Source organism: Ochlerotatus camptorhynchus, unplaced genomic scaffold, assembly GCF_037179485.1.
Source record: "Ochlerotatus camptorhynchus isolate MF236.1 unplaced genomic scaffold, CSIRO-AGI_Acam_v1.1 ptg000281l, whole genome shotgun sequence".
Classification (NCBI taxonomy): domain Eukaryota; kingdom Metazoa; phylum Arthropoda; class Insecta; order Diptera; family Culicidae; genus Ochlerotatus; species Ochlerotatus camptorhynchus.
The window spans coordinates 387,074-459,162 of record NW_027040770.1 but is presented as its reverse complement, the minus strand read 5'-3'; the positions used below and the strand labels follow the sequence as shown (position 1 = coordinate 459,162).

General features: G+C 37.7%; 1 protein-coding gene across 2 annotated transcripts in view; it reads right to left on the bottom strand.

Moving 5' to 3' along the window:
- LOC135706469 (zinc finger protein 829-like) overlaps positions 1–1,013 on the bottom strand; it is a 16,710-nt gene extending 15,697 nt beyond the window's left edge. The window contains exons 1-2 of one of the 2 annotated variants that reach the window (XM_065228085.1): positions 957–1,013; positions 843–892 (exon numbers count right to left, since the gene is read on the bottom strand). In XM_065228085.1, coding sequence (XP_065084157.1) covers positions 843–865 — 23 coding nt within the window. In that variant the 5' untranslated portion in view covers positions 866–892; positions 957–1,013. Of the gene's footprint in view, positions 1–842 lie in introns of both variants that reach the window. The other variant, XM_065228084.1, reaches the window with a different exon arrangement.
- Positions 1,014–72,089: the final 71,076 nt, after the last annotated feature.

Sequence of the window (72,089 nt, the reverse complement as noted above, 5' to 3'; positions counted from 1 at the left end):
GTTTGTTTGGATTACCTCTAAGCTTATTGTACATTCAAACTATAGCAGATATAACGTTATTTAGGCACTTTTGATATCATATTATATAACGTTATTACGTTATTAATATCAACTATAGTCTGAACGTAGTACAATGTCATGACGTCAGGGTAGGCGTGTAACATGCATGAGAAAGCTAATACTGTTTGCCACACCTTTTATTTGACTAAACGTATGAATTGATTACACGCTTAAATAATAAGGCCACGAATGTTTTTAGTCACCTTTCTCACCGGGAGAGGGTATTACTTATGCGTCTTTTCAGAAATATATGGGAATTCTGGAAGTGAACCATATTGTTAATTTATAATATTTGCTCTAAGCTTATTGTACATTCAAACTATAGCAGATATAACGTTATTTAGGCACTTTTGATATCATATTATATAACGTTATTACGTTATTAATATCAACTATAGTCTGAACGTAGTACAATGTCATGACGTCAGGGTAGGCGTGTAACATGCATGAGAAAGCTAATACTGTTTGCCACACCTTTTATTTGACTAAACGTATGAATTGATTACACGCTTAAATAATAAGGCCACGAATGTTTTTAGTCACCTTTCTCACCGGGAGAGGGTATTACTTATGCGTCTTTTCAGAAATATATGGGAATTCTGGAAGTGAACCATATTGTTAATTTATAATATTTGATACCATCATCATTTTTCTAGTTCTTCTATTTGCCAAAAGTGGCGCTTTATGCTATCGTTAGATTGTCAATACTTGATGCAACAAACCACTATTTTAAAATGAGTAGGATGAGTGTCCATATGTAAGTTTTTATTCTGTAGACATACCTTCCAGCTTCGCTTTGAGGCATTTTGAGCAGTATTTAGAAGAACGATAGCTATAGCAATAAACATTTAATAAAATAAAACACATAAAACAAGTTTTGGAATATTAGTTTGCACATGCACGCACAACCAGCAGAAAATTAACGTTCACGAACAGGCAAACGCGCACATTTGAAACAAGCTGTTTATGAAGTTTAGTGTGAAGCATTCGCTTTTGTCGACTTTCACGGTCGATCAGACCAACTCAAGATTAAGTCGAGTCGGCTCAATTATGGAAAAAGTGGATTTTTTCAAAAGTGTGTAGAATTAACCGGGCTTTTTCCGGAAAAACTTCATAAATAAGTGGAAAATCGATAGAGTTTTCACTCATGGTAATAAGCTCAAACCGATATTATCCTCGAATTAAATTCCGATCAAGAATATCCAGCTGCTTTGACGTCGACATCAGTTAATCAACACGACTCTAAGCAATTATTTGGCAGATCATACATGGGCCGGAATTAAAAGTGAATCTAAGGTGGAGCTACACAGAAAAAAAAAGTTGTTGAATATTACATCCAAACTGCTGCAACCAGGGCAATCCATCGGTTGTGTAATATAACGTTGTACGATATACATCGATTTTGCGAACAAAATTACATCCATTGATGTAATATTGTATCTGCTTTTTGCTATTACATCATTATTTCATACATCAGCTTGAATTTCATTGATCGATATTACATTTTTTTGTGATACCCGTCACCAGTCTTTTATTATACAAAAACCCCTCCATGTATGCGGTGGGTGATAACGTTCACTCACCGCTGTTTTTAGCGAGGTTTTTAGGCTGTCCGTCAATCAATTATGTTGATTTTTTGTATGTGATTACACTAGAAAAATTTAAATGGTTATTTTGCTTAACGATGTGTTCGGGGTATCATCAAAACCATTTGTGGAATAGTTCTGCTAACCGGGTTATCGTTCATTTATGATTTTTTTTAAATGTCTAGTTATCTATAGAAAATCAGCTCAATTGGTTAATGGACAGCCGAGAAATAGCGGTAGATTGACAGTACTACCCACCACATATATGTAAGAGTTACTGTTCTCCAAGACTAAGTAAAATTTTCATGGATTTTCGTCATAATCAATGTTTTTTGTTCCTGATTTTCCACTTCTTTTGCCCGGAAAATTCATCATCCCACATACAGCGGGCTAGTCGCCCACGGCTCGCCCCCGGACCGCTCGGCGGACGGGGCGGACTTGGGCGAGTCGAACCTCGCGGCGCCGCTTGGTCCAATTTTGGTCGCCGGCGCGCCGGGGGCGACCATATTTGCAACATTTGGGCGCCTGAGGCGAAAACGATACCTGTCAAAAAACTGATCGTTTTAGCCGCTTTGGTCGCCCTTTGTCCGCCCCCAGCTGCCCCGGCGCGCTACCCGGCGGCTGTTGTTTGTGCACCACCATTTTCTTTCTTTTTGCGATTTTAATAATAAAAAGTAAATAATGTTGAACCCTTCAAATGACTTTATTTAAAATTCCTTTAAACATACATACAAAAATAATTCTTATAACTAAAATATTTGATTTTTTTGCATATACATATCTTAAAATAACAATAATAACAAACAAACTTACAATCTACCCAAAATCAGACGATATTCCCAGGGATGCCTCATCATTCAGGTTCAGGCCAATCCCGGGTGCCCTGGGGGAAGCATCCAGTAACTGATTGGATTTTATTAGGTTTAACACCATGATGCGACACATCGAATTACATGAGAATTCAATGAATGGTTCAATAGAACTCAAATTTAGTTCCAAGAACCACTTTGGCCACATCCGGACATATTCCGGGTGTCCCGGGGGAAGAAGCCAACATCTAATTAGGGTCAAACCCATCATGCAACACATCGAATTACATGAGAATTCAATGACTAGTTCAATGGAACTCAAATCTAGTTCCAAGAACCACTTTGGCCACATCCGGACATATTCCGGGTGTCCCGGGGGAAGAGGCCAACATCTGATTAGGGTGAAACCCATCATGCGACGCATCAAAATACATGAGAATTCAATTTCTGGTTCAATGGAATTCAAATTTAGTTCCTAGAACCACTTTGGCCACATCTGGACATATTCCGGGTGTCCCGGGGGAAGAGGCCAACATCTGATTAGGGTGAAACCCATCATGCGACACATCAAAATACATGAGAATTCAATTACTGGTTCAATGGAACTTAAATTTAGTTCTTAGAACCACTTTGGCCACATCTGGACATATTCCGGGTGTCCCGGGGGAAGAGGCCAACATCTGATTAGGGCCAAACCCATCATGCGACACATCAAATTACATGAGAATTCAACGACTGGTTTAATGGAACTCAAATCTAGTTCCTAGAACCACTTTGGCCACATCCGGACACATTCCGGGTGTCCCGGGGGAAGAGGCCAACATCTGATTATGGTCAAACCCATCATGCGACTCATCAAAATACATCAGAATTCAATTTCTGGTTCAATGGAACTCAAACCACTACAAGAACCAGAACCAGAACAAGAACCACTTTGGCCACATCCGGACATATTCCGGGTGTCCCGGGGGAACCCGAATAAAAATTTACGTTTGCCTAACGTTTGATGTCTACATCAGCATCGAAATAAAATATATTCCTGGCATCAAACATTAGAAAACATTGCTATTTAGATGTAACGTGAAATAAAATTTTGCTATTCAAATGTTGTTCTGACGTCGAGAATTTTAATCGAATTTTTATTTTTTTAGATGATTTAACGTTCTTCGGGTGTTTTCAACTGTAGATGCTTCCTGATGTTGTCAAATGTACAAGACATTAAAACAAAATGATTTTCGGGTGTTTTCAATTGTACTAAGAACTTATTGTTTTCGGATGTTTTCAAATGTACAAAACATTAAAATCTAACTTTTTCAAATGCTTTCAACCATACAACACATTAGAATTACAAACATGATTTTGTAAACAGTACACACCATTGTTGTTAGATAACGTTATAGAAATGCATACATAATAGTCATAGCTAAAGCTCCCGTTCCCCACCAGTCAGTTAACTGACCTTAGCTAACCTAATATCATTGTAGCAACTCTCTATGCGGCATTGGAACCATGCCATCAGCGCGCTAAGAGTTATTAGACTACTGACATAGGCGCCAATTCGTGGATGACGAGGCACTAGGTGACGTTACAGCGAACTTGACGATTGTTGTATCATTTTTTAACGTACTACCAGACAATGATGCGTAGTGTTTACATGATCAAGTTTCCAACTCTACTACAATCTACAATCTACAATCAACTGGAAATCGATATCCGACGCCATTTTTAAATCAAATATGGGATATATTGCCATATACCGTTGATACCATTGACATCGATATGGGTATTTTTGGAATCGGGGTGACGTGTAGATATAGGAAATTGATATCCGACGCTACTTTGAAATCCAAGGTGGAGGATTCCTGTTGCAGAAAAAGTGTCAAATATCCATAAATATGGATATTTTTAGAATCGGGCTAATGACTAAAGGCCGCTAATCAATATCCGATAAGTTTTTGAAATTAAAGATGGCGGCTTCTGGTTTAAGAAAAATTGGGAATGCTGTCAATTATCTATAAAATGGGTATTTTTGGGATCGGGTGACGTCTAGAGATTGGAAATAGGCATACGACGCCATTTTGAATTCCGAGATCCAAGAAGAGATTGGGAATTACTATCAAATATCAATCAATATGGGATTTTTTTGAAGGTTTTTGGAGGTTGTCGTCTAGAGAAAATCGATATCCGATGCCATTTTGAAATCAAATGTGGCGGCTTCCAGTTTCATAAAAAGTGAAAAATAATTTCAAAAGTCCATAAATATGGGTATTTTTGGAATTTGGGTCACGAATAGAGGCCAAAAATCAATTTTAACATAACTTTAACCAAACATTTACTTCCCAACAAACAATTGCCTATTGAAGAAACGACTTCTTAACTATTTTATATCACTTCATGCTTAATAATACTTGTACTATTTTAAATATTAATGTTCACACAAATCAGAATTTATTCAACTACAACATCTAAGTATTTGGTGTTGAATAAGGTATGTCGAGAAGCTTTTCTTCGACTTACAAAAATTGTAACAGAGCTTATTCGATCAAATTTTTGATTATTCAACGTTAATTAGACATCATTACTTCCTTAAACAGCGATGATATAAAGGTGTATATAGACGCTTGATTATTATGTGAAATAATGTTTCATTAGACACTATTCTACATTTATTAAACGATTATTAAATTACGGGATAATTTAACTTAAACTTAACTTAAAGTTAAGTTAAACTTAACTTAACTTCAACTAAATTTTAACTTAACTTTAAATAAACTTTAACATAACCTTTACTTAACTTTGACTTAATTTTAACTTAACTTAAATTTTAACATAACTTAAACCTAACTTTAACTTAACTTTAACTTAACTTTAAATTTTAACTTAAATTAAACATAACTTTAACATTAACATAACTTTAACTTAAACCGAACATTAACTTAACATATCTTTAACTTAACTTTAACTTAACTTAATTTTAACTTAAATTCAACATAACTTTATCCTAAAATTAACTGAACTTTAACTTTCACTTAACTTTAACTTAACTTTAACTTAATTTTAACTTAACTTAACTCAACTTTAACTCAACTTTAACTCAACTTTAACTCAACTTTAACTTAACTTTAACTCAATTTTAACTTAACTTTAACTTAACTTTAACTCAACTTTAACTTAACTTTAACTTAACTTTAACTTAACTTTAACTTAACATTAACTGAACTTTAACTTAACTTTAACTTAATTTTATTCAACTTTAACTCAACTCTAACTTAACTTTAACTTAACTTTAACTTAACTTTAACTAAACTTTAACTTAATTTTAACTTAACTTAACTTTAACTTAATTTCAACTTAACTTTAACTTAACTTTAACTTAACTTTAACTTAATTTTAACTTAACTTAAACTTAACTTTAACCTAACTTTAACTTAATTTCAACTTAACTTTAACTTAACTTTAACTTCATTCTACCTTAACTTTAACTTAACTTTAACTTAACTTTAACTTAACTTTAACTCAATTTTAACTTGATTTTAACTCAACTTTAACTTAACTTTAACTTAACTTTAACTTAACTTTAACTTAACTTTAACTTAACTTTAACTTAACTTAACTTAACTTTAACTTAATTTCAACTCAATTTTATCTCTACGTTAACGTAACTTTAACTTTACTTCAAACTAATTACTTACTTTACTTTGATTTTATTAGAACTTAAACTGAGTTTATCTTTAAATAAAAATTTATTTAGTTTTATTTAACTTCAACTCATTAATTAACCATAAACTTGAATTAAATTTAACGTAAATTTAAGTAACGCTAAATATAACATAAAACTAGCAAAACTTTAACTTATTTTAACATAAATTTATTAAAAATAAAACTAACTTAACTTTGACTTAACTTTAACTTTACTTCAACTTAACTTTAACTTTACTTCAACTTAACTTTAACTTTACTTTAACTTAACTTTAACTAACCTTTAATTTGACTTTTACTTAACTTTAAACTAATTTATTATATAACTTCGTTTTTATTTTGACTTAACTTGAGTTTATCTTTAAATAAACTTAATGTAGTTTTATAAAACTTCAACTCATTAATTTATCTTAACATTGAATTAACTTTAACATAACATAGTTAAACCATACCTAATTAATTTAACATAAAACATGCTTCACTTTTACTTAATTTTTACATAAATTTAACTAAACCTTATCTAATTAATTTAATATAAATCTAACTTAACGTTAACTTAACTTTAACATGGCTTTAGCTTAATTTTAACATGGCTTTAACTTAACTTTAACATATCCTTAACTTAACTTAAACTAATTAATTAAATTGACTATAAGTCAAAGACACATAAGCATTAACTTAACTTCCACTTAACTTTAACTTAACTTAAAAATAACTTAGTTTTAACATATCTTTAACTTAGCTTTATCCTAACCTTTACTAAATAATATAATAACTTTAACTTAACTTTATCTTTATTGAAACTCAACTTGATTTTATCTTTTAAAAACTTTAACTAACTTATTTTAATTTTAATTTAACTTTACTTTAACTTTACACCAATATGAATTTAACTTTTGGGATCTGGCTTCGGATTCGCTAACGGGATACGGATTCAAATCCCTTATCGGGATCCAGATTCGAATTCCTGATCAGGATCTGGCTTTGGATTGTTCATGAATTAAAAAATAGAATACAGAAGAAGTACAGAATAATCTCGTCGGAAGCAGTAGGCATTATCGCCGGAATGATCCCTATTGGCATCACTAAGGCGGAGGACAGCGAGTGCTACAGGCAGAGAGAAGCCGGAAGAGTACGGAAAGTCGTGAGAGCGGAGTCGTTGACTAAGTGGCAACAGGAGTGGGACCTCGAGTGGGACACGACGGAGAACGGTAGATGGACACATCAGTTGATACCGATTCTTTCGACCTGAGGCCACTGCTGCTTTAGGAAATACCTGCATCGGTTCGGACACGCAGCGTCATCCCTCAGTCCGGAGTGTGGCAATGTGGACGAAACGCCGGAGCATGTGGTCTTCAAATGTCCATGGTTCGAGGCAATGCGAAGGGAGATGCCCGTCCTCAACGTGGAGAATGTCGTACATGATATGTGTCGAGACGAGGGCATCAACTTCCCGTAGCTAATTCCAGCTCCACCACCATGTATCCAGAATTGCACTTAACTGGATCTGGATGAAAAAAATAAAATCAAAAATTATCAACATTGCCCTTGTTTCCGTTTGCATACAGTATATTTACCTTGAAAATATTCCCCTTGGCATGTTGTAGACCTCCTTGGTTCCGTTGGGAAAGAATTCACCCCGGTTTCGGTCGAAAAAAATCCATCTCGGCGTAGAGTCCACTCCCAATCCATGAAAGCAGCCGGCTGAAAAAAAAATTTACAAAAATTATCAAATTATATTGTTTTTTTTTTTGTTTGCATTGAAAAGTTGTTTACTTACCTTAAGTATAAATGTTCTGGTTGACACGTTCCGTCTTTGGTCCCGTCGGAAGACCATTAACTCCCGAATATGGCCATCGGAGGCCAATTTCACGGCCCGAAAAAAAAAAAACAAACGACTTCCACGAACGAAATGAAAACATGGCTGACCACGTAATCAGCCGCCACGAACAAAATCACAAAAAAAAAAAACCAACTTCCATCCGCCATTTGGTAGCCCGGCGCATGAAATTACTCTAGCGGGGCGAGTCGCCTTTCGTCCGGATCCCGGAGCGCCATTTGGTCGCCCGGCGGATGAAATTACTCTAGCGGGGCGAGTCGCCTTTTGTCCGCATCCCGGACAAAGGGCGAACGATCAGTCTTCAAGTCGCTCAATGTCAAATGACGTCACTTTTTCGCCGGCAATTCGTGTGGGATACTTTGGAGAAAATCCACTCTGCGTTGGTCTGAACGACCGTGCACATACTGCTTGGCGACGGGAGTTGCCAGAACTATGTTTCGAAAATAGATTTCATCCGTTCACAGATATCGGTGTTTGGATTTATTTACTAAAATTAGCTCGAGGAAACCGTGCGTACACGGAGAGATTAATCAACTCAAAATCTAGATCGAAAGAACTTAAAAATAAACAGTCCTGCAACATTACTGTTTTGGGTATAATTTCGATCTCATTGATAAGTACTTATAACTTAAGCGTGGCCCGTAAAAAAATCCAGTGTCATTGTACCCATGATATTTTCTATCAAAACATTGGATTTATTTTCCATTACCATACAATTTTCGAAATTCATGGTTCACAACAATGAAAATCATGGTATTTGAGAAATTTACAGTAAAAAAGGGGGGTTGGTATGCATCCTTACAAAAAAATAAGTGATTTATCTTGAACAAATTTGATCTCATCACACTAATTTTCATTGTTTGAACATTGTATCGTGAAAATCGAAATTTATTTTTTCTTCCATGCAATCATTTAAAATAAATTTTAATGTACTTGAAATCCAATAGTCAAAATCATTGTAATTTCGTTGTTTTATTATTTTTTTCGGGATCATTTGTGCTTTTCATAAAAAATTGAAATTATTTGGTCTAGTTTTGTGGAATCACTGGTAGAAAGTCACGCCAAAACTGCTTGACAAAGTGGTCAATCACCGACGGACATCGATTGCCATTCATAGACGGCAATTGAATGTGCAGGAAGGCAGCTTCCACACCTGTGAAGGATATCGCACCCATTCAAACACACATGGGCCGGAACCAACGGCTTTACTTCCCTTCGTGACGACGTGACCAGAGGTTTTTAGAGATTACAGAAAAATCCCACCGACCTCGGCTGGGATTGAACCCAGACCCATTGGGGTGAGAAAGCAGTCACGCTTACCATTACACCACTGGCGCCGGCAACTACAGCTCTGGAGACAAAAATCGGTATTGTTGTTGTTCTCAACAAATTATCAAAAATCTGGCAACGCTGGCACCACCCCTCAATGTCGACAGCGCGAAAAGCTCCAACAATGCACGGTCGTTCAGACCAACTCAAAGTTCAGTCGAGTCGTTACAATTTCGTCAATATAGTGCATTTAATCAAAAGTATGTTGAACTTTCCGGGCAAAATCCGCGGAAAATCAGGAAAAATTTCTCAAAAATGAGGAAAGTCCATGAAAATTTTCCTCATTCTAGGAGTGCTGAGTGAAACCTCTATTGATTTTTCTCATAATCCCGAAGTTTTTCTTTGAAAAGCCCGGAGTATTCAAAACACTTTTGAGTAAATCCACTTTTGGCGACATTGAGTCGACTGGACTCAATTTTGGGTCGGTCTGTCGACCGTGTGCGCAAATGGGCAAATCCACGATCACATGTTCCCCGTGTAGGACGGTTAATTTTCCAAATTCAAGACCAACAATTGAAATGGCCTTAACTCCATTTTGTAAACAAACCTTGTTAGGGCATTTTCTCGCGAACCGAAACCTTCATTCGCAAACCTTAACCGCTGTCCAGACTGGAGAGTTATAACATGTTATAACGGTTGTCAAATAATTGCAACACAGAAACCACCCTCAAGATAGCGCTAAAACATGTTATAACTCTGTAGTCTGAACGTACTATAAACCACAATCGGGTAGAGGAGAATTTCCCCTACCTGTTCATTATGTTGGTTTGCCTTTGCGGACTTCGGTTCGCGAGAAAATGGCCTTACAAGGTTTGTTTACAAAATGGAGTTAAGGCCATTTCAATTCGACAGTGAGCATGCATAAGGGCCTATACGTGATGATCGATTCTCTTCGTCGATTTTCTCTTTTGATAATTACTCGTTAGATTTAACGTTTCTCGGTGTGTTTGCTGTTGCTTTTGATAGCCAATACAACCTGTTACTACTCTGCATTGAACAAATTCTAGAAAATTGTTTCGCTTAGCTGTAGCAATGCAAAGAGAAAATCGATGAAGAGAATCGATCATCGCGTATTCGCCCTTATGCATGCTCACTGTCGAATTGTTGGTCTTGAATTGTAATCTACGAACGGATACATCTGCACGGATGCAGATTGAAATTGCAATCAATGTTTTGAATTGTATATGAATAGGGTAGGTGTTCCAGTAATAGTGGTGTACCTATAGTTGCGGTATGCAGGTTGTGCCGGAATAGTGAGGAGGATCCGGATAAGATTATTTTTCATCGGTAGCTCTCCTAAAATAAAGCATATTTCAAACATAAAATATGCCCAAAAGCGACGGAAAATAATTGATTTCCCTTAACATTTTCACTCCTTTGCACCTATATATAGTTGCGGTAGTGTTCCTATAATAGTGGAACCCATAAGAAACCAACGCATTCAACTATTATAGGAACCAAGGTTAGCAACTACCACAACTACTGGAACAGTGTTCCTATGAATGGAGGACGATCTTTCTAAATTTTTATGCAATTTTATTACAATCTAATATTTTTCTATAAAAATAGAGGTTGAAAGCTATAGATTGACGTATAACAATTGTGTGTACATCGTATATTTATTTTTTCAATTGACAATTTGGCTAAGTACCTCCACTACTGGCTCACCCATCCTATATTATTATTATTACTTTTAGTTGAGTCTCGATAAAATGTTAAATTTTGAAAATCAGGCAGGCAACTTGAGCACTGGATAAAATCATTATATACATACGCTAAGTTATTGTTCAGACCAATAATATTGTTTTGCCAATTACCTCATAGCTGTCAATTCTCATAGAGCACCCATATTTAAGATTCTGCTGAAGCAAACTTGATTTTGTTTCAAAGAAGGTATTTTCGTGGAATGCCGGAAATACATACAAATTTGCGTGCAGACGATTGCACCAACCGGTGGAAACTAACGATTTCAAATTAGCTCACTACTTTACTAGCCTATTGGTCCCAAGTACATCTTTTATTTATTTGTCGTCAATCAGTATAGAAATAGAGGTAACTCTAAGACCAGAAGGTCCCGAAGAAACGAGCTCAACTTTTTGGCTCAGCTCTGGTACTATCTTCGGTCCCAAGCTAATCGATGCACCCTTCGAAACATTAGAAAATACACCAACCCCTCAATTTATCTGTCACCCTTTATAGCGAATCAAAACAAACATAGTGTAGTACTGGAATTTATACTAGAATGGGGTACGTTAATCGATTTGCTTGGGACCAATAGGCTAGTCAAGTAGTGAGCCAATTTAAACTAGTTAGTTTCGAATTGATTGTTGGTATAGACGTGTAAGCGTACACACTTAGAAATTATTGCCGACTTCGGTAATTTTTACCGAAATCTGAACAGCTGAACTTTTCGGTAAAATTTATGCAATTCAATTCAATTGCTTTTCAGCTACTTTGAAACTAAATCTCCACTAACATGACAAGATTTGATCATTTAAACAAGGTTGAACATGTATTGATATTATTTTCAAATTCAATTGCCTTTAAAATGAAGGTCAAAGTTTTACCGAACGTTCAGCTGTTCTGATTTCGGTAAAATTTACCGAACACGGAAACAAAATCTTAGTGTGTACCCCATTTGTAGTCGAAATTTTAGTACTACACTATGTTTGTTTTGATTCCAGGGGTGGGATGTGCAGTCAAATCGGTCTTCTGAAAATCCATCAGTGAGATGTAAATGTGTAAGGCTCATTGAGTTTGTCCTCTCTTTCGTTCTCCCGCTGTTTAAACGGTTGAAGGAGTATGACGTCAAACTTCGTCATTCACTTAATCAGCCCAAGAACGAAAGAGACGACAAATTTACGGGGCCTCACCTGTTTACGGTCATTGATTTTCCCTATGTGAATTTGGTTCCAAACATCAACAAACCATCGTTGCTTATGGCTTTGTTGTCGTTTGGAACCAGTTATGCGAGGTAGGCAACGATTGTTCGTATTTGACAGTCACCTAGCCCCCCCCCCCCAAGTTTGATTCGCTATGAAAGTTTGACATATAAAATGAAGGGTTCGCGGATTTTCCTATGCTTCGAGGGGTGCATCGATTAGCTTGGGACCGAAGATAGTACCAGAGCTGAGCCAACAAGTTGAGCATGTTTCGTCGGGACCTTCCGGTCTTAAGCGAACCCCACCCGTATCAATATATTGACGTGAAGGGGAATTATTGACAATAATATTGATGATGTGAATACTTAAATATTGTCAATATCGATGTATTACCCAAGCGGCACACTTCGATCGAAATAAGTTGCTGCAACTTAATTGTGATCGGAATCAGTTGTACACAAGTAACCACAATTGTTCAGTGACAAGTGTGCTGCTAGGGTAACGTCAATATTAAATGTATTGACAATACGATTATTGACAATAAAAGCAATCGTGTAGGGTCCACTTTAGAGTTACCTCTATGGTTGCACGTTCAATGTTTCATCTGGTTTTACTGTAATACGCAAAATGGTTGGTTTAATTGTTTAGTGAATAGTTATTACATGAATTTAAATAAAAATTACCTCCTATTGATTTATATTTGGGTTTGAAGATGGTTGTATTTATGAATTTAATTAAATCTCGCCGATAAAATAATTTAATGAACCACTCTGTCTAGCAATTTTGGCGTGACTTTCTACCAGCGATTTCCCAAAACTGGCTTCTTTTCTCGTGATTCTAGAAGAGAAAATATTTTGATATTGTTTTATTTCGAAGTTCAAGTGAAATTAAACGGCATTTTAACTGCTAGAATTAAGTGGTTGATTACACTAGTTTACAAAACAACATAAAAAGTGTGAACTTTAGTGGTTGACCAACGTTTCTAATACAAAATCCTACGTTGAATTCAATGCCGTGGTCAGAAAAAATTAAAGTAGAGCCATTTTTGAGATATACAAAAAATTTGATTTTTTGAATTTTGGACAAAAGTACGATTACTAAAATGTCAATATCTTTGGAACTAGTGCACCAATTTTAAATCTTTTTTTATGAAAGTGAAGCTAAATAAATTTGCTATCGTTCACTAGACTATTATATCTTAATTAAAAATTTAATTTTGAAGTCATTTAAAAATTTACAGCATTTTTTTTTAATTTTTCCTGCGAATTTTCCATAAAAATCTTGTTTTAATCAACATTTTTAATGGGATAAAAAGATTCAAAAAATCATTTTATAATTTATTCTTAAAGTCCATTAAAAACTAGAGAAAATGAGTTTTTAATGGATGAAATTGGTTGGAAATTGTCGAAGTTATGAATTTTTTTGTAAAATCATGGAAATTGAATGTTCCAAGATTGGCCGTTGTCCCGCTCCTAGGTTCATGCACCACTTCCAGTAAGCCTTTCTGCGGACGTGTACGCATACGATGCATTTCACTAACACTACCAGCTGTCACGCAAAATTAAATGGGATATTTTCAACAATATAATTTACGCTAGTGTTTGTGAGACCGCTCGACGAGAACCTAACGCAACCAACTCAATTTGACAGCTTTCTTTCTTTAACATTGCTTAACGATGTATACGACAAAACGTGAATTCAAGTGTAAAAATGATCCTCAAAAGTTTTGTTACGCGTGTGGCAACTATATATTTACAAAATCGGTCAATTTCACTGCTTCGTTGCAAACTGCATACAGGCTTTATTTTAAAATTGATCCTGGAGACTTTGACGAACCGTGGATTCCAAAAGTATTATGTAGTTCGTGCAAAACGTGCTTGGCTAGGTGGATGTCAGGCGCAAGGTAAATTGATTTTTTGAATAACTTTCATATAAACAATTTATGTACAGCATGGTAGTGCTTTGTTCTTTCCTGATCGACATTATCTTACTTCATCTATTTTTGATAAGTGTTAATGTCTTACTTACTAACTCACTTATTTGTTATCTGTCAGTCGCTATTTGTCCTTTGACATGCCCACCATATGGCGTCGACCGTTTTCTCATGCAACGGATTGTTATTTCTGCTTGACAAAAGTTAAGCAACAAGGACGTCACAAAACAGTTGAGTATCCACAAGTGGCTTCTATGACAAAACCTGTTCCACATTCAAGTTCGGTCCCGTATCCTGTTTATCCAAAGTGGAAACGAGCGCCCTCTGTTGAATCGACCGTTACAAAAAGTGAGGAGGAATTCAAGGAGGAATGCGAGGAAGACTTCGAGGTGGAATTGGAAAGAAACCCAAAACTGTTTACACAATCCGAATTTAATGATTTGGTGCGAGATCTCGACTTATCGAAGGAGAAATCCGAATTGCTGGCATCACGCTTGAAAGAACACAACATGCTGAGCAAGGAGGTCAAAATTTCTTGTCACAGGAATCGTCACAAGAAATTTGACAAATATTATTCTACAAAGGACAAGGCATGTTTTTGCCATGACGTAAACGGCTTGTTTGAAGAGTTTGGTGAGCCATATGATCCAGCTGAATGGCGTTTATTCATCGATAGCAGCAAGTTGAGCTTGAAAGCCGTTTCACTGCATCAAGGGAATGAGAAACCTTCTATTCCATTAGCTCATGCCGTTAATATGAAGGAAACGTATGAATCAATGGCTCTATTGCTCAATTTGATAAATTACAATCAACACAATTGGAAAATTTGTTCTGATCTTAAAGTGGTTGCCATGTTGACTGGATTGCAACAGGGATACACAAAATATATGTGTTTTTGTGTAAATGGGACAGTCGAGCTCGTAAGGAACACTACGTCCGAAAAGATTGGCCAAAACGGGATAATTTCACAATTGGTAAAGACAACGTTAAAAATGATCCTCTTGTGGTAAAAGAACGCATAATACTTCCACCACTACAGATAAAACTTGGGCTATTCAAAAATTTCGTCAAAGCGTTGCAAAAAGAAGGGCCTGCATTCCAGTACTTGAAATCAGTATTTCCAAATTTATCTGACGCAAAGATAAAGGAAGGTGTATTTGTTGGCCCACAGATCAAAAAACTGCTCAATGATTCCGCATTCAATACAGTTTTGACACCAGATGAGGAAGAAGCGTGGAAATCGTTCCAGCGTGTTGTCACAACCTTTTTAGGAAATTTCAGAAGCCCAGATTATGAGGAAGCCGTCGATGAATTGCTCAAAAATTATGAGAAAATAGGTATAAATCAAAAATATTGTGTTTGTTACATAATTAATTTCAAATCCTTTTATTTCACTGAACACAGGTGTGAATATGTCTTTGAAGATACATTTCCTACATTCTCACATGGATTTTTTCCCGGAAAATCTTGGTGACGAGAGTGATGAGCACGGCGAACGTTTTCACCAACAAATGAAGATGATGGAACGTCGTTACCAAGGGTTTTGGGATGAAGCAATGATGGGTGACTATTGTTGGTTTCTGATTCGAGAAACAAGTTCAAAACATCGAAGACAAAGTCATTCTATTCTCAATCATTTTTAATAAAACCTAAATAAATTTCTTTTGTATCAACTCGGTTTTAAATCCTGATATGCCTTAATCAAATTGATATGTAGAGAAAAGAATCTCCCATGAAAACTTTACATGCGATTTGGATGCTAACAACGACACCTAGAAAAGGAACTCTAAAGCTGTTGTATTTCAGCAACATTTTTAAGTGTTTTACAAAAATGCTCATAACTTCGACAATTTTCAACCGATTTCATCCATTAAAGGCTCATTTTCTCCGGTTTTGAATGGACTTTAAGAATAAATTATGGAATGATTTTTTGAATCTTTTTATCCTATTAAAAATGTTGATTAAAACAAGATTTTTATGGAAAATTCGCAGGAAAAATAAAAAAAAATGCTGTAAATTTTTAAATGACTTCAAAATTAAATTTTTAATTAAGAGATAATAATCAAGTGAACGATAACAAATTTATTTAGCTTCATTTTCATAAAAAAAGATTTAAAATTGGTGCACTAGTTCCAAAGATATTGACATTTTAGTAATCGTACTTTTGTCCAAAATTCAAAAAATCAAAATTTTTGTATATCTCAAAAATGGCTCTACTTTAATTTTTTCTGACCACGGCATTGAATTCAGCGTAGGATTTTGCATTGGAAATGATTATCACCTTACCGAGTTCAAAAATGCTGTAAACTAGTGTTATAGATAAATAAAAAAAATCATAGCATGAACATTAAATTATTAGCTGTTCTTTTGAATGCCCAAACATTTAATTTTTTAGGTAGCAATTTGCCATTTTACCATTTGCAATATATTCACTCTAAATTGCCCGTTGCTATTCAAACCAGCATTTTATCACATCATCACACTGCACCGTGTTAATATTATCGGTCATTGTTCCGAATTTTTCTCCACCCCTCTCATGAGCCATCACTCCCAATCGGGTGCATGTCCAGCCCGCTGCTGTGTTGTTGTTCTTTTTCGGTTCGTAAAGCATCAGCTAACGAATGCGAAAAGGAGGTTACATCAGCGTTCGGGACGAGAGTTCAGTTAACTTTCGCTAAATTTGTGCATTCTGTTTTTTTTTATTAACTGCACTGCACCCCTCTCATTGCTACCACCAACAGAGCGGACGAACTTTTCGGTCGCCGCCGACTGGAAATTTCCTCCCTAAAATGTGTACTGTTTGGAAGACTTACTTGCGGTGTGGGGAAAAAAAATCTTATCTTCTCCCCAATGCGCTTTGCACTTGTGAAAGGTTGTGCGATGGTGTATGTTCACTGTTTGCTTCTGTTTGCATTTTTTTTTCGGTTCACCTAGTTGCAACGTTGATGGTCGAAACAAAGGGGCAGAGAGAATAAATGATTGCATTTGCACGGAAAATAGGCCAAACAAACAGTTGATGCAATAAAGGAGGAAAAAATGCAGTACATATACAAAATAACGAAAAAAAAAAAGACCCAATAACGCGCCATCACACACCGGACAGATGTTATCCGCAAGTCCTAGTTTTTTTGAGCGTTCTTTGTTCTCTCCCTCCCTGCGACAAACTGAGTGCCAGTGTCTGACTTAATTCTTGCTTGTGCGTCATCATCACATTACTCGAGCAGTTACGACGTCGACGACGACGACGGCAAAGGGGGTTTTGATATTCGACATATTACGCTGCACGGTGGAAATAATAATGCAAAATAGAGCAGGTCACGGTAGAACAACAAAGATTGCAAACCTACTTTGAAATTATTTTACATATAGCATGAATTCTGATAGTGTTTGAATAGATCTCAAAGCCGAGCTCGTTCATAGGATATAAATTGCTAAATAGGTGCTAGATTAGATTGGAGCAATTTGAATTCTCCTGATATTGCCGCTTGATTCAGATCTTATCTAAACTACAAGCGCTAATAGGAAATGATGTGATGTGAGATGTGAGATAATGTATTTTCCATAGGCCATTTTTACTCAAGGCAAATCTTTCAAATGGTCGTAATTTTTCACATATACATACTAATAATTTTTTTTTGATTTACGGTTTAGCGATCAATTTAATTGTTTGCAGTCAATTTAATTGTTTGTAAGAAAGTTTGAACATACTGAGAGGTTAGCACATATCATCGGTAAGAGACGTGTGTGTGACGTTTTCGCAAATTTTCTCACATACACGTCTCTTACCGATGATATGTGCTAACCTCTCAGTTTGTTCAAACTTTCTTACAAACATACTAATAAATAATGGGAATTACATTCAACGTAATCTGTTGCAAACGATAAAAAATGGAGCATGTAATAAAATTGTAACACATAATTTTATAGCTTTTGGTTTGTAAACAATGTAAATTTACAAGCTTGTCATGTAAGTTGACATGCAAGTCGTGTAAATTATATGATGATCATGTATATCATGTAAACATCCATGTTAAATGATGTAGAATTACACGTAGTCACTGTTAATTTATATGTTTTCACATTGGCAAAAAGTTTAAATGAAAAGATGGAATTTCCCAACATTTTTTTTTTTTGCTGTGTAGTTCTCTGCCAAATGAGCAATCGAGTCGACCTTCTCCGATTTGAATGAAACTTTTCTCATGTATTCGATATGGGAGATAATGTATTTTTTTTTACAGATTAAGAGAGCCCATTTCCAGGGATGCTATTCTCCCCAGTGTAAGCAGGGTGATGAGTTGAAAAGACACCTCGCACTATGACAAAAGCAAACTCACCCGAGAGATCTTTATTTTGTTTTCACTTTCTACCGCTTCTCCCACTTTGCAGACAAAAACAGTTTCTGACCTCGCACCTCCACCAGTCCAACACACCGGTGCGTATGAGTGATCACTAGGGAGCACCGTAGAGAATTCGTTTGCTTCACCGGGGAGAATCACCACGGTGAAGACTTTGGTTGTTAGTTTGTTGCATACAAAGATTTTTTAAATGTTACTTTTTCTATTAACGTATTATTTTAAAATTTGGTGAAATAATAATGTACAGCTTTTGGAAATGCAAATATGGGAAGTGCATCAGCGCATCATTATTGAAATTTGCTTCAGTTTAGTCGACAGACAGACATGGGATAGAGATCGATAAGGATCACAGCGAGAGTTCCACAAGGCTCTATCCTTGGTTCTACGCTCTGGACCGGGATGTACAACGGCGTGCTAACGCTGAAGCTGCCCAAAGGAGTTGAGATCGTTGACTTTGCGGACGACGTCGTCTTGACGGTAACAGGCGAGACGCTGGAAGAGGTGGAAGTGTTGGCGATCGAGGAGATCGACATGACTGCATGCAAGGAGCGAAGCTGCAGATAATCCATCACAAAACAGAAGTGCTATTGGTCAGTAACTGTAAACCGGTACAGCGGGCAGATATCAGCGTCGGAGGCATGCCATAACCTCAAAGCGGCATCACCCTGGCGGAGGACAGCGAGTGCTACAGGCGGAGAGAAGCTGAAAGAGTACGGAAAGTTGTGAGAGCGGAGTCGTTGGCTAAGTGGCAACAGGAGTGGAGCACGGCGGAGAACGGTAGATGAACAAGTAGACTAATACAGGTTTTTTCGACCTGGGTAAATATAAATCACGGAGACGTCAACTTCCACCTACCCAACTAACATTTTCAGCTTTGTAAGTCAACTTTTCCAGCGTTGTGCTGTAAAGTAGCTGAAAAGAAGCTGCAGATACAGCTACAAGCAAAAGCTAGCAAAATAGTTTTGGAGAGCGTTTACTCAACTTTCTCACAACCATTATTCAATTTGTCAGTCGCACTGAATAACATCAGCCAATAAACGCTAATGTCACTTCTATACACACACTACCCAACTTTCAACTTGTAGCTGCAAAACAAAGATAACAAAGTGAATATGTTACTCATTTGATGGCTTCTACACAACCAACCACTCTTACTGAATAACATAAACATCAAAAGTGCTTTTGCAACAACTAAACAACCTGTACTCAGCTTATAAACTGTGTTAGAGCAACTTCGGAAGCATTTTCACAGTCAACTAGGTTTATTTTTAGACGTGAGCAGTTTTACAGCTTTTACTCTGTTCTTTTATAACTAGTCGAGAAAAGTGATTCATGTGTACTATTTTAAAGCCTCTACCCAGCGATTTTGTTGTAGAAGGGAATGTTGATTTGTTTACACAAGTTCAAAGTGTTGGCGTAGCACAGTTGGTAGTGTCAAGGTTTGCCAATGAGGTCGTCTCGAGTTCGATTCCAGGTTCCGGTGCAGGGTAAATAATTTGGTGATGATTTGTAACTAATTTCGATTAATTTGATTCACAGCAAAATAAACTCAATAAATTCCTTCATAAAAAAGCGTAAACAGTATTTAACTCGGTTTCAAGAGAAAGCTGTGTAGTGATTATTGGATAACCGGGAAAAGGTTGAATAAGCGCCTTTCAAGTTCACACACAACTAAACAGCAGGATAACAGCTGTATAGAAGCGTTAATGGATATGCGATAAGAGCTTCTCCCGACCGTTCCAACAGCCATAAGTAGCTGACTAAGTTCGCCAGATTTGCTTGTATAGAGGTTGAGTAAAGGTTTCCTCATATCGTATAACGTTTGAATACAGCTTGAGACTGTATAAATGAAATGAGTAAAGCGTTTACATTGCGAAAATTGTTAGTTGGGTAATGCAGTTCCTGTCTGGCCACGGCTGCTTCAGGAAGTACCTGTATCGGTTTGGACACGCAGTGTCACCCCTCTGTTCGGGGTGTGGCAACGTGGATGAAACGCCGGGGCATGAGGTCTTACTTACCTTACCAATCAGGCTAAGGCCTTGTTGTCCTCTGCTGTCCGAAGAAGTCGTCTCCACTCTACTCTATCCATGGCCACAGTTCACCAGCCTCGTAGTCTGCGAAGGGTCCGCAGGTCACCTTCTACTTGGTCGATCCACCTTGCCCGCTGCGCGCCTCTTCTTCTTGTTCCTGTTGGGTCGCTTTCTAGAACCATTTTCACTGGGTCGTCGTGCGGCATTCTTACGATGTGCCCAGCCCACCGTAGTCGCCCAATTTTTGCAATGTGGACGATGGATGGTTCTCCCAGCAGCTGGTGTAATTCGTGGTTCATTCGCCTCCTCCACGTTCCGTCATCCATCTGCACTCCACCGTAGATGGTACGCAACACCTTCCGTTCGAAAACACCAAGGGCGCGTTGGTCCTCCACGAGCATAGTCCTGGTCTCGTGGCCGTAAAGGACCACCGGTCTAATAAGCGTCTTGTAGACAGTCAACTTCGTGTGGCGGCGAATTTTATTCGACCGGAGCGTCCTCCGGAGTCCAAAGTAGGCACGATTCCCTGCCATAATGCGTCTTTGAATTTCTCTGCTGGTATCATTTTTGGCGGTCACCAGTGAGCCCACATACACGAACTCATCGACCACCTCGATTTCGTCACTGTCAATCTGAACTCGGGGTGGGAGGCTAACATTGTCTTCCCTAGAACCTCTTCCTTTCATGTATTTTGTCTTTGATGCGTTGATGGCAAGTCCAAGCCGTCTAGCTTCAGCCTTCAGTCTGATGTACGTTTCCGCCATCATCTCAAAGTTCCGTGCCATAATGTCAATGTCATCGGCCAAGCCAAGGAGCTGGATGGACTTCCTGAATATCGTGCCACTCGTGTCTATCCCAGCTCTTCTGATCACACCTTCTAACGCGATGTTGAACAGCAGACACGAAAGTCCATCACCCTGCCGTAACGCCCTTCGAGATTCAAAGGGACTCGAGAGTGTCCCCGATACTCGAACAACGCACATCACTCGATCCATCGTCGCCTTGACCAATCGCGTCAGTTTATCCGGAAGTCCGTACTCGTGCATAATCTGCCATAGCTGATCTCGATCGATTGTGTCGTATGCGGATTTGAAATCGATGAACAAATGATGTGTGGGCACGTTGTATTCGCGGCATTTCTGCCCGGTATTGCCCCACGAACTCTCTTGCATATGGTGACAGACGGCGGCATAGAATTTGGGAGAGGTCATGAGGTCTTTGACTGACAAATGTCGTCAATGAAATGTGTCGAAAGGAAGGCACTCGGAATGCCGTCAGCAGCTGCAGCGAAAATGTAGAGAGTAGCAGCGATCTAGATGCCGCTTCAAGTTCAACCCTGCCCATTTCGACTTAAAATTATTTTTTTCAATTTATGTGTTTTTATTTATGTATTTTCAAATCATCATAACTGAAATATCGTTGATTTTAACGACATTGGCCGACGGGCCAATCTCCAAATTTGTGCCTTTAGGTGAGAAAACCATTCTCTGAAAGTTTCAGCTCATTTGCTGCCGCTATTAGCATAACAGTCCTATGTCCTGTGGATTTCCTAGCTACATGGGACTGTTATGCGAATAGCGGCAGTTTGGTTCTAAGATGAGCTGGTGCTTTTAGTTTGAATTTTGTATGGGGAATTTGGATAAAATACATGAAAAAATGACACCCCTACACTCTTTTGATCACAATAAAGTTTCTTTATTTTCGATTTGAATCAGATTTTCAGATATTGTAGTTCAATTAATGAGTAACAACTTTGCTGAAGATTGCGTCATGAATCTAGTTAGTTTTATTGAGTTATTCGGATTTGAATGTATATGAGCATTTTGTATATGAAAATTTCAACCCCGTGTGACGTCAAAAAGAGCTGAAACATTCGAAGATTGGTTATCACACCAAAATACATGACCCTGGATGTTGGCCTGTGGGAAATATGAATTTTTAATTTTAGTGGTAATCTCGTTGATAAGCTGCCTGTATTTTGATGCAATATACGAGCAAAATGCACATAATTATAATGAGAGAGAGAGAAGGATTAGTAATTTCCATTTAATTCCACTACCTTATTTGCTTATCCTTGACAGATACGCGTATTTCGTCTACAATGTGCAGACTTCTTCTGTGTCTTCTACTAATACTCGACTATTAGTACAAGACACTGAAGAAGTCTCGAGTATTAGTACAAAACACTGAAGAAGTCTGCACATTGTAGACGAAATACGCGTATCTGTCAAGGATAAGCAAATAAGGTAGTGGAATTAAATGGAAATTACTAATCCTTCTCTCTCATTATACAGGTATTCCACTAATACTGTGGGCGTCTTCATCAGGATTGCACATAATTAATTAAAATCTCCGTAATACCAACTTGATTCGTAGTGCTGTCTTCAGCAAAGTTGTTCCTTATAGTTTAAGCTACGTGTTGCTGAGCTTAATCGAGTTTGCTGAAGCAGTTCTATGCACGATAGAGTGAAGGAATGTTATTTTTCCATACATTTCAACAAATATCCCCATATTAATTTTAAATCAAAAGCGCCAGCTCGTGTTACATCCGAATGAGCTGAAATTTTCAGAGAGTCGTTTTTTCACTTATTGGCACAAATCTAGGGATTGGCCCGTTGAAAAAAAAAATGATAAAAAAAATCCCCCATATAAATGTGGGCCAGTCTACTATGTATTGCCAATGTGAGGTCAATACAGGAATATTGCAGCATTGTATGGTCTCCATTTCAATCACGCACGAAGAAAGATTAGAATCAGTACAAAAGCAATTTCAATGCGATTGTTGCTGAAACAACAGCAAACAACTTTTTAATTACTGAAAACCAGTAAATCAGTTTTTTGCTGGAAACCCGAGCGGAAACCAGCAAATCATAAACTGTCAAAAAGACTTGTGATTTTTCTCATTAGTTTGACGACCGCTTACAAACAAAATTCTTCAAAAATGTATTGTATTAAGAATTCCTGGTTTCTGATTGAAGATGTTCACTATTGTTCGTAACAATAACGCTAAAACGGGAATACATTGAAGGAAATATTATCTCTTAGAAGGTTGTGTTTTATTTTAGGTTATTCCGGTGGAAAAGATTCTGTCGAAAAAATTATCATCCGGTGCTTCTTATGGAGTTGATCTTGGATATATTTGAACGTTAAGTGCTTAAGGGTAGATATGAACTGAATAAAATAGTTTTTAAATTAGTTCTCATTCCCTTTGCATTATTTTGTTAAATAAAGTGAGAAAAACGTGCGTTTATAATTGCTGAACGATCAGCAATATTTCCACCATAAATTTCAGAAAAATTTGCTGGTTTTCCAGCAAACTTCTGTCAAAACAGATTTGCTGGAAAACCAGCAAAATTTATTTTGCTGGAAGGATTGCTGGCTTTCCAGCTCGGAAAAATCCAGCAAAATGTTGCTGGCTTCCAGCAATAAAAAATGAGTATGTAGGTTGAAAATCATTTCCCCTTCCATCATATGAAGCACACTGCATGCTTATAAACATCAAACTTAGAAAAAATCATGTAAATTTAGATGCTCTGAGAGTGACATATACGAGCTTCAATTTTGACATAAATTTTAGTCATAACAGACGCGAAATATAGCCTAATCAAACTTACTTTTCGTCAAGCAACGAACTTTTCAGTCTCGGAGCACTTAATATTACTTAACATGTTCGCTAAAGTCTAATTTTTTATGTCAAATATGGATTCCATCACGTGTAAAATTAGTTATTTCTAAGTGTGATACAAACATTAACAGAGTGACTTGAATATGCAATGGTTTCGTTTGTAAACGATATCATTTCGCAGTGCATTATCTCAGCAGAACTTTTATCAAAATTAAATGTTTATGCACCTACTCGACAACTAAGAAATCGAAATTTATTTGCCATAATCCATCATCGCACAAATCGCATGATGGCGTCTTACAATCAATACTGCGAAACCATTGAAATGTTCCTCCAGATCTTTCTTTGTGCTGCATCCAAATCTTCCTATGGACATCCTCCAGATTTTCCTATTGACCTCCTGCAGAGCGTTTAGTGGACTTCTTCCAGATATTTCTGAGGACTTCTATCAGATCTTCCTTCATAATTTCATCACATACTCCTGTGCACGTCTTGCAGATTCTTGTGACGACTTCGTCCAGATTTTTCTGTGGAATAGGAATATTTCCAATTTTCTTTTAGATTTCTTTCAGATCTACCTGTGTACTTCCTCCCGATCTTCATCTGCGGACTTCGTCAGATTTTTCTGAGAATTTTAGCCAGATTATCCTGTGAACTTCCTCCAGATCTTCCTGTGGCCTTTTAATGGATTTACTGCATACTTTCCTGCGGATTTCTTCCAGATCTCCCTGTCAGACCTTTCTGTGGATTTTCATGAGATCTTCCAGAGGCCTTCCAGTAGACTTCCTGCGGACTTTTTGCAAATCTTCCTATGGAATTCTTCGGATCTCCCTGTCAACTTCTTCCAGACTTTTCTGTGGATTTTTTACAGATCTTCCTGAGGTCTTCCAGTAAACTTCCTGTGGACTTTTTCCAAATCTTCCTGTGGATTTCCTTCTGATCTTGCTATCTCGACTTCTTCCAGATCTTCTTGTGGACTTTCTCCAGATCTTCCCGTGACCTTCCAGTAGATTTTCTGTAGACCTTTTCCAAATCTTCCTGTGGACTTCTTCCATATCTTCCTGTGAACTTTCTCCAGATCTCCCTATGGATCTTCCTGTGGCCTTCCAGTAGACTTCTCGTGGAATTATTCTAGACCACCTTGTGGACATCATCCAGAATTTTCTGTGGGCTTCATTCAGATCTTCCTGGTTTACTACAGATCTTCCAGTGGCCTTACAGAAATCTTACCTCAGATCTTACTGTGGACTTCGTCCAGATAACCACATTAACCTCCGTGATAAATCAGTAACTATCCTTTCATATGTTCACATTGTTCAGGTTATGTTGTTCAACATTATTAGGAACAGTGTTGGAAAAGTTCGCGATATTTCACGAAGTTCACCAAGGGAAAAAATCGTGAGTCATAGTGATTTTTTGCGAACTTTTCCATCACTGATTGGGAATATTTTCAAAATTTATACGAAACGAGCGAAAAAAATGACAGTGAAAAATAAACACGTCCACTAGCGGCCAAAGCATACTTCGATCTTTTCCTGTGGACTTCTTCCAGATATTCATATTTGCTTCCTTTGATTTGTGTGTTGAAGTATTTAGTGGATCCACATGAATAAAATTTCTCCAGAAGTTATATTTTTTAAATTTACCAAGTGGGAATCAACTCTGCACACTGTGTCGAAATACGTATGACACGAACAATATTATATAAAACGGCAACACTATTGATCGCTGAAGTTTTTCTAATCGTTTTACCCGTTGCTAAGGTTTGTTTACTCCAAATGAAAATATCCGTCAATACTGGTGTAACAGTGATTAATCCTAGAATTATAAAAGTTTATTGAGATGTACCGTTTTTAAAATGGAAGAAGCATGGGATGAGGTAAGTTTTGTCAAAAGTTCTGCTCGATTGAAAAACTATTACATATAACATACAATCTCAACTTTTAGACGTACTTTTGGAAACAGTTGGAGCTGGAATATGGCCAAATAAATCTCATCATCAAGCATATTAAGAACACAAACATTAAAGTCTGAATAAGACAGAGCTCTAGACCGGGGAACCGGGAGGGCCTCCATCAGACAGAGATGTCCCAACAGCCGAAAGGAATTTAATAAAGACTAAACTTTATTCAAGGCAGCATCCTTTAAAAAGCGCATTACTGCTGCCAGTATGGAGGGATCATCACCCAGCATGTCGCGTATGCCATTTGGTAGCCAGCGGAGTTCCCGCAGGTTCTGATACTGAGGGCATACGCATGGGATGTGCTCGATTGAGGCTGGGGTTCTACAACCGACGCAAGTCGAGATGTGCGAGATCTTACTGTGACCGGTCCTCAAACGCGACGTTATCTTCTGATCCCACTGGTTCAACGGTTCTGTCTACTTCCTCGTCGTCCCTTTGTTCCGTCTGATGAAGAGGGAGCGGTTTTGAGCCCACTCTGCGTCCCAAGCTTCCCATACTTTGCTCACGATCCAGCGCTCTACATCGTGTAACCATAGAGGTAACTCTAAGACCAGAAGGTCCCAAAGAAACGTGATCAACTTTTTGGCTCAGCTCTCTTCGGTCCCAAGTAGTGAGCCAATTTAAAATCGTTAGTTTCCACCGGTTGGTGTAACGGCATTTCGTTGGTATAGCGAGGGGCAGATGGTCCTGCCCCAGCAGAAAGTCAGTTTCAGAGTTGCCTGGTATTCCGCAGTACCCCGGCAACCAGCAGAATACCGTGTTTGGTGGTGCGGACTTCATCGTCGCCTGTACCCAGGGATGAGCTGGGGCATCGGATCTCAGGGCTTGTTTGACGTTGTGACGTGAGGACCAGGATCGGTCGGTCCGGGGGCGTTGTAACAGCGATAAAGATGGCAGCAGTTTCAGCAGAGAAGACAGAACATTGCAGTGGTAAGCTGCTGCTGGTTGGTGTGATGTTTCCGGCAAGACCGATATTGACTCCGGCCCGTTGCAAATGAAGTTTAAAGGAGATATTAATATCATAAACTATAATAGTTACCCAAGTAACCAAAAGTTCTGATAAAAGGCTATTTATGGCTTAAGCACCTTGGTTGAAGGTGGTCTATAGAATTCTAAGCAGCCTCATTTTTAAGTCGTTATAAGAACTTGAAAGTTCCGGTACCATAATTGAAGAGCATTCTAAGCAGCCTCTGGCGGAACTTGAACGGAACTTTTAGAAAATAAATTAAAAAAGGTTTTTGTCCTCTACACCAATTCTATATTTTGTTCGCAGTTTTATGAACGTTATTTCTAAAGGCAGGTATTAATGTGTATTGATTTATCAGCATTAGTAGTTGTAATGGATCTGTTGGAAGAATTAAACCCCGTCCTTCTGCGTGAGAGTCTCAGCACGAACCACTACGTCATCTGAAATATATTAAAGTGAGCTCTTGTCCCGCCTATTGTTGGAGTTTTCTGAGCCAGCTGACTGACTTGAATACGAAACACAACACCTTGATGAATTTAAATTGGTGTTTGCCCGCATGGTATTCCATCACACTTGTGGCGCAGTGGTTAGCAATCGTAGATCACATGCCGAATACACGGGTTCGAATCAAGGAAATTACTTTTTTTTTGGATATAATGTTGCATAAATACAAGATTTATGATTTATTCGGGCCACTGATTATTTCATATTTACGTACATTAAATTTTGTTACAAAAAAAGATTTGTGCGGATTGCTTCATGTGGCTTGAAAGTTCTGTTGGAACTTTATTTGAACTTTATGGAACTTGAAAGTTCTGACGGAACTTTATTTGAACTTTATGGAACTTGAAAGTGTTGAATGCGGAACTTTTGGTTACTTGGGTATAATCTACAGGTAGATAAAAATCTTGTCCACACACATCTGTTCCTTTATTATTTTTTCTGAAGACAAAAACCATAGAGGCATCATGGTTTTCGGTAACTTTTTCACCATTGCTACAACTGGAGAACTAACCTTATCGAACGATATTCATCAACAAGCAAACATTTCTGCTTACATTTCACTTATAGAGTCACCGAAAAAAGATTTATTTTTGACAAACAATGCCCTAGTTTATTTGCAAACATTATTTATAGAAGATAAATCTTAAGCACAGCTTCTAATGTAATTGTTTCTTGATCAGAAATTTATTTCAATAGTAACAACACCATCATCATCAGCATTATCAACATGATTGATAATAACCTAACCATCTTTTGAAATTAGGGAGCAAATTTAGTTTTTCAATGAACCATCTATGAGAGCTTGAAGTTGTAAACAAACAGTCTCAAAAGTCATAACTGCAGGGTTGCCAAAATAATGGTGTATTGAGGCCGACAGCTTGATTGCCACAATGCGGCACGTTCGAGTGGAACGAAAGTAATCCATTCTACATTTCATTAATTAGATTTCATAAAATTTGTCTCTTAAGTACGATCAATGTCGGATAAATACGATTCGTAATGAATAATAGCAGGCACTAGCAAATATCATCCGATTTCATCCACTTTTAATCGATAATATTAGATATGTCGGAATTATGCCAGTTTATACTGCTATAATTTTTAGTGTGTTTAATTTAAACAGCGAAAGGACAAAAGAGACGACAAATTCATATTATCATACCTAGTTACACACATTGACAGTAACCTGTAATGATAATATTAGAGATGTGAACGATAAAAACGATTTTATTAATTTTTAAAGATTAAGATAGATTATACCAGATAAAATCGATAAAATGGATTTGTCCGGATATTAATCATTTCATCAAACTTTTATGATGCTTTTAACAAAATTTGAATAAATCTGGGACTTTCGACTCCCTCGGGCACGTTCGGTGCAACACTGGGCACAGCTGTCGGCACAGATAAAGTACTAGGCACTGATTGAGATGTGCAGAGTTGAGTACCCTTTGAAATTTACCATACATTTCCATGACAAATGTTTTCTTAATGGTATCAAATTTCGTGTTGCACAACTAAATATAATGAAAATAAAATGTATTACTCAATTACAATTTCCATAGTAAGATGCACACAAAGGCTCGTTTTTCTTCTTCATTCTGCCCTCAACTTAGGGACTGTCCATATATTCTGTAGAGGACCAATGTGGAAATCTGGCCACCCACTTAAAAATTAACTTATTGAACATATTTTTCAAAAAATCTGTTGCAGGCTTAATGCTGCTTTCTACTATCCATTTTATTTTAATTTAACAAAATACTTTACTCTAGTGCGAAATATTCGAAAAATGTTAGACTAGGTCCAAATTTCAAGCTTTCTGAATCAGAAACTAAGGTCTATCAGAAGTTGCTTATAACTTATCGTTGATATTCCTTCAGTAGCTTTATAAATGGTCATTTGTTTCTTATATGACACGATGTTTTTTTTTCTAGTTTTTAATAAAAAATAATATTTTCTTAATAAAATGTTAATATAATGTAAAGTCTTCAATTTTGCACTATTCCTTTCAAAAATATGACTATCGTATGAAATCACGTTTTGAACAGCTGCTTTAGAAAAAAAAATCAGTCATTCACAAGACTGAAAAAATATAGCCTATAGGCAATACTTCTGCAATTTAATTTATTCTACAGAAAATACTGTTTTTGATAAATATTTTTGTGCTTAATACCCCGTACAGACTATGGCTTATATCATGTAATATAGACTGTCTTGCAATGAGCACTCATACATCTAGTTTTCACTGGAAATCCTAATATTATATGATATACCATAGTCTGTCCGGGGTATAAACTGTTCATTATTGACACTTGATAAAACTTCAAGGGAACATAATATTCTTACGTCAGTTTGATCGTTTGTTTTTAAAACCTACCTCAGGTTAAGGTTCGCACTAACAAAAATTTTGGGAACCAGTTCCAACCCCGATAATAAACAAATTCGCTATTATAAGTTAGAGCAATGTAAGTTAAAATCAATAACTTCTCATTCTAATACAGAAAAATCTCTACACACACTTCAAATCATTGGCGCCAAGCCTTCATAAATCATTACCACTTTTTGCGCAGGTTCCTATTTTGGGTTTTTGAATCGAAATGGAGAATGGCCCTCACAAATTCATCACATTTTCAAAATGAAGCACTCCAGCAGTTTCACAGTGTTAATTGTAAGCGTTCAAAGTCTCATTTTTGTGCGGCTAGCACAATGTTGATTTTTGCCCAGGAAACTCAAAAATATTTCCAACTTTTCCTCCAAAATTTACTTCGATCGGATGGGGAGTCGAACCTGCTAAAGATCGTTTTATTTTAGCCTCATTATTACTAACTATGCTAAGCGAGACCCCGTGAACGATATTTACCTATAATGTTACAAAATCCCACAGCCAGACTGTTACCTACATAGTTTTACCCCATTTCCCAACTGCAACCTAGAGAAAGTGCTACTGATTGATTACGAGAGGCGCTGTATATGCTCTCAAATCAAGGGACCGTGAAAGTTATCGAAGCATCGTCATTGCTACTACTGATGATGAAGATGATGACGATCATGATCGTGCACACAATGATGTACAGGAATCCCCCTAGCGCGGTGGATGGTGCCGTTCACCCACCGCAATTTCTCGGCTGTCTTCCAACCAAGAGCTGATTTTCTGTACTATATGTGACAAGTTTATAATTGATCCTAATCACAAACAAAAACTCAGATGGAGGACAACCGATAAATAACGGGAGGTTAATGGCATCAGCCACCGCGCTATTTTGGGGATTCCTGTATGTACATAGAAGCAAAGCAACAGATTCGGTTAAAACAACAACACAACATATCTACCAACATCTACATGGCATCGAACGACTAGCATAGAAACATTGGTGAAAGAGGAAAACCCGACACTCGTGTCTACCGAAACTGAACGGAAACCGGCGCGCGTTTTACGAGACGAATTCATCATCATCATCATCATGCGTCGTCATTATCACGGTCTGGGTCGGTCGGAGTCGGCTGCGGGCGCACAGAGCGCCGTTTTTCCGACCAGCACAACATAGCAGAGAAAGAGGGACGGAGTGAAAGATGCAAAATTGGGTCAAGTGTGAGTGGAGTAAATTATTTAATGCTCTATTTAAATATTTACATACGAATGGGGCTGAGTCGGGTCGGATGTATCTCGCAATGAATGTGTTGTTTCAGTTAAGCATTAATTGATAAGTACAGGTAAATGCAAAGTGTGGCTTTGAAATGTGTTGCAAAAAAACCAATTGATTAACATTGATTAACATGATGCAACGATACCAAAGAAATTAATATTTAGAACAAAAGGATTGTATGCATCGTTCATTCCTCAATAGAGACCACACTTTTGAGATGAAGGAGGCGAATTTCAGTAAGCAGAGCGTAGCGAACGTCATTACCAATCATTTGTTTTCTTAATTTTCAAACAGTTCGTGAAATTCACTTAAACGAAGACAACAAGCTCCCAAAATAAACAAACAAATCATTATTTCCACCAAAACAAAACCAAATCGAGCTAATTGGGTGAGATGACTGTAAAATGTATATGAGTTGGCAGTGTATTTTATAATTGAAATCCAACAACCCACTCTCTTTCTGATATAACGTAGCCGCATTTCATCCCAACCGATTGCAGTAGGTATTATTCAAAGAGAAATAATGTAACTGGTGCTTTCTCTATCTCTTGTATCACTCGGTGATGCTACGCGTAGCTATATAATAGTTTATTTTCAATTCAATATCAACCGCTGACATTCATCGCTGTCATGGTCGTTGAGCCGGCCGTGTTTTTGGGGTCAAAGCTAGCGGAAGACGGAAAGAAAGAGAACAAAACAAAATCCACCAGGCAAGAGCAGATCGTATATTGTAGGTAGGTAGGTATATACGCACTGTACCTCTGCACACCACCCAAACACAGCCTTTGGGTCAAATGGGTGATGATGGTGTTACAGCAAGCAAAAAAAAAACAAAAAACAAAAAAGAAAGGTTGAATGCTGAATCGTGTCACAGAGAATGCGCGTAGCCGAATAAAAGGGAGGCCGAGGACGGATAACATCCTACGGCGCGTGACCCAGTCTGTGTGACGTGACCCAGAAAGCAGTCGGGTGAGGAGATCGATCGAATTTTTGAAAGAGCAGGGTGGGTGTGGGCATCAGGTTGGTAGTAATTTCTTATGCAGCCCATACGCACTGCAACCTGGTTGTAAACTAAGTTCTTGGACTGGTTGTTGGATCTATTTTCAACTAATTCGTCAATTGAGCAAAAATTTCCCAACTGCGCCACCCACATTCTAATCTGCTATCGTGTGTGGAGGGGTTGCAAGACAAAAATGACAGTTGGTCACTAGGTTGAAGTAAAATCAAAGCAGTTTGATTTATGGTGCGCGGAGTCTAAGTCTGTCAAGCTAGTTGCAGTGTGTACGGGGAAGTTGCACAAACACCGCGTATATTATTCTATATAATACCTAGGTAGGGTACATGCCCCTAACCTTGGTCTAATATGAAGCCTCGAATTACATGTTATGCCATATCTTATTTAATAATTGAGCTTTAAAAGATATTTCACTGCCAACATACAAGCTTAAATATTCTTATTATGTGGATGTTAATTAGGCACGGCGGAAAATTGTAAAACTCACCATTTTAACATGAAAACTCTCCAGGAACGTGGATGTAATGTCGATCTAATGTTCTCAAATTGGGTCTACAAATGGATGCAACTTCGGCCTATCGAAAATGACCCTCGATCTACAAATGTCCGGTATGTGAAATTACGCTTCTTTTTCATTCCTTATCATTCATACGTAACCACATTGTTGACGTCACTTGCACTTCTCGCGTAACAACTGATGAGTAAGAAAGAGACAGTGTTTTCTTTCCGGTTGATCCAGATAACATAAACCACGATGCTTTTAGAATCATCATAAAATTGGACATCACAAAATTCACGACCAGACATAAAACGAACTGTCAAGTCAATTCTAGATCAACATGTGAAATGGTCCTATGTCCCAAATGTAAACAATGGTTTTAAACGTCGATTTCTCGCGGATTAAGACTCATTCAGGCAAACCAACAGCAGCATCTGACAGAGTAAGTTTGCTCTATTGAATGGTGTAGTTAATTTGCGTGGACGTGTTATGATTGATAAGCAATCGTGTAAAGTCATTATTTACATTCAGCTCATTGGACCTTCCCAACAAACAATTCACAGTCACAAATAAGCATACACATTGAATAAATGTTGTATAACAGTGTACAATGCTGAATAAAACAGGATGTCGAATTATGTGCTGAAAAAAGCTCATTGAGATCGATAGATGCGCCTTTATTCCGCCGTTTGCTCTGGTATGATTAATTTACTTATTAAATGTTTTATAAACGTTGACTGTCTTCCTGATTCAGAACCAGAAGTTTGATCTAATATCAAACTGAATAAGTGTAATTTGCACATACATTGTCGCTTCAATTCGATTGTTTTCAATTGCTTTAATAAAATGCTTTATTAGACGTCTTATAAATGTTTTCTAGCTCCATTATTAGATTCCATTGCATTGCTTTAAAATATTGCTGTATAAAGGTTAATACAGTCAGCAAAATAGCTCTTATACCACTATGCATCCATGTTTTAATTGCATGCTTTGTAAATGCTTTACAAACGGCGTATTCATTAATTATTCCACAACACTGCTTGAGGCTATCAACAAAACGAAATTGGTAGCACAGTGGTTACCGTTTCCGCTTTCCAAGTAGAAGGTCGCGAATTCAATCCCAGCCTCAACTCTTTTATTTTTTTTTTATTTTTTTTCTACGCCTAATTAATTAAAATCGTAATCATAAATCGTATCACTCACGACAACCAATTCATAGATCTATCGAAATTAGAGAGATGGAGAGGTAACGTTGGTCTAATGTTAAACAATTATGAATGAATTAATCATTCTCACATCTCCTTGAATTAGCTATACAGTTACGGCTGGAAGTGCTGAAGGTTTTCAGATGCAAGCTTTTATTGCTTATTTAGCTGCTCATATGATGTAATCTAGGATAGCTCAGATGGCAAGGCAAGCGGCTGGTGATCGGAAGGTCATGGTTCGAATCCCATATAACGACATGTGTGTGTTATGTATGTATGTAATAGATTTTCTAGATCATCTTGTGTTGTGTGGTGGGTGTGTGATTCGACCGAAATAAGTGACACAACAATCACTAACGAGAACACAACCCTGCTCTTCTGTGTCGTTCTTATTTTCGGATTAATTATCCCGTAGTTGAATAATCGTTTAATATTAAATGTATAATATTGTCTTATTAAACATTATTTCACATGAGAATCAAGCGTCTATATACACCTTTATACCATCGCTGTTTAGGAAGTAAATAATGATCTAATAAACGCTGAATAATCAAAAATTTGATCGAATAAGCTCTGTTACTACAACTCTTGTTAGTCGAATAAAAGCTGCTCGACATACCTTATTCAACACCAAATATTTCGATGTTGTGGTTGAATAAATTCTCCAGATTTGTGTGAACAAAGCCTGAACAGAAGTTATTATTAAAAATAGTACAAGTATTATTAAGCATGAAGTGGAATAAAATCGTCAAGAAGTCGTTTCTTCAATAGGCAATTGTTTGTTGGGTTATCACATGTTGCTTTAGAAGTAATAGTCTAAATCGAAATTTTAATGCATGGCCAATTGAGTGGTTTCTCACTCATAATCGCAAAAATGTAGGTCACTCATGACTGAGTAATATCATAGAGGTACCTTTAAAACCAGAAGGTCCCGAAGAAACGTTCTCAATTTTCTGGCTCAGCTTTGGTACTATCTTCGGTCCCAAGCTAATCGATGCACCCCTCGAAACATAGGAAAATCCACGAACCCCTCATTTTATCTGTCAAACTTTCATAGCGAATCAAAACAAATATAATATATATGTAATATAATTTCGACTAGAATGGGGTACGTTAATCGATTTGCTTGGGACCAATAGGCTAGTCAAGTAGTGAGCCAATTTTAAATCGTTAGTTTCCAACCGGTGGTAATATGTTCCTCATTTTTCTTCGTAAATTTGCTCGAATATGAAGAAAATTAGGTATAGGTCTTTTTACGCGATGACAGCAACCTATCATAACTCATAATATTGTTGTTAATTCTCTCAGTGGGTAGGTAACAGTAAAAGTTCATAAATAAATTGAAAAAAAAAAATCAGTTCATCAGGAACGTATCGTGAAATGGTGTTTCTCCCCTAAACCTATGAGCAGAATCATATTTTAGTTAATTAGCTAAACATTGCATCCCTTCCTACAGTGCATTTTAGCAATTATTAGTTAGCTTGTAGCAAATACCAAAATGTCAATCAATTCAGGATCCAATGCAATGAATGTTTGCATTAGTTGGAAATGTTGTTTATTGTGTCGCCAGCTCCGGACGTTAGATTTGATCAGCGGCATGCATGACGAATGTAAACATTTGTGTTAGCTATAAATGGTACAGTTTTTTACTCAATGGCTGTTCTTTATTTCTTAACATGAGATGCATTTCTAAATCTATCTATTTATATAAAGATGAATTTCTGTCTGTCTGTCTGACCCTTATAGACTCGGAAACTACTGAACCGATCGGCGTGAAAATTTGTATGCAGGGGTTTTTGGGGCAGGGAAAGGTTCTTATGATGGTTCGAGACCCCTCGCCCCTCTGTATAGAGGGGGGATCCCATACAAATGAAACAGAAATTTCTTCATAACTCGAGAACTAATCAAGCGAATGGAACCCAAATTTGGCATGTGGAGGTCATAGGGGGTAGCCCCTTAGGGATTCTCCTATAGAAGTAAAGAGTTGCAGATTTGTCGTCTACGTAAATGGATTCACCAATACCAATATAAAGTCTTCATGTAAATTTCGTCGGCCATAATTAAATAAACGTCTCAAAATGATATCCCTAAAGTTCAGCCCGTCGTTTTAAAGCGTAAATTGCGTTAAAACTTCTGAATAAAAATTACAAGTGAAAACTGTGATATTGATGTTACAAAAAGGTAAGTCCTTTCATTTCATGAAATTATCAGGTTTTTTGATGACCTGCGGTGGTGTATATTTTCGTTAATGCAATAATAGACGGTGAGATCATGGCGCCTCAAAACCGAAAATATGAAAATTTCACTCAACTTTTGCTTTAAATAAGGACAATAAATGTACTAAATGTGTCCCAAAAATAAGCAATTAATTTACGGATTACAATTTCACAGCAGATGTGGTATTAGTTTTTCATTACTATTCTGTATTATTGCTGAATAAATTAGTTATTTACTTGATAGACCGAAGTGAGGGGCTAGACTGATATTACATCTCGTAACCCTATATAAGCCATTCCATAGCAAAACGATATAGTGGTTCTGAGAATTTCGTAAAAATTTGATGTTTAAAAAAATGGGATTTTGTATTGAAAGATGTATTGTATTGTATTTGTTTTTTTTTATATAATTTTCATGGCTTGTAGATAAAGGGCGCAATGTGTTTTTATATGTTTCCTTGAACATTTAGGCTTTTTTACACAACATAGGGGAAATGGCTCTAATGCTGGTCTATGGATCTAAGATTGAGCTAATCGCTAAGAATCAGCTATTTATCAATTTTATCTAGATGAACGCGTCATTGAGACGGTACTAAAGGATATTTTTGGTCGCTATTGAAAATTTAGTCGATTGCTGAATTTATGTATGGGCCCAAATTAGGGGCATTTAGTCCGAAATTACATCCATTTTCCCTATTAGCTATGTTTTTGCAAAGCTGGTTTATTCAACCTCCTCTCCTAGGCTAAATGCCCTCGCCTTGGACTTAATGCTTTCCATCAAATCCTGTGCAACACTTGCGCCATCTTTCTTACACACTTTCATCCACTCTTTCTTCAAATCCTTCTTGTTTTTGAAGAACTTCCCTGTTTTCCGGTGCTTGTCCTTCCTAATCGCCCAGATTTTTTTCTATTGGGCGATGTACTGGCGGGTTTGGCGGATTTGCCTCCTTCGGCACAAAAACTACATCGTTGGCTTTGTACCACTCCATCACCGGTTTCGTGTAATGATACGATACCAAATCCGACCAAAACAGAGTGCCACCAAAGATGAATACTAAGATGAAACTGTCGGAAGAAAAACTTTCTATTTTAGTGTCCTCTTTCACGGTCCCTTTCATCCATTGAATACCCCTCGTATTCAATGTAATTTTGTGGTTTTGCTGCCCCCTCGGTAGAGATGAAATTTTGCGCTCATTTTTATCAAAACAAACACACCAAAATCAGAGGTGTCCCATTTTTTAATTACTCGATCAACAACTAATCGATTTTTTTTGTTCACTGTGCTGCCATTTTTCCACCAATGAGAGTGCAGCACATGTTTGAAACGATCGGTGATGATCCTCTGGAGAAGTTAATGCTTATATCGCCATGATATAACCGATTGCAAATATTTTACTTTTCGGTTCATTAATCGATTAATCGATGATTCGAATGAAAATCGGCCATCACTAGATGAATGTGAAACGTCATTTCAAATTTATGGACCGTACATAAATAATGATACAATTTGAAAGGGACCGGGGCTCATCACAAATTACGTCCACACGGTAACTGAAATAAACACGAGTGTTCACCGGTTGGTGCCACCTTCGTGAGACCGGAGGAAGGACAGCAGGACGGATTGCTGAATTTTCCGCACCAATTGTTGGGGTGCATTTTGCCTCATCGTTATGATGTGTTTGTTGTAGTGCATTAGATCATTTCTAATTCCATTCTAAAATCAATAAAAAAAAACAAATTTAAGGTATTTTTTCAAAGTTTTCAAAGTTGATATAAAGAACTAAATAATGCTTAGGCGAATTAAGCAATACATTATACTCACTGTTGCTTTTAATAATAACGAGAAAACACCTTGATTTCCTTAACTGGTGCATTTTACCCCAGGAACCCCTACGTATACTTGATTTTGTAAGCATTTTCTGCGAACGGGAATTGGAGAGACTCGTGGCATGTGGGTGAGTTGTTCTACAATATTATACATAAAATGCTTACTTGCATCCTCCACGGTAATCGCTGTGGACGATGATAGGAAATGCAATTAACATTCAATGTAATACATTTTTGGTTTGTATGTAGTAAAAACCAAAGAAATGTTGTAACCAGTGGTTCCAAATTATTACTTGTAGGCTCCTCCACAAACTTATTACCGAATAAAACGAATACACCCTTTTCAAAACTACTAACCACACTGGAACAGTGGCACTCACAAGTGGCTTGGCGAGTGAGTGAGCCTGTTCCACTTTCACGATTCGCTGCATGAGAGTTTGACAGTCGAGCAGTTGAACGGGAAAAATAATTCGCCACTGGTCCCAGAAGCTCACCCACAGGTAGCGCACAAGTGTAAAAGGGGTGAGCAAGCCTATTATGAGCCCAAATGTCAGACTTCGGCATTTTGTTATTTTTGTTCGGCTCAGTTAGGTGATTGATTTCAATATAAGCTCGGCAATTTAGTGAAATTGAACCCGACTCTTTGCTCGACTGTTGAGCTGTTCAGTTCGTTTTCTTTTTCGCTCGAGTTCTCGCTTCGATTCGGTTCGTGCTGTCGCGTTGCGCCGTGGAAGCGTCGCCACCTTCGCGCGTTCTGGCAAGTTTACTGCAACTTGCCAACACGAAACAAATGGTGCGTAAACGTACCAATGATTCAGCAGCGGGCCCCTCAAAGAAGGTGGTAATCCAGCACAGCGCGTCGCAGGATGACGCCGGAAAACGGGTACTGCAAGCCAACCAGTTTGCGGTGCTCCCCGAAGAAAATGGCGATGGTGACGTCGTTCCCATCGCTGCAAGAGAGCGGATTCCCCCGCTTTTCACGCCGGAGAAGGATGTTGCCAAGCTGCGTGCCGAGCTGGCAAAACACAAGCTGCTGCCTCGCTTCAAGCTTTGCAGCATCGGCACCAAAATCATGTGCTCCAGCCTGGAGGAGTACAATCAAACAGGATGTTTCCTAAAGGAAAACAACGTTGACTTCTTCACGCACGATCTGCCATCGAGCAAGCCACTGAAGCTGGTATTGCGTGGATTACCGTCGTTCGAGGCGGCTGTGGTTAAATCCGAGCTGGAGCGGCTTGGGCTCAAACCTGAGGCGGTGTTCCCAATAAACCGGCGTTCCAACCACAACACCAGCTTCCGTGACCAGTTGTTCCTGGTGCACTTCACGAAGGGATCCACCAGTCTAGCGGCTCTGAGATCCAAAATCCGGGACCTGTTTCAGGTCATCATCATTTGGGAACATTACAAATCCCAACATCGTGATGTTACGCAGTGTATGAACTGCCTCTCCTACGGCCATGGCACCAAAAACTGCCATATGAAGACTATCTGCGGCAAGTGTGCTGGAACTCACTCGACTGCGTCCTGTGAGCAAGATGATGACATCGAGCCAACGTGTGTCAACTGCGGTGGTAACCACCAAGCCTCCAATCGCGGATGTCCCAAGCGATTGGAGTTCATCAATATCCGTCGGAAGGCTACGATCAATAATCAGCCCGGTCGCCTCCGTAATCATCGTTCGCCTCCTGCACGCACGGAAGTCCAGTACCCAGCTCTCCAGCCCCGTCGACATGTTCCGAACTTAGAACCACTTCCGCTCAACAACCAACAAGTCAAGCATGTGAGTATTCCTAACAATCGAACAGTCCAGCATCGTCTCGCTGCTGCTGCTGCCCAGCCAATGCCAGGTCCCTCCACCACCCATGGTTTATCATACGCTGGTGTTGTCTCAGGTGAGCCTGTCGACGATTCTCCGTTCACCTCGGAGGAACTTGTGACGCTCGTGGCCGAGGTCATCATCATCTTGCGCACCTGCAAGACTCGATCTGAACAGCTTCATGCTGCCCTGTCCCTTGTCACTAAGTATGGACCGTGAAGATATCAAGATCGTAAATTGGAACGCTTGCTCCTTGAAGAGCAAAAACATCGAGTTTGTTGAGTTTCTCAATGAACGAAACATCGACATTGCCATCATAACTGAAACCCACCTGAAGCCTGAAACAAACGTCTACCTTCCCGATTTCCGGCTCGTGAGGCTAGATCGAACCAACTCTGGAGGAGGAGGAGTGGCTATTGCAATAAGAAGAAACATCTGCTGTCGACTGATGCCCAGCTTTCAGCTGAAGATCATCGAAGCCGTAGGGGTGGAAGTTTCTACTCCTATCGGCCCCATCACCATCGTCGCGGCTTACTGCCCCAAACAAGTCAACATCAGGGACGGATCGGCAGCAGATCTGCGACGAGATATTATCAAGCTAACACGACGACGGGAAAACTTTATCATCGCTGGCGACCTGAACGCCAAACATCAAGCTTGGGGCAACAATCGGCGCAATCAAAACGGCACCATCCTGAACAACGACCTGCAGGAAGCGCAGTACAACATCTTGAGTCCGGAAACTCCCACCCGGTTGAGTCGGTCCGGTGTTCACGCTACCATCGATATCTTCATCAGCAACATGGGCAACAACATCGCTCAACCTATCACCTATCAGGAACTCAGCTCGGACCACTACCCGGTGGTGACTGAGGTGGGATCCTCCGTAAATCGATTTGAAGCTCTCCGGCGCAACTATCATCGTGTTGACTGGGGTCAGTTCCAACATTGCGTCGACACCGCTGTAGACTACGATGTCCAACCGGAATCGTCCGAAGATGTTGACCGGTGTCTGCGCTCCATCGATCAAGCAATTTCCCGGGCCAGGGAGCTACATGTGCCAGTATCCAGACAGGTGAGTAATACTCTGAACCTTGACAGGCCTACTAAAGACCTCATTAGACTCCGCAACACGATTCGTAGGCAGTACCAGCGTACTGGGCTGCCTAACCTGAAGACCAATTGCAACCGTTTGAACAAAATCATCCAAGCCAGGATGGTGGATCTCAGAAATATCGATTTTGCAAACAAGATTCGCTCTCTCCCAGATTGTGCTAAGCCATTCTGGAAAATGGCAAAGATTTTGAAAAATAAGCCGAGGCCCATTCCTCCCCTTTCCTCTCCTAACCAAAATTCGGACCCATCTTTACTAATAACCCCATTTGAAAAGGCCAATGCTCTTGGACAACACTTTGTAAATTCACATAACCTTGGCCACGCCATGGTGAGTCCCCACGAGCCTGCAGTATCACAGGCAATGGCTAGTGTCGCTGCCACCCCTGTAGTTGTCCCTGACGAAAGTAGAATATCGGCTGATGAGGTGATAGCAGCGATTAAATCAACAAAGAACATGAAGGCCACTGGTGTCGATGGAGTGGTCAACCTCGAGCTGAAAAACTTGAGTGTTGACTTCTTCAAGCACCTTGCAGTGGTCTTCAACAAGTGTTTAATGCTTGGCTACTTCCCTGCATGCTGGAAGTTAGCCAAAGTTATTCCAATTCACAAACCTGGCAAAGACCCTACCAGTGCCAAAAGCTATCGCCCCATCAGCCTCTTGTCCTCCATCTCGAAGCTATTTGAAAAATTGATACTCAGCCGTCTGCTGGTGTTTTCAAATGATAATAACATCTTTCTCAAAGAGCAATTCGGGTTTAGGAAAGGCCACTCTACCATCCACCAACTCGCACGGGTTACTAACATCATCAAGCGGAACAAGTCCGTTTCCAATACATCTGCCATGGCATTGTTGGACGTCGAGAAGGCGTTCGACAATGTCTGGCATGATGGTCTAGTGTACAAGCTGCATCGATACAACTTTCCGAACTACCTCGTGAAGATCATCAAAAACTACTTGTCGGGCAGATCATTCCAGGTCTACTTGAACAATGTCTCCTCTGATACGTTCAACGTTGATGCAGGGGTCCCTCAAGGTAGCCTGCTTGGGCCTATCCTATTCAACATTTTCACGTCAGACGTTCCTCCTCTGCCGGGTGGTGGTATCCTGTCAATGTTCGCAGATGACACCTCCATCATCTATAAGGGTCGAGTGATCCGTGCTCTGGCGAGTAAACTACAATCAGGCCTGGATGTTTTGTCCGACTATTTTAAGAGCTGGAAGATTTGTATCAATGCAGCTAAAACACAAACCATTCTGTTTCCACATTCGTATTCACCTCGGCTTGTTCCGCCTGCTAACGTCAAGATCCATCTTGATAGCACTCCCATTGAATGGTCGAGTGAAGTAGTCTACCTTGGTCTCACCCTCGATAGCAAATTGCTATTCCGATCCCATGTGGACAAGACATCCACCAAGTGTAACATCTTGATCAGGTCGCTCTACCTGATAAACAGGAAGTCCACCCTGTCCCTCAAAAACAAGCTTGCTGTCCACAAGCAAATCATACTGCCGGCTATTGAGTATGGTATGCCAATCTGGGAGAGTTGTGCAAAGTGCCACCACTTAAAGCTTCAGAGGATCCAAAACAAGATCCTCAGAATGATCCTTAACAGTCCACCGCGAACTCGTAATTCTGAGATTCACCACCTGGCCGGTCTTCAAACACTCGAGGAGCGAAAGACTTCCACGCTGGAAAGGTTCAGAGTCGCCTGTCTGCGATCAAACCACCAGATCATTCGTGATTTGGCAACCTAGTTTAAGTAGTTAGGTGCTCAAGTAGGTAGGTTATCAAATTTTTAAATTCAAACCAAAACAATCCCACAAAGGGTATCCTGTAAATTAGTGCTAAACGCAATCATCACATTAGAATAACCAATTAACTAGAACAAAGATGAAGAGCCAAAGGCTAACCAATTGAAATGTTAAATCAAATGTTGAAACATAAAACCCAGAAAATAAACGTAAATTTTACTACTACTACTGAAATTGAACCTTTTTTACGTTGACTCTGGAACGGAGTAGAAGCAAAGATAAATACTAAGATGAAACTGTCGGAAGAAAAACTTTCAATTTTAATGTCCTCTTTCACGGTCCCTTTCATCCAATGAATACCCCCAGTATGCAAGGTAATTTTGTGGTTTTGCTGCCCCCTCAGTACAGATGAAATTTTGCGCGCTTTTTTATCAAAACAATCACACCAAAATCAGAGATGTCCCATTTTTTCGATTATTCGATTAACAACTAATCGATTATTTTTTGTTCGCTGTGATGTCATTTTTCCACCAATGAGAGCAGCTTCCACACCTGCATAGGATATCACACCCATTCACACCACACATGGGCCGGGACCAACGGCTTTACTTCCCTTCCGAAGGAAGACGTGACCAGAGATTTTTATGCCTCAGAAAAATCCCACCGACCTCGGCTGGGATTGAACCCAGACCCATCGGGGTGTAAGAAAGCAGTCACGCTTACCACTACACCACCGGTATCAGTAAGATGCAAATCTCTAATAGTAATTGATGATTTGCGGAGCTGTTGCTCAAAATAATCTTAAAAAGCATAGAAGAAACATGGGAAAAACATTCCCTTTCTCTAAAAAATTATTCCAACACCCCAGCCACTGGAAATGGAACGTATCGAAATCATTGGTAAACGTAATAAAATATGCCATCTTCTTTGGCCAACGTAGCACGCATTCTATTCAAAAATTACGTTGTAATAATCATTTTAAAGTAAAGTAATTATTACTTTTGTATATCGTAGGAAGTATTTGTCAACGCCGGTGAGAACAAACGCAAACGGAAGTAGCCGAAGCTGAATGATGACGATGGGTGATGACACCGCTTCGTGTTTTATTTTGCGCTGTACCGTCCGCTCAGTTGTGTGGGTTCGTACATGTATAGATGTTGGTGTGCGTGTTTTCTTCCAACGCTGCAGTTCAACGTTGTCTCTTCACAAACCGTTTGGCGCTGTTACCTGTCTCTATAAATTCCAAAGAGTGAAGGGGGTCTGGTGAAAAGTTAGTACGGTTAGTGTTGTAGAAATCTTGATGAACATTTCAAATGGGCCTATCTGCTTTGATCGATTCTCTTCATCGAATTGCTCTTTTCATAACCACTGCTATGCTAACAGATTTCACGCTAATTCTACCACATAGTTTGATGAAGGAGGTTCTTATCTAGCGTCCAAAACGTCAAATACAACAGGGAAAGGTTTTCTAGCTGCGTTATTGACGAAAGAGAAAGTCGATGAAGAGAACCGTTCAATGCAGATAGGACCTTTTGAAATTTTTATCTAGAAATGTTGTTATTGTTCTAAAGTCTAACGTGAATATTTTCTATAGCTACCCAAAGAATAGACAGAAAACTATATACAAAGAAACTCCGACAAACAAACGAAAAACCAACAAAAAAAGGTAAATGCTTTTGTCTCGATTAAAATTGTGGTGAAATTAGAAGTTAGGTGACGTCACAGGGGACTAATCTGGTGGTTAGGTCCAGCGAGTGGGCCTTTTTCGGTTTTGTTGGTCTCTTCTACAGAATTACCAGTAGTAAGGTGCGACTAGTGTACTCTGCGTGGCAGCCGGCCGGAAAAGCTTCGTCATTGTCCAGCGTACCTACGTGGCTGAACACCCGGACAATATTGACACGCCATTTTGTCGCCATCTTTTGTTAGCATGAGACATCACGAATAGAGACCGCGTGGTCATCACCGACCGCCATTGTGTTGTCCTCTGGGGACCGTCATCCTTCAGCCGCCTTAGTGAACTGTCCGGCGAACACATCATCATCCTCGGCATTGCGGACTGTTGGGTGAGCGTAGCGTAGATAATTTCCGACCGCCATCAACATTGTCTTGGAGGCCGAGGCAACACCAGCACCATCATCACCACTACCAATATCATCATGGATCCGAAGAAGTAGCTAGAAGCATGCAAGTATACACTCCCCATATGTGACGTCACAGAATACATGTAATATGAAAATCTAGCTTTTGTGGTAGCCTATTATTTCCAAGAGTGCAGCCCTAGGTATAGCCTTTCCACCACATATCGTTGATTTCCGCTCTTCCGCGTTCATAACGGAACCATCAAGCCTCGTCGTTCAAGAATACTCTAGGGAGGTTCAATTTCGCAGCTTTGAAGCATTTATGGTTGTAAAGGTTGGTTTTTTCACCCTTTTTGGGTTTGTGCTTCTCTTGTGGATGGTCTTACCATCACCGAATGTTCCTGCTCGAAGTGTCAGCTCTTATGCTAGTGATGTGTGTGATGGAACAAGCGATAAACGACCCTGAAATCCCTTATCCTGAGTTAGCAGGTAACAATGTATGGAAATGTGTTGTTTTGTTGTTGAAAAAGTAATGTATTTAAAAAAATAATAAACAGGAAATGTGAAAGTGGGATGAGATACACCAATATCTTTGTATACTAGGGTGGGTCATCATGATCCTTTTTTTTCAGAACATATAGCACAAATATTTTTTTAACATTCATATTCTTGTCTTTGTTCGAACCGTTCGAACCATACAAAAAAAAAAGTTGTATAGGGAAGAAAGGAACTGATTTTATAATATCAAAAATTGAATCTTAATTTTCGGACTTATTCAATAACCACTCAATTTAAAATAAATGAATTGTTCATTTTGAAGCTATGATTCTAAACCATTTATTTTGTTACTAATCTCGTAGTTCTACGTCAACAATGTGGCCGTACTTTGGACACTTTTTGTTTTACATTACATAAAAAAGTAATTTAAGTAAAACTTTTAGAAATAGTTAGAGCCTACATTTTTTTAAAGCAGCAAGCTCCTGTATTCAAGTGTTTATGAGTTACACGTAATTTTTAAATTTATTTTAAGTATTTTAAATCTTATTTACATAATTTTACAAAAAGTTGTTCTCGCAGTTTTATTATCTTCTATGTTGCGTTATATATGACCTTTCAGAAACCATACCAAGAATAACATTATCTATCAGTTGGATAGATAATGTTATTCTTGGTATGGTTTCTGAAAGGTCATATATAACGCAACATAGAAGATAATAAAACTGCGAGATATTAAGATTTAAAGACTGCATGTTTCTTGGGTTAAAGCTACCCATAACATTTGAATGTTAATTTATACCAAATACTTTATTCAGTAAAAATGTGAATCATACTTATCCATGCGAATTTTTTCAATTTTTTTTTCCAAATATTTGAAACAAAAAAGTTATAATAAAAAAAATTGTTATTGATTGCTGAAGAATGTAACCAGCTATAACATAAAAGAAAAATAGTTAGATTTCTTATGTTAGAATGAGGACCACCCTGATCATATTTTTTATAGAAAGAAGGCCCATTTAATTATAAAAAACTTCTACGAAGACATTCACTTCCTACAATGAATAGAAATGCTGTAAATAATTTAATCCCGTTAAATTGCCGTTTCAGACCACAGAGCAATGTGGTTCTGGGCACTCAATATAGCGTCCATTGAACTAGGTTTTTAATTTTCAAGTGATTTTACTTGTCGCATGATAGGTTTCGGCCCAAGTAAGAAACTGGTAACTTCTTCCAGAGTATCAGGAACATGTCCGGTTGTAGCTAATGGGGTCCTTGGTATTCAATATGGCCACCGTTGGTCTTATTTCGAATTCTCATATGTTTTGAGGTGTTGCATGATATTTTTTGGCATGTTCCGAGTCATTTCTAGCCCGTATTCAGCGGAACATGTTCTGGATATATCTCCGGCACCAGTTGACCGATTCCAAAACTATTCTATAGCATTGGGAACATGCCTTTCGTTTGGCGGTTATAGCAGCCAATTTGGTTCAGCTGAGTTGAATGGTAGGCCTCGGGCTCTAAGTCAGGTTTCCAAGCGATATCACTTTCAAGCACAATGTAAAACTTCACTAATGCTCTAAAATGTAACAACTCATGGATCTGATTTCAATTAAATTATTTGTCTGATCCATAAACCATTCACATTCCTTCTTTGTTTTTGAGAACCCTATTCAATCCACGCAAAACAAAATGTATAAAAAGACCTCCTCTGAGTAATATTGAATATCAAAAACATTTCACACGCATTCACATTTCACACGTACAGTATGTACTTTGGCAGTTTCAAAGTAACCACTGACACAACTCGCAAAAGAACCTATTGAAAATCGCACTGTTGCAAATATTCAACCGGTTATAATAAAAAAAGACGGCTCTGAAACACAAATAACTCTCCTTGATAATGGGCCGATGACACTCAATTGCAAACATTATTACGAAACACGCTCTAATTGCACAATCACCCAATCCTCTTCTCTAACTAGAAAGACGCATCGCGTCGTGTGATCGAATCACTTCGACCTTGTACGAGATTCTAGACGCATATACATCACAAAACGACACGTATTTAGTAGTCATTAAGCGAAAGGCCACTCGCTCGTCTAACAGAAAGAGTGCGTATGTACGGATTCACCAAATGTAAGCTGGCCCGTTAGTTATTATCTATACATTCATTCTTTGTCTACCTGTTCCGATAAACTTTCACTCTTTTTCTTCCTGCACTGTCGTGAGATGAGAGAGTCTTCATGATTGATATTTGGATATCTTATAGGTTTCTTGAATTTTGAAAAGTCACTTTGAGAGGCTTACTATTGTATCATTTTAATGAAAATGTTAGGTAAATTTTGGAATATTTACTAGGGGAAAAGTTGGCTTCGGCAATACCTTAACCTATTATCGTCAGGGGGGTAAACAACGTCCTTGAGAGCTCAATTTTGGCATGTGGATACATTGTGTTTCAGAGCAACTATTGGCCAAATTTGAGTGCTCTAGGACTTTGTTTACCCCCTGACGATAATAGGTTAAGGTATTGCCGAAGCCAACATTTCCCCTATATGGAAAATCGAGAGCAGTAGCAATACATATTGTTAATAAATAATTTATCTAATTCGCCTGAAAAGTGTGCTTGGTGAAAATAAGGTACCAAACATTAACTAAATTAATTTTCAAAAAATTAAAAAAAAAAGATTAAATAACTAATAGATACAAACAGTAAATTGAAAATCATTCAAAAAGCCCCAGGCCTGATTCATATCTATACTACTTTAATTTTAAGTTAATTATTAACTGAGCTTGTACCTATGATATACATCATTATACTAACGTTGTACGGTTGTAATCCTTAATCCAATTTTCAAGAAAGTATATACCCGAGTAAAGTAGGATATCAAAATTCTCATATTCATAACATATTTTGATATGCTAGTTTTTTTTTATCTTCGCTTGAATTCATATTTTGATATTAATTTGATATTTCTAAGAAATATAATTAAACGAAAATTTTTATATTTTATAAAAATAGCATCCACAGTTATCACTGAAATCTGCATTTTTTAATTTTTTTTTTACGAGTCAAACAGGATGCTTGCTGTTTTCTTTTTGAACATTGCAAAGACAAATATGATTTTTACTGATAGATATCGATAGAACTGATTGAAATATGAGTTTGTTTTTATTTTGAATGGATGAAAACTTCTTGATAACATTTTTTGATTATGAATCTTGAAAACATTCAGATTACTAAATTTGATATCATAATATCAAAATAATTACTAATTTTGTTTTGTTTTTGTTTTCCTGTTATAGTTAAAATAACATATTGATTACTTATCTTGTTTATTATTAACGAAATTACAAATATCAATACGCATACATAGATTTGTTATAATGAAAACATGATTTGTTATCTTTTTAATAGCCTTCATATAATTTAGATCTCATTTTTGTTATGATAACTGTTAACTCGACCACACGGTAGGCAACATATGTTATCATGATCGCTTATATCAAAATATCAAATTTAGTTTTTATTTTGTTTCCATTCTCTGCTCGGGTAATGAATTACAGACAAATAACAGACTCTCCTCTAATCAAAAACTGGCATTCACTAATTTGGAACCCGACTAAACATCAAAAGTTAAAATATAACGCACTATTGAAACTTACTAGATCCAAAAGCATGAACATATATTATGTTAATATTTCATATTTAGAGTTCAGTTTTCATAACAATTTCCAATAGCATTATCAATAAAGTACACATTTATCCTGTAAAAAAAACTAGGCTACGATGACTCTTATATTATTATGAATGATAAATTCCTATGCATGGAACATATTTTAACTGACATGAATGTTTAGTGGGGAGAGACCATGTCGTAGCAGTTGAACATCCAAATAAATTCAGAATACAATATATACGAGCAAACTAGACAGAACTAAACATTGATCATAAAATGTTGATATGTGGTATCAAACTGATTGAAGAGATTGAAAATCCAGGAAAAAAATTTTCATCGATAATCAGCGCGTCAAACTTACAGTTTAAAGAAATAAAGAAAAGATATCATGAGGAATTTGTAAAACAAAGGCAAGAAGAAATAGGGATCAATGAGGCATACAACCAACTAGTAAATAAATTAAAGTCCGCTGCAAACAATGTTTTGGGGACAACAGGAATACCAACAACTCCCAAAAGAAAGACAGCACTGAAAAGATTGAGAAAGGCACAGAAGAGTACTAGAATCGCAAAAGAACGAGGGATTGACATAACTATTGCAAGAATATAAGATCTACATCTTATCTTATACAAGATATAAGACGGCAAGAGTATAGGTTGGCAGTTAGGGATCACAGAGAAAAGCAAATTGTGAATTTCTTTAATAACTTGTCAGTGTATGAACCAGGAGAACGGATAAAGAGAACACTGAAGAACCTGAAAAAGTTTGTGAAAACAAAAGGAAGATTGACACAACCTACCATAACAATGGCACAATGGGAGAAGGAGCTCGATGATACACTAGGAGAAGAACTAATCATTGAAGAAGATAGAGAAGAAATGGAAACAGGACCAACAAAGGAAGAAATCAGCTTGATAATACAAAATCTAGCAAATGGAAAAGCAATGGAATTTCTAAGGTATGCTAATGATGAAACTGTAGAAGAGATGTGGGAGATTGTAAAAAAAAACTATGGGAAATGAATAAGATACCAGATGAATGAAAAAAAAAACTATTCAAGTACCAATACCTAAGAAAAAGGGCTAAAGGGGCTGCTGAATTTCAACGAATCACAGTATGCAACATAGGCTACAAAATAAATGCAACTTGGTCGAGAGAGCGATTGAAACGATACACAGGAGAACCGGGAATGCATCAGATAGCCTTCATCCAGGGAAGATCGACGGATGAACACATATTCATAGCAAGGAGAGTGACTGAAGAACGATGGAATGAAGGAAAAATGACTATCGCAAAACTTGAAGGTTCCTCATCATCTTGTCCAAAGGGTTTGTAATGCTTTCAACTTAGAGAAAACCAAAATCATATGGGAAGGAGTGAGCACAACTGAATAGAGTAAAGGAATGGAAATCAAACAAAGGTGCCCAATGTCTCCGTTCATTTTCACTTTAGTTATCCAAGATGTATTAAAAGAGGTTAAGGAAAAAGTGAAAAAAATGAATCTATTGGAGGAAAAACATTTGGAGCTTCTGATATTACTGGCTTTTGCGGATGACATTTTGATACTAGTCACATCCAACGAAGAACTTGAAATCAAATTAAAATTTATGAAAAAAGCTCTAGTAAAAGTAGGTCTTTAAATAAATGCAGAAAAAAACTGCATTATAATCAGAGAACCGATGGAGTGATCGAAATATACCGAAACAAATAGAACTAAACAACGAGGAATTTCCGGTGAGGACAAGTATTTGGGAATTCATTTGACGCAAGGTTTGGATAGATCATCGGACTACGAAACAACTATGCAAGGACACGATGAAAATTGCAAGGGTGGTAATAGAGTTTATGAAGCGACACAATCCGCCATGGAGCTTAGGAAAATTGATATATAAAAATGTCATCTCTCCTGCAATTACGTATGGAACAAAAACGGAAACAATTTTCAAAAAGAATAGGTTTTCAATATAGCAAGATATGAACACCAAATAGTGCGAGATATATGGGAATATGCAAGGAATAAACCCCCAAAAGAAATATGCTTAGCAAATCTTTTAGAAGGACAAACTGCAGTCAAAAGAGCGAGAGTACAACGTATCTGCTATTGGGGACATATACAAAGGAGACCAGAGGATAATCCACTGAAAAGAGCAATGAACATAAGAACCGGTAAAAGGAAACGAGGAAGACCGGCGTTTACGTGGAACGACAAAATTTAGAAGGATATGGAAAAATTACCGGAAGTGGAAATGGGAAAATGGAACGAGTTAGCAGAGGAAAAGGAATGCCAAAAAAGAAAATCGGAAGAAATTTATAAAGTATATTGTAGCGAAGACGACGAGAAAAAGATTTTCCAAACAATAAAAAAATGAAAAACGCAGTACGAAAAATCAATCTAAATATAATGAAGCCATGATAAATATATGAAGAAAAACATTGAAAATAATATCTAGGTAGCCAGAACCAAGAATGAGTTGAGGAATGATTGAGCTAACCAGACGGATTTACGCACGGGAAAAAATTCGATCTCCGAAATGAGAAAAATTACTCATGATTTCATGAACATAGCGTATTATCATAGAGGTAACTCTAAGACCACTGGGTCCCGAAGAAAATCATTATTATTTTTGGCACACTCAGTACCAGAACAACGGTCCCAAGCAGTCCCAAGCTATTTCACTCACCCCTGCATGTTCTGCATGAATCCACACACCCCTGATGTTATCTGTCAAACTTTCATAGCGAATCAAAACAAACATAGTGTAGTAATAGAATTTAAACTAGAATAGGGTACGTTAATCGTTTGCTTGGGACCAATAGGCTACTAAAGTGGTGAGCCAATTTTTTTTTTTTTTTTTTTTTTTTTCCTTTGGTTTGTTTTTTCCGTCGATCTTGTTTTCCGTGCTGAGCACCAATGCTACCGACGTGCCAGGAAGGCAGCTCCCACACCTGGACCCTACCTATCGACCCATCAACTCATGAACCGGGGACCAACGGCTTTACTTCCCTTCCGAAGGAAGGCGTGATCAGAGATGTTATGCCTCAGAACATCCCGGCGGCGCCGACTGGGATTGAACCCAGGCCTGGCTGGGGTGAGAGGTAATCACGCTTACCACTGCACCACCGGCGCCGTTAGTGAGCCAATTTAAAATCGTTTCGTATTGATTGTTGGTATTATCATGTTATGAAAATACACCATGAATAATATGCATGATATCACGAGCAACTTTTACGTAACGCAGCAAACATTCCCAAACTCATGAATCATCCGAGTTGAAATCATGAGCTAAATTCATGGGTTTAACTTTTAACCAAAAAATGTAAAAAGAATAAAATAAAGCATCAGACTGGATTCGAACCACGAACCTTGAGATCCGTTAACCCACACTTTGACCACTAGACTATCAGTACTTGTATAAGATGGAAGGCAAAAGGCGTATAAGAGATACCTGTGCGGTTTATGAACACGGTTTGTCAAGTACGTGTAACGCTTATAGCGGTCTTGATTCCACTGCATTATGCATTATTTTTTATTCATGAAAATGGAATCGGATTTGTTTCCGTGCGTTAAGGAATAAAGTGCACTTCATCAAGTTTGTTGTAAAGTAAAAAGAAAAGGGTAAAACCGAAGACAACAAATCAAGAAGACTGGCAACTCTTCCATTTTCTCATACGAACGCTATGAGACAGGTCCCATCGCGTCATCTGCCGCTCAAAGGTTAATGCTTCGAACGAATTTTATAGCAAGGATTACATCCTTAGACGAAGGGTTTGTGTATTTGCTCATTTTTCTATGCGTTGCTTCCACCTTCACTCAAGCGCAGCGTTACTGTATCTGTCGCTTGGATTTTGGCAAAGTTGCCAGTCTTCTTGATTTGTTGTCTTCGGTAAAACAAAGGAAAAGAGGGGAGAAGAAGAGAAAAAAAAAGTTATTAATCTTTGGAGCCATGAAGCAATTAAGCGTTCAAATGAAACAAACAAAGATTTAAATATCATTGGGTACTATTGACTTGGTAATTTAAAAAAAAAAGTATGATGAATTAACAATAGAATTAAAGTTAAACCAACATGGCTTCAAACATTTTGTATATCCAAATAAAACATATTACATACTAAATACGCACAGGGCATCGCCTGCTGACCATTGCCACTGGTATTCTGTAGAGATGGTCAGGTACAGTGTATTTTTACCCCTACCCATACTCGACGGGTTCGGGTCGGGTATGGGGATGCAAATAAATAAATTTTCGGAGTCTGATCGGGTACGGGTAACAACAAACGTGGAATAGTCGGGTACGGGTGAGGAGGACGACTCTATCTAAGATGCAGGAAAAAGGCTGCTTTGCTGTTGTGAGATGTGCGTACGCTTAGTAGATAGAACGAAGATTGATGAATATTTTAAAGATTTCGTGCAAAAAGATGGAGAGAGAGGAAATGAAAAAAAAAAAAGATTTTTCGTACGCTCAAAAAATATTGAAATCTAAATAGTATAAAAGTTACGCTAAATAGCAACTCTCCGTACCGACGCAAAGGTCGGTATAAAGGGAGAGAATGCAAACTTAGTATAAAAATGGTTTATGCGTGCCATAGTATAAAATCGAAATATACTCACAATGCATAGATACGGTTTATTCAAGAGAATGTATTTTTCGCTTCTTTATTTCATTTATGGTAAATATTATTGTTTTCAAATGAAAATAAAAATTGTCTCAGGAAGATTTTTTCATAAGTTTGTTTTTTATTAATAATATTTAAAAAAAATACTTACAATTTCGATGCTGCCCAGCAGATTACAGGCGCAGTAGAAATCCGTTGGGACAAAGCCCTTCACCAGCACGAAGCTCCGAAGGGAATCCAGATGTTCTTATTCCTGTCATTTTAGTAAACGCTGATCGAATTCCACCCCGTTATTTGGATTTAGTATAATTTTGACGAAAATTTTAATCGAACCAATGTATAAATTTTGTAAAACCATAAAATGCATAAAATTTAATCTATATTCGTTTTGTAATATTTTTGAGTGTAGATTTATTTGGTAGTGTGAGATTTAGATGTGTCGTACCCGTAGGGTACGAGTATTTCTTGCATCTTATCTAATAAACCTTTTTAATGCACCACCAATGTAGGAAGCGCCAAGCGAGTTCGAGAGGAAACGTCATCAAAACCGTTTGTTTACATCAGAATGAGGGTTTTTCACAACGCAAGCTAAAGCATTTTTAATTGAACATCCATCAGTAATTGCCATATTTTACGATTTTCCACACATCTGAACTGATTTGTACCTAACCTATTCACAAACAAGCAAAACAGGAGATCATAACATAGAGGTAACGCTAAGACTAGTAGGTCCCGAACAAACGTGCTCAACGTTTTGGCTCAGCTCTGGTACTATCTTCGGTCCCAAGCTAATCGATGCACCTCTCGAAACATAGGAAAATCCACGAACCCCTCATTTTATCTGTCATACTTTCATAGCGAATCAAAACATACATTGTGTAGTACTAGAATCTCGACTGCAATGGGGTACGTTAATCGATTTGCTAGTCAACTAGTGAGCCAATTTTAAATCGTTAGTTTCCACTGGTTGATCATAACCAGTGCTGAGTTGCATCACGGTACTGACAGCCTTTAGATTGACAAAAGAGATACCTACGGTTAATAATCAAAACAACTGAGAACCCTCTCTCCGTAAAACTTCTCACCAGTATGATACAACAACCGTGAGATATCGTTTTTTGCTTTTCTCACTCATTCGCAATATCACTAACATCTATCAAAAATAAAAAGACATAGACCTTTTGACGTTTAATCATCTTTCTCTATCTAGCACACGTGGATGAATGGACGGTTTGTTTTCCCACTAATCTGTTTCGCTCTTGCTCGCACTCGTACGCTTTAAATGGTACAGTAGTGTGCGCCGATTAAACGTCAAATTGTATTATAAATTATAAATTGACCGTCATCTCATTTCGAGCATAAATACGGTTATGACAGTCATTCCTCTTCCAAAATCACGGATAAGGCGATAGTTGGGATGTATCAAGGAAAAAGTCTTACCAGAAATTATTAATGTGAGAATTCATATCTGCATTAACGAGTACTACCTGCAGCCAAGAATGCTTATTCATGGATAAAGATTTTGCAGCTATTTATTTTTCCGGATACCGTGACGCTTGAGCTCGAACAATAAGGATGCTGACCGCATATCGTATCCATATTACCGAAGCCCAAGTATCAAGGGATCCGTAAAAAAATCCTTGCGTAAATATTTGTTTGGTGTACCACAGTTCAGGATTATTTCAGAAAAAAAAGTTGACAAGCATCAAATTCAAGGGTCATACAATAACGTTAGCAGTTTTTCGGAAGTTTTCAACCCGCCATCTCCCAATGTAAAACTTTGTAAAATCATTCCAATTGCTCCTCCACTCTTATTAATATCCTAGTATCCTAGCATTCTGCTAGAGTCGGTGTATAATGAGTCACGCCAAGAGTGAAGCCAAGTCTACCAATTGAACTGTCAAACTGGCTACCTATCGTGCAAAGTAAACAAACATTACGATGTCATGAAAAGTCCACGAAAGGTATTGCAATAAAATATAAAATATAATTGAATAAATGATCATAAACACGCAGTGAGTATTAAATTGACATGGGATACGTTTGGTAATGATCAGTAATGAGAATTTCTACTATTTTTTGATAAGATAATTTGACAAAATCACTGAAATAATGATTCACTACAGCCGCTATTTTTTTTCGCTAGAAGTCATTTGAAGTTGATGTAGAAGTCTTCTGTTGCCAAGTGAAAAGAAAGGGAATCTTTCGAAAACCGTGATGCGCGCTCAACTGTTTTTTTCTCTTGGCGTGACTCATTATACACCGACTCTACATTCTGCATTTGATTTCTTCATCCTTAAATAAGATATGTCCCTCTCTAGTAAAGATATCGTTAGAAAATTGCAGGCACCCCATCCCTCTTTAATGCTTACACAATTCATGACCAACAATTGAAAAAGCTTCAACTCCATTTTATAAACAAACCTTGTACGGCCATTTTCTCGCGAAACGAAACCTACATTCACAAACCTAAATCACAATTGGGAAGAGGATAATTTTCCCTACCTGTTATTTTTTTTCGTTTGCGTTGGCGGACCTCGGTTCGCGACAAAATGGCTTTGCAAGGTTTGTTTACAAAATGGAGTTGAGGCCTTTGCAATTGTTGGTCTTGAATTATTGCACGGTGCATTATAAATACACATTTTCTTCACTTGAGGTTTCAACAATCAAAGCAACAATTGGTATCCATCAACAAAGAAATCTGCAAATCGTTACTTTGAATTCCGTAAAGCGAACCCCACACGTTTCAATATATTGACGCGAAGGGGAATTATTGACAATAATATTGATGATGTGAATACAGAAATATTGTCAATACCGATCTATTGACGTCAACATAGAATGTATTGACAATACGATTATTGTCAATAATAGCAATCGTGTAGGGTCCACTTAAGGAAACGCAGTGTATTTCAATAAATCATCGCTAAAATTAATAGCGAATTCGTTTATTATTCAGTTCCAACCTGCATCGTCAGTTTGTTCGTTTGCTTTTAAAACCCAGCTCAGGTTGAGGTTCGCACTGACAAAAAGTTCGGTTTTGCACTGATTTTGTGAAAGGTCTAGCTGTTGGTCCATGATGGTCCTTGCAATTTTTCGGAGCAATTCAAAAATCTAAGATTTTTCGCTTCACTTTTCGCACGAAACGTAACCATGTTGAAAAGTTATTTGTTTTGACATTATTTAATTCTCGTGAGCTTGTCAATTGTGAGCTGTGTCAGTTTTGAGATTTATTAAGCATCGTACGAAATGACGCGTACGTAAGAGAGAATTGATATTGCCGATGGAACATAAAAAATGATAGTGGCAAGTTAAGAAATGGCATTTTTGAAGATAAACGGATATTTTTCTGCATTGTAACGTAACAGCACCCACATATTTATTTGTTACAAGAAAAATGAAAATCCAACGTTTTATTCAAAATGTTTCGTATGTTCTGAACTTAACAACTTTTAGCAAGAACAGGAAAATGACGGAGCATTATTCTCACTTCCCACTTATAAATCAGTGTCAACATTTCAAAGGGGCGTAATTGCATTTGTAAACAATGGCTTTAGCCATCGATTTCTCACGAATAAAAGCATACTCATGAAGATAAATGAGACCAGCAGGTAGAAGAATGTTTCCTTTACCAGCTAGCATTGTTAATTTGAAGGGATGAGCTATTATTTGCGAGAAATCGATAGCTCAAGCCATTGTTTACAAAAGCAATTACGCCCCTTTGAAATGTTGGCACTGAAATGTTCAACAGAGATGATCAGTAGACTGATGCAAATTTTGACATTTTCGCTCCACAGTGCTCAAACGGTTTAAAATCGGGTCCTGATAAGTCTCCCAATATTTGAAATCCTTTGATAAGAAACTAACTTGGCACAAACCATTTGAAGTTTATATGGAAATTACTATGGGAAATCCAAACTTTTTGTTCATTGTCTTTTTACCTTTTTCCATATTGCACTGTTCAAAAATTCAAAAGCTATACTTATGGAAAATTTTCTCAGCTACAACTTACCAGAATATAGTTTTTGAGACAAACGTCAAATAAAATTGTTATTAATTTTTTAAGAGATTGATAATCTTATGGCATGATCAAGCAGCTGTTTTTTGAGCAACACTGTATCTTTTTCCTTTTGGTTTGTTTTTTCCGTCGATCTTGTTTTCCGTGCTGAGCACCAATGCTACCGACGTGCCAGGAAGGCAGCTCCCACACCTGGACCCTACCTATCGACCCATCAACTCATGAACCGGGGACCAACGGCTTTACTTCCCATCCGAAGGAAGGCGTGATCAGAGATGTTATGCCTCAGAACATCCCGGCGGCGCCGACTGGGATTGAACCCAGGCCTGCTGGCGTGAGAGGTAATCACGCTTACCACTACACCACCGGCGCCGTTAACACTGTATCTTGCAGTGTGACATAGTAGCCATGATTTTTGTACTGTATTCTAAGCGCCAGAAACACCAATGTTGCCTGCTGAACAGTTGATTGAACATAATCATAAGACATTAGTGGCTTGAATTATTGATAACTTTTGATGCTTACATTATATTGAAAAGTAGTTTTGGACAAAGTTGTAGCTGAGAAAATTTGCTGCGAGCTCAGTTATCATTTTTTAAAGCAGAGCGATATGGTAAATTGTTAGATAGATATGAACAAAACATTTGGTTTTTCCATAGTAATTTCCATATAAACTTCAAATGGTTTGTGCCATGTCAGTTTCTTATCGAATGAGTTCAAATTTTGGGAGGCTAGTCAGAACCCGATTTTGAACCGTATGAGCACTGTGGAGCGAAAGATGACCGTCAAGGTACAATAACCGTTATGATAATGCACAGCACTGATCATAACCTTCAAGGCACTATTCTTATTTTCCATTTTTTTTCAACAAAAATAGCGTCCATTGAACTAGGTTTTTAATTTTCAAGTGATTTTACTTGTCGCATGATAGGTTTCGGCCCAAGTAAGAAACTGGTAACTTCTTCCAGAGTATCAGGAACATGTCCGGTTGTAGCTAATGGGGTCCTTGGTATTCAATATGGCCACCGTTGGTCTTATTTCGAATTCTCATATGTTTTGAGGTGTTGCATGATATTTTTTGGCATGTTCCGAGTCATTTCTAGCCCGTATTCAGCGGAACATGTTCTGGATATATCTCCGGCACCAGTTGACCGATTCCAAAACTATTCTATAGCATTGGGAACATGCCTTTCGTTTGGCGGTTATAGCAGCCAATTTGGTTCAGCTGAGTTGAATGGTAGGCCTCGGGCTCTAAGTCAGGTTTCCAAGCGATATCACTTTCAAGCACAATGTAAAACTTCACTAATGCTCTAAAATGTAACAACTCATGGATCTGATTTCAATTAAATTATTTGTCTGATCCATAAACCATTCACATTCCTTCTTTGTTTTTGAGAACCCTATTCAATCCACGCAAAACAAAATGTATAAAAAGACCTCCTCTGAGTAATATTGAATATCAAAAACATTTCACACGCATTCACATTTCACACGTACAGTATGTACTTTGGCAGTTTCAAAGTAACCACTGACACAACTCGCAAAAGAACCTATTGAAAATCGCACTGTTGCAAATATTCAACCGGTTATAATAAAAAAAGACGGCTCTGAAACACAAATAACTCTCCTTGATAATGGGCCGATGACACTCAATTGCAAACATTATTACGAAACACGCTCTAATTGCACAATCACCCAATCCTCTTCTCTAACTAGAAAGACGCATCGCGTCGTGTGATCGAATCACTTCGACCTTGTACGAGATTCTAGACGCATATACATCACAAAACGACACGTATTTAGTAGTCATTAAGCGAAAGGCCACTCGCTCGTCTAACAGAAAGAGTGCGTATGTACGGATTCACCAAATGTAAGCTGGCCCGTTAGTTATTATCTATACATTCATTCTTTGTCTACCTGTTCCGATAAACTTTCACTCTTTTTCTTCCTGCACTGTCGTGAGATGAGAGAGTCTTCATGATTGATATTTGGATATCTTATAGGTTTCTTGAATTTTGAAAAGTCACTTTGAGAGGCTTACTATTGTATCATTTTAATGAAAATGTTAGGTAAATTTTGGAATATTTACTAGGGGAAAAGTTGGCTTCGGCAATACCTTAACCTATTATCGTCAGGGGGGTAAACAACGTCCTTGAGAGCTCAATTTTGGCATGTGGATACATTGTGTTTCAGAGCAACTATTGGCCAAATTTGAGTGCTCTAGGACTTTGTTTACCCCCTGACGATAATAGGTTAAGGTATTGCCGAAGCCAACATTTCCCCTATATGGAAAATCGAGAGCAGTAGCAATACATATTGTTAATAAATAATTTATCTAATTCGCCTGAAAAGTGTGCTTGGTGAAAATAAGGTACCAAACATTAACTAAATTAATTTTCAAAAAATTAAAAAAAAAAGATTAAATAACTAATAGATACAAACAGTAAATTGAAAATCATTCAAAAAGCCCCAGGCCTGATTCATATCTATACTACTTTAATTTTAAGTTAATTATTAACTGAGCTTGTACCTATGATATACATCATTATACTAACGTTGTACGGTTGTAATCCTTAATCCAATTTTCAAGAAAGTATATACCCGAGTAAAGTAGGATATCAAAATTCTCATATTCATAACATATTTTGATATGCTAGTTTTTTTTTATCTTCGCTTGAATTCATATTTTGATATTAATTTGATATTTCTAAGAAATATAATTAAACGAAAATTTTTATATTTTATAAAAATAGCATCCACAGTTATCACTGAAATCTGCATTTTTTAATTTTTTTTTTACGAGTCAAACAGGATGCTTGCTGTTTTCTTTTTGAACATTGCAAAGACAAATATGATTTTTACTGATAGATATCGATAGAACTGATTGAAATATGAGTTTGTTTTTATTTTGAATGGATGAAAACTTCTTGATAACATTTTTTGATTATGAATCTTGAAAACATTCAGATTACTAAATTTGATATCATAATATCAAAATAATTACTAATTTTGTTTTGTTTTTGTTTTCCTGTTATAGTTAAAATAACATATTGATTACTTATCTTGTTTATTATTAACGAAATTACAAATATCAATACGCATACATAGATTTGTTATAATGAAAACATGATTTGTTATCTTTTTAATAGCCTTCATATAATTTAGATCTCATTTTTGTTATGATAACTGTTAACTCGACCACACGGTAGGCAACATATGTTATCATGATCGCTTATATCAAAATATCAAATTTAGTTTTTATTTTGTTTCCATTCTCTGCTCGGGTAATGAATTACAGACAAATAACAGACTCTCCTCTAATCAAAAACTGGCATTCACTAATTTGGAACCCGACTAAACATCAAAAGTTAAAATATAACGCACTATTGAAACTTACTAGATCCAAAAGCATGAACATATATTATGTTAATATTTCATATTTAGAGTTCAGTTTTCATAACAATTTCCAATAGCATTATCAATAAAGTACACATTTATCCTGTAAAAAAAACTAGGCTACGATGACTCTTATATTATTATGAATGATAAATTCCTATGCATGGAACATATTTTAACTGACATGAATGTTTAGTGGGGAGAGACCATGTCGTAGCAGTTGAACATCCAAATAAATTCAGAATACAATATATACGAGCAAACTAGACAGAACTAAACATTGATCATAAAATGTTGATATGTGGTATCAAACTGATTGAAGAGATTGAAAATCCAGGAAAAAAATTTTCATCGATAATCAGCGCGTCAAACTTACAGTTTAAAGAAATAAAGAAAAGATATCATGAGGAATTTGTAAAACAAAGGCAAGAAGAAATAGGGATCAATGAGGCATACAACCAACTAGTAAATAAATTAAAGTCCGCTGCAAACAATGTTTTGGGGACAACAGGAATACCAACAACTCCCAAAAGAAAGACAGCACTGAAAAGATTGAGAAAGGCACAGAAGAGTACTAGAATCGCAAAAGAACGAGGGATTGACATAACTATTGCAAGAATATAAGATCTACATCTTATCTTATACAAGATATAAGACGGCAAGAGTATAGGTTGGCAGTTAGGGATCACAGAGAAAAGCAAATTGTGAATTTCTTTAATAACTTGTCAGTGTATGAACCAGGAGAACGGATAAAGAGAACACTGAAGAACCTGAAAAAGTTTGTGAAAACAAAAGGAAGATTGACACAACCTACCATAACAATGGCACAATGGGAGAAGGAGCTCGATGATACACTAGGAGAAGAACTAATCATTGAAGAAGATAGAGAAGAAATGGAAACAGGACCAACAAAGGAAGAAATCAGCTTGATAATACAAAATCTAGCAAATGGAAAAGCAATGGAATTTCTAAGGTATGCTAATGATGAAACTGTAGAAGAGATGTGGGAGATTGTAAAAAAAAACTATGGGAAATGAATAAGATACCAGATGAATGAAAAAAAAAACTATTCAAGTACCAATACCTAAGAAAAAGGGCTAAAGGGGCTGCTGAATTTCAACGAATCACAGTATGCAACATAGGCTACAAAATAAATGCAACTTGGTCGAGAGAGCGATTGAAACGATACACAGGAGAACCGGGAATGCATCAGATAGCCTTCATCCAGGGAAGATCGACGGATGAACACATATTCATAGCAAGGAGAGTGACTGAAGAACGATGGAATGAAGGAAAAATGACTATCGCAAAACTTGAAGGTTCCTCATCATCTTGTCCAAAGGGTTTGTAATGCTTTCAACTTAGAGAAAACCAAAATCATATGGGAAGGAGTGAGCACAACTGAATAGAGTAAAGGAATGGAAATCAAACAAAGGTGCCCAATGTCTCCGTTCATTTTCACTTTAGTTATCCAAGATGTATTAAAAGAGGTTAAGGAAAAAGTGAAAAAAATGAATCTATTGGAGGAAAAACATTTGGAGCTTCTGATATTACTGGCTTTTGCGGATGACATTTTGATACTAGTCACATCCAACGAAGAACTTGAAATCAAATTAAAATTTATGAAAAAAGCTCTAGTAAAAGTAGGTCTTTAAATAAATGCAGAAAAAAACTGCATTATAATCAGAGAACCGATGGAGTGATCGAAATATACCGAAACAAATAGAACTAAACAACGAGGAATTTCCGGTGAGGACAAGTATTTGGGAATTCATTTGACGCAAGGTTTGGATAGATCATCGGACTACGAAACAACTATGCAAGGACACGATGAAAATTGCAAGGGTGGTAATAGAGTTTATGAAGCGACACAATCCGCCATGGAGCTTAGGAAAATTGATATATAAAAATGTCATCTCTCCTGCAATTACGTATGGAACAAAAACGGAAACAATTTTCAAAAAGAATAGGTTTTCAATATAGCAAGATATGAACACCAAATAGTGCGAGATATATGGGAATATGCAAGGAATAAACCCCCAAAAGAAATATGCTTAGCAAATCTTTTAGAAGGACAAACTGCAGTCAAAAGAGCGAGAGTACAACGTATCTGCTATTGGGGACATATACAAAGGAGACCAGAGGATAATCCACTGAAAAGAGCAATGAACATAAGAACCGGTAAAAGGAAACGAGGAAGACCGGCGTTTACGTGGAACGACAAAATTTAGAAGGATATGGAAAAATTACCGGAAGTGGAAATGGGAAAATGGAACGAGCTAGCAGAGGAAAAGGAATGCCAAAAAAGAAAATCGGAAGAAATTTATAAAGTATATTGTAGCGAAGACGACGAGAAAAAGATTTTCCAAACAATAAAAAAATGAAAAACGCAGTACGAAAAATCAATCTAAATATAATGAAGCCATGATAAATATATGAAGAAAAACATTGAAAATAATATCTAGGTAGCCAGAACCAAGAATGAGTTGAGGAATGATTGAGCTAACCAGACGGATTTACGCACGGGAAAAAATTCGATCTCCGAAATGAGAAAAATTACTCATGATTTCATGAACATAGCGTATTATCATAGAGGTAACTCTAAGACCACTGGGTCCCGAAGAAAATCATTATTATTTTTGGCACACTCAGTACCAGAACAACGGTCCCAAGCAGTCCCAAGCTATTTCACTCACCCCTGCATGTTCTGCATGAATCCACACACCCCTGATGTTATCTGTCAAACTTTCATAGCGAATCAAAACAAACATAGTGTAGTAATAGAATTTAAACTAGAATAGGGTACGTTAATCGTTTGCTTGGGACCAATAGGCTACTAAAGTGGTGAGCCAATTTTTTTTTTTTTTTTTTTTTTTTTCCTTTGGTTTGTTTTTTCCGTCGATCTTGTTTTCCGTGCTGAGCACCAATGCTACCGACGTGCCAGGAAGGCAGCTCCCACACCTGGACCCTACCTATCGACCCATCAACTCATGAACCGGGGACCAACGGCTTTACTTCCCTTCCGAAGGAAGGCGTGATCAGAGATGTTATGCCTCAGAACATCCCGGCGGCGCCGACTGGGATTGAACCCAGGCCTGGCTGGGGTGAGAGGTAATCACGCTTACCACTGCACCACCGGCGCCGTTAGTGAGCCAATTTAAAATCGTTTCGTATTGATTGTTGGTATTATCATGTTATGAAAATACACCATGAATAATATGCATGATATCACGAGCAACTTTTACGTAACGCAGCAAACATTCCCAAACTCATGAATCATCCGAGTTGAAATCATGAGCTAAATTCATGGGTTTAACTTTTAACCAAAAAATGTAAAAAGAATAAAATAAAGCATCAGACTGGATTCGAACCACGAACCTTGAGATCCGTTAACCCACACTTTGACCACTAGACTATCAGTACTTGTATAAGATGGAAGGCAAAAGGCGTATAAGAGATACCTGTGCGGTTTATGAACACGGTTTGTCAAGTACGTGTAACGCTTATAGCGGTCTTGATTCCACTGCATTATGCATTATTTTTTATTCATGAAAATGGAATCGGATTTGTTTCCGTGCGTTAAGGAATAAAGTGCACTTCATCAAGTTTGTTGTAAAGTAAAAAGAAAAGGGTAAAACCGAAGACAACAAATCAAGAAGACTGGCAACTCTTCCATTTTCTCATACGAACGCTATGAGACAGGTCCCATCGCGTCATCTGCCGCTCAAAGGTTAATGCTTCGAACGAATTTTATAGCAAGGATTACATCCTTAGACGAAGGGTTTGTGTATTTGCTCATTTTTCTATGCGTTGCTTCCACCTTCACTCAAGCGCAGCGTTACTGTATCTGTCGCTTGGATTTTGGCAAAGTTGCCAGTCTTCTTGATTTGTTGTCTTCGGTAAAACAAAGGAAAAGAGGGGAGAAGAAGAGAAAAAAAAAGTTATTAATCTTTGGAGCCATGAAGCAATTAAGCGTTCAAATGAAACAAACAAAGATTTAAATATCATTGGGTACTATTGACTTGGTAATTTAAAAAAAAAAGTATGATGAATTAACAATAGAATTAAAGTTAAACCAACATGGCTTCAAACATTTTGTATATCCAAATAAAACATATTACATACTAAATACGCACAGGGCATCGCCTGCTGACCATTGCCACTGGTATTCTGTAGAGATGGTCAGGTACAGTGTATTTTTACCCCTACCCATACTCGACGGGTTCGGGTCGGGTATGGGGATGCAAATAAATAAATTTTCGGAGTCTGATCGGGTACGGGTAACAACAAACGTGGAATAGTCGGGTACGGGTGAGGAGGACGACTCTATCTAAGATGCAGGAAAAAGGCTGCTTTGCTGTTGTGAGATGTGCGTACGCTTAGTAGATAGAACGAAGATTGATGAATATTTTAAAGATTTCGTGCAAAAAGATGGAGAGAGAGGAAATGAAAAAAAAAAAAGATTTTTCGTACGCTCAAAAAATATTGAAATCTAAATAGTATAAAAGTTACGCTAAATAGCAACTCTCCGTACCGACGCAAAGGTCGGTATAAAGGGAGAGAATGCAAACTTAGTATAAAAATGGTTTATGCGTGCCATAGTATAAAATCAAAATATACTCACAATGCATAGATACGGTTTATTCAAGAGAATGTATTTTTCGCTTCTTTATTTCATTTATGGTAAATATTATTGTTTTCAAATGAAAATAAAAATTGTCTCAGGAAGATTTTTTCATAAGTTTGTTTTTTATTAATAATATTTAAAAAAAATACTTACAATTTCGATGCTGCCCAGCAGATTACAGGCGCAGTAGAAATCCGTTGGGACAAAGCCCTTCACCAGCACGAAGCTCCGAAGGGAATCCAGATGTTCTTATTCCTGTCATTTTAGTAAACGCTGATCGAATTCCACCCCGTTATTTGGATTTAGTATAATTTTGACGAAAATTTTAATCGAACCAATGTATAAATTTTGTAAAACCATAAAATGCATAAAATTTAATCTATATTCGTTTTGTAATATTTTTGAGTGTAGATTTATTTGGTAGTGTGAGATTTAGATGTGTCGTACCCGTAGGGTACGAGTATTTCTTGCATCTTATCTAATAAACCTTTTTAATGCACCACCAATGTAGGAAGCGCCAAGCGAGTTCGAGAGGAAACGTCATCAAAACCGTTTGTTTACATCAGAATGAGGGTTTTTCACAACGCAAGCTAAAGCATTTTTAATTGAACATCCATCAGTAATTGCCATATTTTACGATTTTCCACACATCTGAACTGATTTGTACCTAACCTATTCACAAACAAGCAAAACAGGAGATCATAACATAGAGGTAACGCTAAGACTAGTAGGTCCCGAACAAACGTGCTCAACGTTTTGGCTCAGCTCTGGTACTATCTTCGGTCCCAAGCTAATCGATGCACCTCTCGAAACATAGGAAAATCCACGAACCCCTCATTTTATCTGTCATACTTTCATAGCGAATCAAAACATACATTGTGTAGTACTAGAATCTCGACTGCAATGGGGTACGTTAATCGATTTGCTAGTCAACTAGTGAGCCAATTTTAAATCGTTAGTTTCCACTGGTTGATCATAACCAGTGCTGAGTTGCATCACGGTACTGACAGCCTTTAGATTGACAAAAGAGATACCTACGGTTAATAATCAAAACAACTGAGAACCCTCTCTCCGTAAAACTTCTCACCAGTATGATACAACAACCGTGAGATATCGTTTTTTGCTTTTCTCACTCATTCGCAATATCACTAACATCTATCAAAAATAAAAAGACATAGACCTTTTGACGTTTAATCATCTTTCTCTATCTAGCACACGTGGATGAATGGACGGTTTGTTTTCCCACTAATCTGTTTCGCTCTTGCTCGCACTCGTACGCTTTAAATGGTACAGTAGTGTGCGCCGATTAAACGTCAAATTGTATTATAAATTATAAATTGACCGTCATCTCATTTCGAGCATAAATACGGTTATGACAGTCATTCCTCTTCCAAAATCACGGATAAGGCGATAGTTGGGATGTATCAAGGAAAAAGTCTTACCAGAAATTATTAATGTGAGAATTCATATCTGCATTAACGAGTACTACCTGCAGCCAAGAATGCTTATTCATGGATAAAGATTTTGCAGCTATTTATTTTTCCGGATACCGTGACGCTTGAGCTCGAACAATAAGGATGCTGACCGCATATCGTATCCATATTACCGAAGCCCAAGTATCAAGGGATCCGTAAAAAAATCCTTGCGTAAATATTTGTTTGGTGTACCACAGTTCAGGATTATTTCAGAAAAAAAAGTTGACAAGCATCAAATTCAAGGGTCATACAATAACGTTAGCAGTTTTTCGGAAGTTTTCAACCCGCCATCTCCCAATGTAAAACTTTGTAAAATCATTCCAATTGCTCCTCCACTCTTATTAATATCCTAGTATCCTAGCATTCTGCTAGAGTCGGTGTATAATGAGTCACGCCAAGAGTGAAGCCAAGTCTACCAATTGAACTGTCAAACTGGCTACCTATCGTGCAAAGTAAACAAACATTACGATGTCATGAAAAGTCCACGAAAGGTATTGCAATAAAATATAAAATATAATTGAATAAATGATCATAAACACGCAGTGAGTATTAAATTGACATGGGATACGTTTGGTAATGATCAGTAATGAGAATTTCTACTATTTTTTGATAAGATAATTTGACAAAATCACTGAAATAATGATTCACTACAGCCGCTATTTTTTTTCGCTAGAAGTCATTTGAAGTTGATGTAGAAGTCTTCTGTTGCCAAGTGAAAAGAAAGGGAATCTTTCGAAAACCGTGATGCGCGCTCAACTGTTTTTTTCTCTTGGCGTGACTCATTATACACCGACTCTACATTCTGCATTTGATTTCTTCATCCTTAAATAAGATATGTCCCTCTCTAGTAAAGATATCGTTAGAAAATTGCAGGCACCCCATCCCTCTTTAATGCTTACACAATTCATGACCAACAATTGAAAAAGCTTCAACTCCATTTTATAAACAAACCTTGTACGGCCATTTTCTCGCGAAACGAAACCTACATTCACAAACCTAAATCACAATTGGGAAGAGGATAATTTTCCCTACCTGTTAATTTTTTTCGTTTGCGTTGGCGGACCTCGGTTCGCGACAAAATGGCTTTGCAAGGTTTGTTTACAAAATGGAGTTGAGGCCTTTGCAATTGTTGGTCTTGAATTATTGCACGGTGCATTATAAATACACATTTTCTTCACTTGAGGTTTCAACAATCAAAGCAACAATTGGTATCCATCAACAAAGAAATCTGCAAATCGTTACTTTGAATTCCGTAAAGCGAACCCCACACGTTTCAATATATTGACGCGAAGGGGAATTATTGACAATAATATTGATGATGTGAATACAGAAATATTGTCAATACCGATCTATTGACGTCAACATAGAATGTATTGACAATACGATTATTGTCAATAATAGCAATCGTGTAGGGTCCACTTAAGGAAACGCAGTGTATTTCAATAAATCATCGCTAAAATTAATAGCGAATTCGTTTATTATTCAGTTCCAACCTGCATCGTCAGTTTGTTCGTTTGCTTTTAAAACCCAGCTCAGGTTGAGGTTCGCACTGACAAAAAGTTCGGTTTTGCACTGATTTTGTGAAAGGTCTAGCTGTTGGTCCATGATGGTCCTTGCAATTTTTCGGAGCAATTCAAAAATCTAAGATTTTTCGCTTCACTTTTCGCACGAAACGTAACCATGTTGAAAAGTTATTTGTTTTGACATTATTTAATTCTCGTGAGCTTGTCAATTGTGAGCTGTGTCAGTTTTGAGATTTATTAAGCATCGTACGAAATGACGCGTACGTAAGAGAGAATTGATATTGCCGATGGAACATAAAAAATGATAGTGGCAAGTTAAGAAATGGCATTTTTGAAGATAAACGGATATTTTTCTGCATTGTAACGTAACAGCACCCACATATTTATTTGTTACAAGAAAAATGAAAATCCAACGTTTTATTCAAAATGTTTCGTATGTTCTGAACTTAACAACTTTTAGCAAGAACAGGAAAATGACGGAGCATTATTCTCACTTCCCACTTATAAATCAGTGTCAACATTTCAAAGGGGCGTAATTGCATTTGTAAACAATGGCTTTAGCCATCGATTTCTCACGAATAAAAGCATACTCATGAAGATAAATGAGACCAGCAGGTAGAAGAATGTTTCCTTTACCAGCTAGCATTGTTAATTTGAAGGGATGAGCTATTATTTGCGAGAAATCGATAGCTCAAGCCATTGTTTACAAAAGCAATTACGCCCCTTTGAAATGTTGGCACTGAAATGTTCAACAGAGATGATCAGTAGACTGATGCAAATTTTGACATTTTCGCTCCACAGTGCTCAAACGGTTTAAAATCGGGTCCTGATAAGTCTCCCAATATTTGAAATCCTTTGATAAGAAACTAACTTGGCACAAACCATTTGAAGTTTATATGGAAATTACTATGGGAAATCCAAACTTTTTGTTCATTGTCTTTTTACCTTTTTCCATATTGCACTGTTCAAAAATTCAAAAGCTATACTTATGGAAAATTTTCTCAGCTACAACTTACCAGAATATAGTTTTTGAGACAAACGTCAAATAAAATTGTTATTAATTTTTTAAGAGATTGATAATCTTATGGCATGATCAAGCAGCTGTTTTTTGAGCAACACTGTATCTTTTTCCTTTTGGTTTGTTTTTTCCGTCGATCTTGTTTTCCGTGCTGAGCACCAATGCTACCGACGTGCCAGGAAGGCAGCTCCCACACCTGGACCCTACCTATCGACCCATCAACTCATGAACCGGGGACCAACGGCTTTACTTCCCATCCGAAGGAAGGCGTGATCAGAGATGTTATGCCTCAGAACATCCCGGCGGCGCCGACTGGGATTGAACCCAGGCCTGCTGGCGTGAGAGGTAATCACGCTTACCACTACACCACCGGCGCCGTTAACACTGTATCTTGCAGTGTGACATAGTAGCCATGATTTTTGTACTGTATTCTAAGCGCCAGAAACACCAATGTTGCCTGCTGAACAGTTGATTGAACATAATCATAAGACATTAGTGGCTTGAATTATTGATAACTTTTGATGCTTACATTATATTGAAAAGTAGTTTTGGACAAAGTTGTAGCTGAGAAAATTTGCTGCGAGCTCAGTTATCATTTTTTAAAGCAGAGCGATATGGTAAATTGTTAGATAGATATGAACAAAACATTTGGTTTTTCCATAGTAATTTCCATATAAACTTCAAATGGTTTGTGCCATGTCAGTTTCTTATCGAATGAGTTCAAATTTTGGGAGGCTAGTCAGAACCCGATTTTGAACCGTATGAGCACTGTGGAGCGAAAGATGACCGTCAAGGTACAATAACCGTTATGATAATGCACAGCACTGATCATAACCTTCAAGGCACTATTCTTATTTTCCATTTTTTTTCAACAAAAATACTTCTGAACACCAGCAGGATCTTTGCAAAAGCGATACAGAATTAAAATTTTCAACTGTAGATCAAGTTTTGTAGCATCTCAGATGAATCGATTTTCCTCAAATCTTAATTGATTTGCATCTAAACTAGTCACACACGAGAAATCCGGAAGATCGTAACCACTAAAGCACTATTCTAATTTTCAATTTTTCTGAACAAAAATATTCCTGAACACCAGCAGAACCTTTGCAAAAACGTTACAGAATTAATTTTTTCAGTTTAGATCAAGGTTTGAAGCATCTCAGATGAATCAATTTATCAGGAAAAGTAAAAAAAAATGTTTCGCTTCCTATGTCTCAAGGCAAACATTTCTCCAATTCACCACCAGAGGTTGAATCGATCGTTTAGTTTCTATTAAAAGGCCTATTGAACTGTACATGATCAGGGACGGGTTTGTTTACCCATTACTCAACCCATACCCGCACCCAACGAGTTCGGGTCGGATACGGGTTTCATTAAACTATTTTCTTGGGTTCTGATCGGGTACGAGTATTTAAAAAAATCACATTTCGGGTTCGAAAATTTTATGAATCGGGTACGGGTCGGATTCAGGAATTTAAATTACATACCCAACCATCTTTATTATCAGCAGCGCCGGTGGTGTAGTGATAAGCGTGATTACCTCTCATCCCAGCAGGCCTGGGTTCAATCCCAGTCGGCGCCGCCGGGATGTTCTGAGGCATAACATCTTTGATCACGCCTTCCTTCGGAAGGGAAGTACAGCCGTTGGTCCCCGGTTCATGAGTTGATGGGTCGATAGGTAGGGTCCAGGTGTGGGAGCTGCCTTCCTGGCGTCGGTAGCATTGGGGCTCAGCACGGAAAACAAGATCGACGGAAAACAAATCAAGAAAAAAAATCTTTATTATTCTGTTATGGTGGTTTCTCCTAACCAATCATGGTAGTTTCGATTTACAGCCCGGTCAAGAAAATATTACTGGATTGAAATATTCTCGACTTCCATGAGCAAAGAGGGAAGAAATCGGTGGAAACTAACGATTTTCAAATTGGCTTACACTGGACTAGCCCATCGGTCCCAAGTATATCGATGAACGTACCCCATTTTAGTCGACATTGTAGTACTACACTATGTTTGTTTTGATTCGCTATGAAAGTTTGACCGATAAAATGAGGGGTTTGTGAGTTTTCCTATGTTTCGAGGGGTGCATCGATTAGCTTGGGACCGAAGAGAGTACTAGAGCTGATCCAAAAAGTTGAGCACGTTTCTTCGGGACCTTCTGGTCTTAGAGTTGGTTTGTTTTGATTCTGCGTCCCCTTGCTCCATTCCAACTGCTAAATGTCGATTGCATTTTTTTTATTTGCACGGCGTGCAGGTTAGCACTCACATTAAAATCGGTCAGATTACCAGAGGTCCAAGCAATTGTTTTTTGAAACTTTGATCTTTTTATGTATTATAACAGCTGTGTTCGATAAAATAGCAGCGCATGCCGATTTTCATACAAAATGGTCAACTTTGACATGATGTAACTTTGTTAACTTATGATCAATTGAGCTGAATCGTTACGTGCTGTAAATATTTTAAACATATTTAACTATTATGTAGATTTGTTAATTTG